This window comes from Eleutherodactylus coqui, chromosome 1 (assembly GCF_035609145.1).
Source record: "Eleutherodactylus coqui strain aEleCoq1 chromosome 1, aEleCoq1.hap1, whole genome shotgun sequence".
Taxonomy (NCBI): domain Eukaryota; kingdom Metazoa; phylum Chordata; class Amphibia; order Anura; family Eleutherodactylidae; genus Eleutherodactylus; species Eleutherodactylus coqui.
The window spans coordinates 13,399,824-13,471,912 of record NC_089837.1 but is presented as its reverse complement, the minus strand read 5'-3'; the positions used below and the strand labels follow the sequence as shown (position 1 = coordinate 13,471,912).

The 72,089-nt window shown below is 46.3% G+C and overlaps 1 protein-coding gene and 1 pseudogene across 1 annotated transcript in view; both read right to left on the bottom strand.

The window, feature by feature from the left end:
* LOC136621764 (vomeronasal type-2 receptor 26-like) overlaps positions 1-15,599 on the bottom strand; it is a 22,376-nt gene extending 6,777 nt beyond the window's left edge. The window contains exons 1-2 of the mRNA XM_066597900.1: positions 14,817-15,599; positions 5,948-6,172 (exon numbers count right to left, since the gene is read on the bottom strand). Of these exons, the coding sequence (XP_066453997.1) occupies positions 5,948-6,172; positions 14,817-15,599 (1,008 nt within the window). The remainder of the gene's footprint in view (positions 1-5,947; positions 6,173-14,816) is intronic.
* A 1,063-nt stretch (positions 15,600-16,662) lies between these two features.
* LOC136621058 (myosin-9-like) lies at positions 16,663-68,706 on the bottom strand (annotated as a pseudogene).
* Positions 68,707-72,089: the final 3,383 nt, after the last annotated feature.

Below are 72,089 nucleotides of genomic sequence, written 5' to 3'. Positions count from 1 at the left end.
CCCCAGTAACAATTCCGAAGCAGCAGTATAGGGGGAGCACAGTCTTAGTTCCATTTCAGTAATAGTAGCAGTCAAGACAGGCCCCAGTAACAATTCCGAAGCAGCAGTATAGGGGGAGCACAGTATTAGTTCCATTTCAGTAGTAGTGGCAGTCAAGACAGGCCCCAGTAACAATTCCGAAACAGCAGTATAGGGGGAGCACAGTATTAGTTCCATTTCAGTAGTAGTAGCAGTCAAAAAAGGCCACAGTAACATTCCCATTGCAGCAGTTTAGGGAGATAACAGTCTCTTTCACATTTCAGTAGTTGCAATATAGACAAGGCCCCAGTTACATTTATGTAGCAAAAGTGTAGGCCAACCCCACACACCTTGCTGTACCATGAGTGCAGGCAAAGCCCATAAAAATTACTAGGATTACACTGTAGGCGAGGGCCCAAAAAAATTAGTGTACCAACAGTACTAATGTACCTCAGAAAAGTTGCCCATGCCCAACCAAGAGGGCAGGTGAAACCCATTAATCGCTTTGGTTACTGTGGCTTAATTTGTAACTAGGGCTGGAGGCAGCCCAGTTAAATTAAAAATTGGTTCAGGTGCAAGTTTCAACGCTTTAATGAGAATTGAAACGTATAAACATTGTTTACAAAAGTAATATGACTGAGCCTTGTGGGCCTAAGAAAAATTGCCAGTTCGGCGTGATTACGTGAGGTTTCAGGAGGAGGAGCAGGAGGAGGAGGATGAATATAATACACAGATTGATGAAGCTAAGAGGTCCCCGTTTTTCATGATGATAGAGAACGATGCTTCCATCCGCGGGTGCAGCCTACATATTGTTTAGGTACCGCTGCTGTCCGCTGGTGGAGAAGAGAAGTCTGGGGAAATCCAGGATTTGTTCACCTTTATGAGTGTAAGCCTGTCGGCACTGGCAGTTGACAGGCGGGTACGCTTGTCCGTGATGATTCCCCCAGCTGCACTAAACACCCTCTCTGACAAGACGCTAGCCACAGGGCAAGCCAAAACCTCCAGGGCATACAGCGCGAGTTCAGGCCACGTGTCCAGCTTCGACACCCAGTAGTTGTACGGAGCAGAGGCGTCACGGAGCACAGTCGTGCGATCATACTCCCTCACCATCCTTTTACAGTGCTCCCACCGACTCAGCCTTGACTGGCGAGCGGTGACACAGTCTTGCTGGGGAGCCATAAAGCTGGCAAAGGCCTTGGAGAATGTTCCCCTGCCTGCGCTGTACATGCTGCCTGATCTCCGCGCCTCCCCTGCTACCTGGCCCTCGGAACTTCGCCTTCTGTCACTAGCGCTGTCGGATGGGAATTTTACCATCAGTTTGTCCACCAGGGTCCTGTGGTATAGCATCACTCTTGAACCCCTTTCCTCTTCGGGTATGAGAGTGGAAAGGTTCTCCTTATACAGTGGGTTGAGCAGTGTGTACACCCAGTAATCCATAGTGGCCAGAATGCGTCTAACGCGATGGTTACGAGAAAGGGATCCCAACATGAAGTCAGCCATGTGTGCCAGGGTACCTGAACGCAACACATGGCTGTCCTCACTAGGAAGATCACTTTCAGGATCCTCCTGCTCCTCCTCCTCAGGCCATACATGCTGAAAGGATGACAGGCAAGCAGCATGGGTACCCTCAGCAGTGGGCCAAGCTGTCTCTTCCCCTTCCTCCTCATGCTCCTCCCCCTCCTCCTCCTCCTTCTCCTCCAAAACGCGCTGAGATATAGACATGAGGGTGCTCTGACTATCCAGCGACATACTGTCTTCCCCTGCCTCCGTTTCCGAGCGCAAAGCGTCTGCCTTTATGCTTTGCAGGGAACTTCTCAAGGGGCATAGCAGAGGAATGGTGACGCTAATGATTGCCGCATCCCCGCTCACCATCTGGGTAGACTCCTCAAAGTTTCCAAGGACCTGGCAGATGTCTGCCAACTAGGCCCACTCTTCTTTAAAGAATTGAGGAGGCTGACTCCCACTGCGCCGCCCATGTTGGAGTTGGTATTCCACTATAGCTCTACGCTGCTCATAGAGCCTGGCCAACATGTGGAGCGTAGAGTTCCACCGTGTGGGCACGTCGCACAGCAGTCGGTGCACTGTCAGATTAAACCGATGTTGCAGGGTCCGCAGGGTGGCAGCGTCCGTCTTGGACTTGCGGAAATGTGCGCTGTGCCGGCGCACCTTTCCGAGCAGGTCTGACAAGCGTAGGTAGCTTTTCAGAAAGCGCTGAACCACCAAATTAAAGACGTGGGCCAGGCATGGCACGTGCGTGAGGCTGCCAAGCTGCAGAGCCGCCACCAGGTTACGGCCGTTGTCACACACGACCATGCCCGGTTGAAGGCTCAGCGGCAAAAGCCAGTGGTCGGTCTGCTCTGTCAGACCCTGCAGCAGTTTGTGGGCCGTGTGCCTCTTCTCTCCTAAGCTGAGTAGTTTCAGCACGGCCTGCTGACGCTTGCCCACCGCTGTGCTGCCACACCGCGCGACACCGACTGCTAGCGACGTGCTGCTGCTGACACATCTTGATTGCGAGACAGAGGTTGCGTAGGAGGAGGAGGAGGAGGATGCTGGTTTAGTGGAGGAAGCATACACCGCCGCAGATTCCAGCACCGAGCTGGGGCCCGCAATTCCGGGGGTGGGTAGGATGTGAGCGGTCCCAGGCTCTGACTCGGTCCCAGCCTCTACTAAATTCACCCAATGTGCCGTCAGGGAGATATAGTGGCCCTGCCCGCCTGTGCTTGTCCACGTGTCCGTTGTTAAGTCGACCTTGGCAGTAACCGCGTTGGTAAGGGCGCGTACAATGTTGCGGGAGACGTGCTCGTGCAGGGCTGGGACGGCATATCGGGAAAAGTAGTGGCGACTGGGAACCGAGTAGCGCAGGGCCGCCGCCGCCATCATGTTTTTGAAAGCCTCCGTTTCCACAAGCCTATACGGCAGCATCTCCAGGCTGATCAATTTGGCTATGTGCACGTTTAGCGCTTGAGCGTGCGGGTGCGTGGCGGCGTACTTGCGCTAGCGCTCAAACAGTTGCGCTAGCGACGGCTGGACGCTGCGCTGAGAGACATTGCTGCATGGGGCCGAGGACAACGGAGGTGAGGGTGTGGGTGCAGGCCGGGAGACGGTCATGCCTGTGTCCTGAGAGGGGGGGTTGGATCTCAGTGGCAGGTTGGGGCACAGGGGGAGATGCAGTGGTGCAAACCGGAGGCGGTGAACGGCCTTCGTCCCATCTTGTGGGGTGCTTGGACATCATATGTCTGCGCATGCTGGTGGTGGTGGCTCCACGGCTGATCTTGGCGCGACAAACTTTGCACACCACAGTTTGTCGGTCGTCTGCACTCTCAGTGGTGGATTATTCAGTCTGGCCCTGCCTCTACCCCTGGCCACCGCACTGCCTCTTCCAACCTGCCCTGCTGCTGCACTTGCCTCCCCCTCTGAAGACCTGTCCTCAGTAGGCTTAGTAAACCAGGTGGGGTCAGTCACCTCATCGTCCAGCTGCTCTTCCTCTGAATCCTCTGTGCGCTCCTCCCTCGGACTTACTGAAATTACTACTACCTCACTGACAGACAACTGTGTCTCATCGTCATCGTCCTCCTCACCCACTGAAAGCTCTTGAGACAGTTGCCGGAAGTCCCCAGCCTCATCGCCCGGACCCTGGGAACTTTCCAAAGGTTGGGCATCGGTCACAACAAACTCCTCCGGTGGGAGAGGAACCATTGCTGCCCATTCTGGGCAGGGGCCCGAGAACAGTTCCTGGGAGTCTGCCTGCTCCTCAGAATGTGTCATTTTAATGGAGTGAGGAGGCTGGGAGGAAGAAGGAGCAGCAGTGAGAGGATTCAGAGTTGCAGCAGTGGACGGCGTAGAAGTCTGGGTGGTCGATAGATTGCTGGATGCACTTTCTGCCATCCACGACAAGACCTGCTCACACTGCTCAGTTTCTAATAAAGGTCTGCCGCGTGGACCCATTAATTGTGAGATGAATCTGGGGACACCCGAAACTTGTCTCTCTCCTAATCCCGTAGCAGTCGGCTGCGATACACCTGGATCAGGAGCTCGGCCTGTGCCCACACCCTGAATTGGGCCTCCGCGTCCTTGCCCGCGTCCACATCCTCTAAGCCTACCCCTACCCTTCAGCATGGTGTATTACGAGTACAGCAGAAACAGAACGCTGTAATTAAATGTGCCGCTTATTGGCCTGTGGTTGGAGGCTGACGGAACGCACAGCAGAGCTAGGAAACAATTATGCGCAAGCCTGTAGTGAGATGTAGGTGCGTATGACTGAGCTAGTGGAATTCACAGCTAAGAAGCAGTCAAGTGGCCAAAGGCCAGTGGTAGGCCTTAAGTATTTTGCTTCTATTTTTTTAAATGGTGAGGTGAAACACCAGACAGACCCTGTATGCAGCGTATATTATGTATACTGTTTCCCTCTGGCGGTATGATGGCCGAGATGTAACGGGCACAGCAGAGCCAGGAAACAATTATGCGCAAGCCTGCTATAACGCTTAGCTGCGGATTAATTATTACTACTACCCCCCCGCAGACACGCATTACACTGAAGACGGTCACAGGCAGCCCAAATATAGTATTTTTCCCCAATTTTTTTGAAAAAGCCCACTGCCTATATAGACAGTATATCTCCTTCACCTTTCCCACTGTCCCTGCCTCCCCAGTACTGCCCCTATACCCTATACAATGACTGCAGACTGAGGATGCAATGGTCTGCACGCCCGATAAACAAAAAAACAAAATTGTGCAACACTGCTAAAAGCAGCCTCAACAGTACTGCACACGGTCAGATGTGGCCCTAAGAAGGACCGTTGGGGTTCTTGAAGACTAAAATAACACCTAACACTCTCCCTATAGCAGCTACAGCAGCATCAGAAGCACTTTCCCTGATCTCTGTCAGCATGCATCTGTGGCGAGCCGCGGGCGGGGCAGATTTTAATACTTCGGTGTCACCTGATCTCCCCAACCACTCACTGCAGGGGGGTGGTATAGGGCTGGAACGTCACAGGAGGAAGTTGTAATGCCTTCCCTGTCTTTCTATTGGCCAGAAAAGCGCGCAAATTTCTCAGAGAAGAAAGTGAAAGTAACTCGAACATCGCGTGGTGCTCGTCTCGAGTAACGAGCATCTCGAACACCCTAATACTCGAACGAGCATCAAGCTCGGAAGAGTACGCTCGCTCATCTCTATGTATCACCTAAAAGATAGTTTTATTCTGTTGTCTTTTTTAATTCAAATATGTTTAAATGTGTATTTAAGCCCTTATTAAGCCACCTAATCAAGACATGGTTCTGGCATCCATCGGATCTAATGCCAAGAGCTGTAAAAATATGGAGTTGCGGATTGTTTATTGTAATTGTAACCTTCCTCCATGGTTGGATGAAATGAATATTTAACTCAGATTTTATTGAACCTCTGTCATGCTTCAATAAATAGAAATCTGGCATAAACAAAAGTAAAATTCCTCTTCGTCCTTTGTCGCTGGTACAGGGCTGGATATTTTATGGGACAGCCCATAGTTCCTGGGATTGCCCTGAGACGCTGGCAGTGGGGTCACAGGTCTTCTCTAACAGATGCACGTGCGTTTTTTATGCCCCGGCTTTTAGCAGCTGCCATACAAAAATATTCCAAATGCATTTAAAAGATGAAAAACACAAATCAAATAAAATAAAGTACACCTTGTGGGACAAAAAGATAAACAAAGCTAAATAAAATTAACAAAAGTTCTTTTGTAGATTATTTGCAAAAAACAAAGCCTGCAGATCCTACACTATATGGGGGTAAGTATGTTGTAAATCTTATATTGTGATCTTCCTAATGTGTTTTAATAAAATAGCTGCTCATGAATATTCATTAGGGGTTATGTCCCAGGCTTCTCTGCTTACAATAGTTAACAGCAATTTTCTCTATGTGTTGACTGCTGAAACAGGAAAACCCTGTTATCACCTGGAGAAGTTGTGAATTCCAAAGGATTAAACTGTCATTAATGGTAAACTGCCGATGACCATTGTCTTCATGGAAGTGTCCGACTAGATGTTTCTCCACAGTACCGTTAGAATGTACATTATAATTTACCAGATCAAATCTTACAGGACCATTTCCTTTATCATCCAGGTAAATCAATTCTCCCCCAGGAGTCATAACATGAATTCCCTTCATATAACGATTCAACTACAAAGAATAAATGAGATGAAGGGCTGGTTCAAACTTTAGAAAGACAGAAAATCTAGAAACTAATTGTGATCAAAATCCACATTTATCATCATGTAAGAGAGTGAAATATACAGACAGAGTAACCTACATGAAGGACTTCTTATTAACACTAAATGTTTGGTTCTCAGTTACAGTGAATATCTGATTGTAAACAACTTTCCATAAATCAGTAGTACAGGGAAATATGAAAAACAGCTTTCCAATACACCTTATTACAGAAGGATGCCTTTATCTCCACTTATTAGACACCTCTCCTCTCCCCTTGCCTCCTTAACTGCTTAGGCTCTCCGAATTCACTGACCAAATCCCTAACCAGAGAGGAGACAGCTGATCAGCTTCACTGAGACCTCAGATTGCATGCTGCAATTGAAGGCTATGGAGAAAAAACAGACCAGAAAGCAGGAGTGAAGTATGACAGAGAGATATACAGATTCATTGCTGCTGCAGCTTCTATTTTATCACCTCTGCTCTGGATTCACAGTCATACTGCTCAGTACTGCTGTATAATGTCCTCCATGCTTCTGCTTCTCATGATGTGTTGCAGAGATAGGGAGCCAGGATATATTCCTTTTGCTCACTGAATGAAGTTGGAGCATGTAAGAGATCTTTTCTGGCTAACCGCCTCCATTCAGATGAAACAGGCAGTTGTTCATAGATGAATGGTGGTCTGTTGACATGGCTCAACAGTTGCTTGGACTTTAGGTGAGCTGAAAACCAAGCAACTCAGATGAGTAAGCGATTCTCGCTCACTTGCCCTGTTGGGTCCTGTGTTTGTGGTGGGAAACAAGCATCTATAATAACTATTTGGAGATATTTCTCAGCCAACTATGGACCTGTGTAAAAGTACACTTAATTTTATCCCAATCTTTTTTTATTTTGCTGCTGAATCGATAAGTAACTGGAGTTTATGAAAATAGTTGAGATTAATGTTTTTAAAATTGAATCTGTTACTTACTATTATTCCTGTAAGCTAAGCCAATGAACTGAAAGTTTGTGACTAGAGATGAGCGAGCGTACTCGGAAAAGCACTATTTGCTTTATCCGAGTATCGCTGTGCTCGTCCCTGAAGATTCGGGTGCCGGTACGGAGCGGGGAGCTGCAGGGGAGAGCGGGGAGGAACGGAGGTAAGATCTCTCTCTCCCTCTCTCCCGCCCGCTCTCCACTGCTCCCCGCTGCGACTCACCTGTCAGCCGCAGCGGCACCCAAATCTTCAGGGACGAGCACAGCGATACTCGGATAGAGCAAATTACTCGAGCGAGTAGTGCTTTTCTGAGTACGCTCGCTCATCTTTATTTGTGACTAGAGATGAGCGAGCACCAAAATGCTCGAGTGCTCGTTACTCGAGCTGAGCTTGTTTCGAGTAACAAACCCCATTGTAGTCAATGGAAGCCTCGAGCATTTTTGAATGAACCCACAGCTGCTGCTGGCGGCTCCATTAAAAACAATGGTCTGCCGGAACCCCTAAATTGTATTTCATGGAAGGGCATTACATATAAGCCCTTCTCTGAAAAACAATAATTTTAGGATAAAAAAATAGAAAAATAAAAAAAAACCTTACATCTCTGCCGCTGCCGTGTCCCCCACGGGGATGCAGAACACATCTGCCGCAAGCAGCAAATGTTTCCTTCATTCCCGCTAGTAAAAAGAATTCCCTGCTGCTGCACCTGCCACATCTGTGACAGATGCAGCAGAGGAATTCTTCAATTTCCTACCGCAGGATTCTGCTGCCGTCTCCCTGTCATTGGATTTCAGGGAAGGCGTTTAAATATAAGCCCTTCTCTGAAAAAACAGTAAAAGAAGTGTAAAAAAAAAAAAAAAAAAATACATACTCACCTCCCTTCAGCTGCCGGGGCTCAGCCTTGTCTTTTCTCCGCTGTCCCCGTCTCTGTAGTGCTGATCTATCAGCAGGTGGGGATTTAAAATCACAGACAGCTCTGTCCTCAGCCAATCACAGGCAACTCTCCTCTGTCATTCATTCCTAATGAATGATTGATGTGGCAAATGCATCAGCAGAGAATTCTTTTTACTAACGGGAATGAAGGAAACATCTGCTGCATGCGGCAGATGTGTTCTGTTTCCCCGCGGGGGACACGGCAGCGGTGAAGAGGTAAGGATTTTTTTATTTATTTATTAATTTTTTTACACTAAAATTATTGTTTTCCAGGGAAGGGTTTATATGTAAAGCCCTTCCATGAAAAACAATTCAGGGGTGCCGGCAGACCATTGTCTTCAATGGAGCCGCTGGCAGCAGCCACAGCTCCTTTGAAAACAATTTAGTGTGTGTCCTGTCCATCCGCACAATATAACAAGACTGTACTCACTTTACACTGTCTATTTTTTGCTAAATTGTATGCAAAATACTATTTTGCATACATTTTAGCAAAAAATAAACCTGTGGGGAGGAGAGTGTGAAATTTTCTCGGGCACCCGAGCACCACAATTTTCTCGGGCACTTGGTGCTCGCTCAAGTTACGAGTACTTTCGAGTATGCTAATGCTCGAACGAGCATCAAGCTTGGATGAGCGTGCTCGCTCATCTCTATTTGTGACCCTAATGTAAGCAATGAAAACCTCCACTCTGCCCCTTTTAATTTAATAATGAGCGGACTACAAAGCAGCGCAGCTCAATGCACTGCAGATTTCATCGCTCCCATCGGGGGAACGATGGGGGAGGTAAGTATATTTTCATCCTTCGACTCCACCGGTCACCCATTTTAAGCCCATAAGCTTTGCTCATGGGGCTAAAAGTAGTTGACAGAGTCTCTTCAAGAAGTTTGCTAAGTGAAGCTACAGTAGATTCTAAACATGCCAAATGCCTTCCACTGCAATATCCTTCCACTACATTCTGTGCAATGGCCTCATTTACTGACTTCTTACTACCAGCAATGTATTTACTTTTTTCTTCCAAATTAACCCTTTAAAGGGGTTTTGTTAGTAACACAAAATACCGTCCCCCTGCCTAAAATAACAAACAGGATCTATTCACCTCTCCTGGGGCCCTGGGACACAGACTGGGTGGAAACATGTGATCGCTGGGGCCAATCAGAGGCTGCAGGTTCACAGTCAAAGCTTCTGGAATTCAGTTTGGGAACATGACACTGCAACCTCTTTTTAGCTACAGCAGTCATGTGCTACCATCCAGCCTGTCTACCCCAAAGCAACCTTCAATGCTGGCTGTCAACTGTGTCCTGGGTCCCTAAGAGGTGAGTATGCTTTAGTCTGTTATTTTAAACAGGTTTTTTTTTTACAGACAAAGCTTCTTTAAATGAGTTGTCCAGTTGTAAAATATTTATAGTCTTTACTCAGGACAAATCATCAACAGTAGATTGGCGAGTTCGCCAGGTCAATTCCCTCATGCACTGAATTGGTTTCTGCAGGAAGGAGACAGCTCTGTTCTTACTGCAGTGGTCAGGCTTTTTATTGCAAACCTAATTTCTATTGAAAAGAAAGGTAATTTTTCCCGCAATACCAAACCAGATCACTTCTATAAGAACGGAGCTGTCTATTTCCTGCAGAAATCATCTCAGTGTATGAGTGGACAACCCCTTTAGGGCCACGCCTATTCCAGCATTATCAACCTCAGGAATCTATTGTTTCTTTCTCATCCCATTCTGAGGGCTGTGCTTGTATTTTTTTCCTATATCAGCTGTGCGAGAGCTTGTTCTTAGCATGGTAACATATGCTTTTATAAGGCAAAGATTTGGAATGTTTATGACGTGGTATTTATGTTTATAACTTTTTTGGAAGGGAATACAAAAGTAAAAAAAAAACTTACTTGGTTTTTAGGTGAGCTGAAACCAAGCAACTCAGATGAATAAGTGATTCTCACTCACTTGCGCTCATAGAATCATAGTTGGAAGTAACCTCCAGGGTCATCTTGTCCAACCCCCTGCTCAGTGCAGGATCACTAAATCATCCCAGACAGATATTTTTCTAGCCTTTGTTTGAACGCTTCCATTGAAGGAAAACTCCCTACCTCCCAGGGTAACCTGTTCCACTCAAGTTTCTATGACATTGGGAAGCGAGAAAATTAGATTCCGTACGTAAAATTTGGGCGCTAATTCTTTGGCGCTTAGAGTTGAACAATCGAGTTGGGACCCATTAGCTTTTCCTATTTATGACATAATCAATGCTCGTGCCAAAAATCAATTTTTTATGACATTGGGAAGCGAGAAAATTAGATTTTCCGTACGTAAAATTTGGGCGCTAATTCTTTTGCGCATAGAATTGAATAATCGAGTTGGGACCTATTAGCTTTTCCTATTTATGACATAATCAATGCTCATGCCAAATTTTATGTTTCTACGACATCAGGAAGTGAGAGAATTAGTGGCAATGATGGAAATCGAACGATCTACGTGGGGGGTCGTAACCGTCGACGACGCTCGCGCACGCGCCATTTATCGTAGGATAGTTGTACTATGTCTATAATCTTCCCAGGAGTGTACTCAACAACTTCCTAAAGTTTCATGGCGATCGGATGAATGGTATAGTAGCGCATAAAGGACAAACAGACACGCACACAGACAGACACACAGACACGCAGACACACAGACAAACAGACACACAGACACGCATACAGACAGACACACACACAGACAGACACACAGACACGCATACATTCAATTTATATATATAAAGCTGAAAGCCCTCACTGACTGACTGACTGACTCGCCGAAAAGTTCTCCAACTTCCCAATGTCCTAGAAACATGAATTTTGGCACGAGCATAGATTATCTCCAAAATAGGATAAGTAATTGGGTCCCAACTCGATTATTCAATTCTAGCGCAAAAGAATTGGCGTCGAAATTTTACGTACATAATCTAAATCTGTCACTTCCCAATGCCTTAGAAACTTAAAATTTGGCACGAGCATTGATTATGTCATAAATAGGAAAAGCTAATGGGTCCCAACTCGATTATTCAATTCTATGCGCAAAAGAATTGGCGTCAAAATTTTACGTACGGAATCTAATTTCTTCCCTTTCCGGTGTCATAGAAACAGGAAATTTGGCACGAGAATTGATTATGTCATAAATAGGAAAAGCTAATGGGTCCCAACTCCATTATTTAATTCTATGCGCAAAATAATTAGCGTCCAAATTTTACGTGCAGAATGTAATTTTTTTCACTTTCCGGTGTCATAGAAACGTGAAATTTGGCACGAGCATTGATTATGTCATGAATAGGAAAAGCTAATGGGTCCCAACTCCATTATTCAATTCTATGCACTAAAGAATTAGCGTCCAAATTTTACGTGCGGAATGTAATTTTTTTCACTATCCGGTGTCATAGAAACACGAAATTTGGCACGAGTATTGATTATGTCATAAATAGGAAAAGTTTATAGGTCACAACTCGATTATTCAATTCTAGCGCAAAAGAATTAGCGTCCAAATTTTACGTGCGGAATGTAATTTCTTCACTTTCCAGTGTCATAGAAACAGGGAATTTGGCACGAGCATTGATTATGTCATAAATAGGAAAAGCTAATGGGTCCCAACTCGATTATTCAATTCAATGCGCAAAAGAATTAGCGTCCAAATTTTACGTACGGAATCAAATTTTCTCACATTCCGGTGTCATAGAAACGGGAAATTTGGCACGAGCATTGATTATGTCATAAATAGGAAAAGCTAATGGGTCCCAACTCCATTATTCAATTCTATGCGCAAAAGATTTAGCGTCCAAATTTTACGTGCGGAATGTAATTTTCCCACTTTCCGGTGTCATAGAAACGGGAAATTTGGCACGAGCATTGATTATGTCATAAATAGGAATAGCGAATGGGTCCCAACTAGATTATTCAATTCTAGCGCAAAAGAATTGGAGTCGAAATTTTACGTACGGAATCTAATTATCTCACTTTCTGGTGTCATAGAAACATGAAATTTGGCACGAGCATTGATTATATCATAAATAGGAAAAGTTATTAGGTCCCAACTTGATTATTCAATTCTAGCGCAAAAGAATTGGCGTCGAAATTTTACGTGCGGAATGTAATTTTTTCACTTTCCGGTGTCATAGAAACAGGAAATTTGGCACGAGCATTGATTATGTCATAAATAGGAAAAGCTAATGGGTCCCAACTCCATTATTCAATTCTATGCACTAAAGAATTAGCGTCCAAATTTTACGTGCGGAATGTAATTTTTTCACTTTCCGGTGTCATAGAAACAGGAAATTTGGCACGAGCATTGATTATGTCATAAATAGGAAAAGCTAATGGGTCCCAACTCCATTATTCAATTCTATGCACTAAAGAATTAGCGTCCAAATTTTACGTGCGGAATGTAATTTTTTCACTTTCCGGTGTCATAGAAACAGGAAATTTGGCACGAGCATTGATTATGTCATAAATAGGAAAAGCTAATGGGTCCCAACTCCATTATTCAATTCTATGCGCAAAAGATTTAGCGTCCAAATTTTACGTGCGGAATGTAATTTTCCCACTTTCCGGTGTCATAGAAACGGGAAATTTGGCACGAGCATTGATTATGTCATAAATAGGAAAAGCGAATGGGTCCCAACTAGATTATTCAATTCTATGCGCAAAAGAATTAGCGTCCAAATTTTACGTACAGAATCTAATTTTCTCACTTTCTGGTGTCATAGAAACATGAAATTTGGCACGAGCATTGATTATATCATAAATAGGAAAAGTTATTAGGTCCCAACTTGATTATTCAATTCTAGCGCAAAAGAATTGGCGTCGAAATTTTACGTGCGGAATGTAATTTTTTCACTTTCCGGTGTCATAGAAACAGGAAATTTGGCACGAGCATTGATTATGTCATAAATAGTAAAAGCTAATGGGTCCCAACTCCATTATTCAATTCTATGCGCAAAAAATTAGCGTCCAAATTTTACGTACGGAAGCTAATTTTCTCAGTTTCCGGTGTCATAGAAATGGGAAATTTGGTACGAGCATTGATTACGTCATAAATAGGAAAAGCTAATGGGTCCCAGCTCCATTATTCAATTCTATGCACTAAAGAATTAGCGTCCAAATTTTACGTGCGGAATGTAATATTTTCACTTTCCGGTGTCATAGAAACGGGAAATTTGGCACGAGCATTGATTATGTCATAAATAGGAAAAGCTAATGGGTCCCAAGTCGATTATTCAATTCTATGCGCAAAAGAATTAGCGTCCAAATTTTACGTACATAATCTAAATCTCTCACTTCCCAATGTCATAGAAACATGAAATTTGGCACAAGCATTGATTGTGTCATAAATATGAAAAGTTAATGGGTCCCAACTCGATTATTCAATTCTAAGCCCAAAAGAATTAGTGTCCAAATTTTATGTACGTAATCTAATTCTCTCACTTCCTGATGTCATTTTATATGAAGGAAACGTTGCATGGTTACCTCCCCGTGGTATTTCCTGGGTAACGCAGAGAACTATGCAAAATGGTGAACATATGTTTTTCCTCAGTATCTCTAAAGTAACCACGACTTCATAAGATTTTCCGTGTGAACACCAGATAAACACCAGTACCAAATTAACTCGGGCGAAGTCGGGTATATCAGCTAGTTTTATATATATAGATGATGTTTGTAATGCTTGATAAAGGCGCCATATGTGCGCAGAAACGCGTTGCATTGTCCTAGCCGGGAGCTTGGCTTGAATCACTCAGCCTTTTTTTCAGTTTACTGGTAAAGCTTGTAAAGCTATTTTGTGATTTTATTTCCCCCAGTATGGGGTAATAAATAATTTCTTTGACATAAGAGTTGGAGAGCGCAGAGGTTTTTTCTGCTCTAGCAGCAATTCTCTTCTACCTTCTCCATCACTCCAAGCAGATAATCTGCTACCACATGGCCCGACACCCCAGCTCTGCATTCATATGGAAGACATGAACACCTCTACAAGGGGACTGTTTATTGAACTGGACTAATGATAAACAAAAGAACGCTGTCTGGATCGCTGAACACCTCATCTCTGCTGCTTTACTAAATGCTGCTGAGCCTCAAGTGAAGTTACCTGAAGTATTGTTTGTTGTTTCATTAACATTACAACTCGAATGGAGCACAACTCGCATTCAGGGTTGAGTTACTATTTGCCTTCATTATCTTCATTAAAAGTTTCTTCAGCATTGTAGTGTGTGGTGTCTGCCTGTATGTCCTTTGACCTCTGGCCTGCATGCCCCTTACTTGGGAGCCTCCTGGGAACAAGAACCAGCAAACAGTCCAATAACTCTGGTTTCCTGTCCTGTGGCCTGTTGCTCACACTACCACCCCAGCTGGTTGGCCATACCCTCCTACACATGAGTAGCACTTTGTGATCTCATTGCTTGTGGTACCTATTATATAATAAATTGAGCTACTTTTTCTCTATCAAATTTTTGTGGTGCCATTTTCATCAAGATTTGTGATTTATAAGGTGCCAGGAGTTATATTGGTTCCTTATGGTTGCAGCGGAAGCAAACCAAGGGATCACAGTTGCCCTCCTGTCAGGATCTTACAGGTACACTGGGCATTGATAGATATACCTGTCACTGTGCAGGATCAGCATCTGCCTCCAACTGATATCACTTGTCACAAAGGGGTTAAATATAAATAATTAACATTGATATAATCTCAGAACTGGAGCTCTCACCTTCCAGGAATCCTTTTCCCTTTGGATATTAAATAATTTGGGTTGTTCCTGTCTTTTATATGGGTAAATCAGATGATGTAAGGCATAAGCCACAATATACACTGCAGAGTACACACTGAATGTGTATCGGAAATTGTCCACATCATACAGAGAGCGATCTACATTACTGAGAACAGCACTTTCATTACACGGCCTCCATAAGTCATCAATTCCAACACAACAAAAAAAATACTCTTTCCATACATCAAACATTAACTCAGCCTCCGGATATTTTAGAGGACCGGCTGTCAGTAAATGTTCCTTTAATCCTGGGATTCTTCCTTCATGAACAGCGAGCTGGAAAGATCTACGTAATGTAGTGTATTCAGTTAATGCTTTTAGAACAATAGATGAGAGTACGATTACAACTTTCCTGGCATTGAAGAAGTGAGACAATATACAGTTCAATATACGTAAGCCATGTGAGGAACCAACAAATAAAATAACGTCACAATGGGTCTTCCAGATGTGATACAACACCTTCCTGTCGGCCACAGAGGAGATCATAAAACGATAATTACTGACAGATTCTATATAAGCTACACAGATGCCGCTCTGTGTTATCACATTGTACAGCTCCATGCCGGCTCGTCGGCTGCTCTCATCGTCTAACGTCACTATCCCCACCCAGCTCCAGCCAAAATGCTTCAGTAGCAGAACAACAGCTTCATACTGAGCCGACTCTTCAGGAACTGTGCGATAGAAATAAGGGAACCGCAGCTTGTTGGTAAATGCAGGATCCATCGCTCCATAGCTGATCTGTGGGGAGAACATCAAACCAGCAGGAATTCTCAACTTTAATTTGCATAATAAAATCATAATCCAGATTATTTAGGAAACATATTTCTCTGATCAACAGCCCCTTCATGTACATTTAGATTATTCCTCACTGTGGTCATGCAGTTTGGTGATGGAGCACTAAGGTCCCACATTCTATCGATTGCTGAGGATCCCATATTTAAGAACTAACATGTTTCATGTACCTGATGACTAGGTAATAGATATTTCTGTTTTGGGAAAATTCTATAAATGCCATCATCTCATACTAGCTGATATACCCGGCTTCACCCGAGTTAACTTGGTACTGGTGTTTATCTGGTGTTCACATGGAAAATCTTATGAAGTCATGGTTACTTTAGAGATACCGAAGAAAAAAATATGTTCACCATTTTGCGTGTTTTTTTGCGTTACCCAGGAAACACCACGTGGAGGTAACCATGCGACGTTTCCTCTATATAAAATTGCATCGGGAAGTGAGAGAATTAGATGACGTACGTAAAATTTGGACGCTAATTCTTTTGTGCGAGAATTGAATAATCAAGTTGGGACCCATTAACTTTTCCTATTTATGACACAATCAATGCTCGTGCCAAATTTCTATAACATCGGGAAGTTGAAAAATTAGATTCCGTACATTTTTTTTGAATGCTAATTCTTTTGCGCTAAAATTGAATAATCGAGTTGGGAACCATTAGCTTTTCCTATTTATAACATAATCAATGCTTGTGCCAAATTTAAAGTTTCTATGACACCAGAAAGTGAGAGAATTAGATTCCGTACAAACAATTTTGACGCTAATTCTTTTGCGCTAGAATTGAATAATCGAGTTGGGACCCATTAACTTTTCCTATTTTGGACATAATCTATGCTTGTGGCAAATTTCATGTTTCTACGACATCGGGAAGTGGTAGAATTAGTGGCGAGTCAGTCAATGAGTGAGTCAGTGAGTCAGTGAGGGCTTTCGTCTATGTGGGTTCCAAAAGGACCAAATAATTCGTTGTGGAACTCAACCTCCAAGGCCCTAAGCTCAACTGTATTTTGGAGACTTTAGTTTTCCAAGCTCACATACTAGATAAATAAGAAAGTAGTCCTAAAATGTAAAGAAAATGTGATATCAATTATCTAATTATTTATATTTTTAGTCTTTAATGGTTTATGTGATGAATCAGAGGAGGGTTTTTTGAATGTTCATTGTTTTTTACATTTTAATAATTTAAATAAACCTTTTTCTTTTCTTTACACTAGGGACTTGAGCATGTGGTTGCCTGATTGTACGTATAAAACGCTGCAATACTTCCATTTTGCGTTGTCAGAAATATGTTCTTACACCCAGCAAGAGGGGGGTGGGGGAGGGTAATGGTTGACCTAGAGAGTGCCCCATTGTCTGTCTGAAGTAAAAAAGGAGGTGGAACAACCCCACAGTGCTGTATTTAGACTAGATATTGTCACGGGAGTCCCAAGCAGAGTCTTAATGAAGACTTATATCCAGAGATTCATGTGGAGGCGCCGCTAGCTAGAGTTGTTCCTGTATATAAATGAGTAAATTAAAAAAACAAAACACAATACTATAAAGCACACATGAGTAAATGTGTATGGAGTGGGAGAAGGAGATAATAGAAAGAGGGAAATAAACTAGAAGAGGTAATGGGGCTAAAAAGAAAAGCAGACAAATACAATCCAAAGAGACATTGAGCCAAGCAATAAAGATTTTCAATCTGTTTAGACACATTTCCACAAGACCCAACCAAGACCTTTTAAATAAACACCTTTCATTCTGCCCCAATGCCAAGTTTAATGAAATTGACTGATTTGTCTTTATTTAAAAAGTCACATTAACTGGGCACTGTGCTCTAACGGAAAACACAGAACCCAATTCCATGTTCTACACCAAAAAGGCAATTTGATTGAAACTATCAGGCTGTGCTGCTGGACTCTGTGTTGTATCTCCTGCATCTCCTCAGTCTTGTCTGCCTTTGTTTGTGGCATGTCAGCTTGCAGCTTGCTGTGTGTGCCATGTCTGGTCAGCTTGATGGGTGTTTTGTTCCCTGTGCTGCCTGATTTTGTGTCTTGCTATAGTAGGCACCACAAGACACGAGGACCCTTGATCGTTGGGCTTGTGGTTTAAGTTCATTAGCCAATGTATGAACTAATCCCTCCTTTTTATTTTCAGCTTGACCATCTGCTTTAGGTGCAAGGTGGAGTGGTAAGTGTGTTTATCATCTGTCAGTTACCTGTTTGTGCATTTGGTGCGTCTGTACTTGTCCTGGTTCCGTGAGCCACCTATTCTGGGAGAGCCAGGACCGAGGTTCAAGCGTTGGGCCGCCTTCATTGAGGCCATCACCCGGCTTGTAAGTAGGGTCTCGCTATCTTCCCTGCACCATAGGGTCAGTTTCCCCTTCCTTGTTTTGTTTGCCAGCTCTGTCATTTTCCCCACAGTTGTCTTAATCCATTTTGTTGGTCGTGTTCATGTGGGCCCAGTGCTTACTTGCCCACAAGAACATAACAGTTTAGCATCTTTTGAGTTCAGGGAAATAAACAAAACATGCAACTTTACCCAAAATCTCAATAAGTCTGAATTTACAGCCATATATTTACTGACCAGTAACTCTAATCATGTAATCACAAATGCTGAGAAAGGAGGATACATTTTGTCATGACAGATCAATCTATACTAGCAAAGCAAGCATATTCTATTTTATACAGACTATTACATTGTACTTTCCTAAGACCTAACTCTGTCTACCCAAAAAATATTTTTTTATTTGATCTGCAGAGCCTATACTAACAATATACTTACCAAATAAGAGAAAGACTGTTATTATGGAAAATCCACATCTGCCTATATTTTATCATCTTCTAAAAATTCATAAAGATTAGAGATGAGCGAGCACCAAAATGCTCGGGTGCTCGTTGCTCGAGTCGAACTTTCCGCGATACTCAAGGGTTCGTTTCGAGTAACGAACCCCATTGAAGTCAATGGGCGACTCGAGCATTTTTGTATATCACCCATGCTCCGCTAAGGTTTTCATTGGTGAAAATTGGTGAAAACCCAAGAAAGTGATGGAAACGACACAGAAACGGATAGGGCAGGTGAGGGGCAACATGCTGGGCTGCATTTCAGGTTCCAAGGTCCCACTATTAACCCACAATAGCGGCAAGAGTGCCCCCCCCCCTAACAATTTTTACTTCGGACAAACCCTCATTAGCAAGGCACACCTTAGATAAGCACCACAGTACCTCCAACTAAGCACAAGCACTGCCTGCGGGACACACCGCTGCCTCTTCTCCTGGGTTACATGCTGCCCAACCCCCACCACCCACCCCGCACGACCCAGCGTCCACAGCACACACCAAAGTGTCCCTGCGCAGCCTTCAGCTGCCCTCATGCCACACGCTGGCCTCATAGCCACACCACCCTCATGTCTATTTATAAGTGTGTCTGCGATCAGGAGGAACCGAAGGCACACACTGCGGAGGGTTGGCAGGGACAGGCAGTGACCCTCTTTAAAATGGGCGGGGCGATAGCCCACAATGCTGTACAGAAGCAATGAGAAATCCAATCCTGTGCCACCTCCATCAGGAGCTGCAAACGTGGGCATAGCAATGGGGAATCCATGTGCCCACACAGTATTCATTCTGTCAAGGTGTCGCAATGCTCAATCGACACCGCAAGGGGAAAGCCATCTGCATTCTGCCCCCTACCCAAGTCAGTCAGTGTCTTTGTGCCAGACAGGTCAAACACCACAATGGGAACTAAGTGGGCACCAACAGCATAGGTGGGTCCTAGGAAACCCAAGACATGAACAAAAAATAGATCTGAGCGGCCAAACATGGCAGACTTGCTCCACGCCCACGACATAGGCCTCGGCCCACAGCTTCAGCAATCCTAGGCAGGAAGCGGACTTTCACTGCACCCAGGAAATAGGCCTCTGCACAAACCCTCAGCAATCGCGGGCCTGCAGCGGACTCCTATGCTAGCGTAGCTGTGCACGTCTCATTAGCGCTGTATTGCTCCTGTAGTTTGTCCTAATGCAGTGCCCCGGATAGTAGAGCTAACGTCAGATGAAATACAGGTGGGCTTCGGCCCACACTGCATGCCCCAGTCAGACTGGGTTTTTTTATAAATAGTCACAGGCAGGTACGACTCCCTAATGTGAAGTCCGTGTGGACCGACAACATGGGTGGGTCCCAGGAAGCCACCGGCGGTACATAAATAAATCCCATTGCATTACCCTGCAAAGCTGAGGTAACGTCAGATAAAAAACAGGTGGGCTTTGGCCCACACTGCATGCCCCAGTCATGCCTGCCGCCTTCATGTTTTTGAAAGCCTCAGTTTCCACAAGCCTGTAGGGGAGCATCTCCAGGCTGATCAATTTGGCTATGTGGACACTTAAAGCTTGAGCGTGCGGGTGCCTGGTGGCGTATTTGCGCTTTCGCTCCAACGATTCTCTTAGCGACAGCTGGATGCTGCTCTGAGAGACATTGCTGGATGGGGCCGAGGAGAGCGGAGGTGAGGGTGTGGGTCCAGGCCAGGAGACGCTTGTGCTTGTGTCGTGAGAGGTGGGTTGGATCTCAGTGGCAGCTTGGGGCCTAGGGGGAGAGGCAGTGGCGCAAGCCAAATGCGGTGAACGGCCTTCGTCCCACCTTGTGGGGTGCTTGGCCATCATATGCCTGCGCATGCTGGTGGTGGTGGCTCCCTGGCTGATCTTGGCGCGACAAAAGTTGCACACCACTGTTCGCCGGTCATCCGCGGTCTCAGTGAAAAACTGCCACACCTTAGAGCACCTTGGCCTCTGCATGGAGGCTTGGCGCGAGGGGGTGCTTTGGGAAACAGCTGGTGGATTATTCGCTCGGGCCCTGCCTCTACCCCTGGCCACCCCACTGCCTCTTCCAACCTGTCCTGCGGCTGTAATTGCCTCCCCCTCTGAAGACCTGTACTCAGTTGGCTTATCATATCAGGTGGGGTCAGTCACCTCATCGTCTAGCGGCTCTTCCTCCAAATCCTCTGTGAGCTCCTCCCTCCGACTTACTGCCCTTACTACTATCTCACTGACAAACAACTGTGTCTCATCGTCCTCCTCACCCACTGAAAGCTCTTGAGACAGTTGCCGGAAGTCCCCAGCCTCATCCCCCAGACCCCGGGAACTTTCCAAAGGTTGGGCATCGGTCACGACAAACTCCTCCGGTGGGAGAGGAACCATTGTTGCCCAATCTGGGCAGGGGCCCAAGAACAGTTCCTGGGAGTCTGCCTGCTCCTCAGAATGTGTCATTTTCATGGAATGAGGAGGCTGGGAGGAAGGAGGAGCAGCAGCGAGAGGATTCAGAGTTGCAGCAGTGGACGGCGTAGAAGACTGGGTGGTCGATAGATTGGTGGATGCACTTTCTGCCATCGACGACAGGACCTGCTCACACTGCTCGGTTTTTAATAAAGGTCTACAACGTGGACCCAAAAATTGTGATATGAAGCTGCGGACCCCAGAAACTTTCCTCTCTCCTACTCCCGCAGCAGCCGGCTGTGATTCGCCTGGACCAGGAACTCGGCATATACCTACACCCTCACTTGGAACTCCGCATCCTCGCCCGCGTCCTCTACCCCTACCCCTACCCTTCAGCATGGTGGATTAAGGATCGAGCAGATACTGAGCGGTGTAAAAATTTTTTTGAATTATTGCCGCGCAGTTGGTGCCTGCGAACGGTTATACAACGCAAAAAGAAGCCTGAGCTAAATTATAAGGAAGGGTGCAAGCAGGACTAGCTGTGCACTATTCAGTTGAGATTCACCTCAAGTCCCATAGGCCACGCAGTAATGTGCACTGGGTTACAAGCAGACGTAAAAAAGGATTCCTTTTTTAAAATTAGTTTTTTTCCAATGCAATGCAGGCAATGGAGCGTGTATTGGACTCTCCCTCTATGGTTGTCCGGCACCGTACACTGCGCCGGCAGCTGACTGGTAACACAGAACGGAGAAAAATGTTAGTGCTTTTTAATAGAGATGAGCGAACGTGTTCTTCCGAGCTTGATATTCGTGCGAATATTAGGGTGTTCGGGATGTTCGTTATTCGTAACGAACACCATGCGGTGTTCTGGTTACTTTCACTTCCTTCCCTGAGACGTTTGCGCGCTTTTCTGGCCAATTGAAAGACAGGGAAGGCATTACAACTTCCCCCTGTGACGTTCAAGCCCTATACCACCCCCCTGCTGTGAGTGGCTGGGAAGATCAGGTGTCACCCGAACATAAAAGTCGGCCCCTCCCGCGGCTCGCCTCAGATGCCTGGTGAGTTAGATGAGGGACAGTGCTGTTTGTACCGGAGCTGCTGTAGGGAAAGAATTGGTAGTTAGTGTAGGCTTCAAGACCCCCCAAAGGTCCTTATTAGGGCCACTGATAGCTGTGTGTTGGCTGCTGTTAGCAGTGCCATTTTTTTTTCTCAAAATCGGCTCTGCAGAGCGTTGCACCTGGCATTAGGGACAGAAGTGCTGCATAGGCAGGGAGAGTGTTAGGAGTGAGTGTAGCCTTCAAGAACCTCAACGGTCCTTTCTAGGGCCATATTTATCCGTGTGCAGTACTGTCCAGGCTGCTGTTAGCTGTGCTGCATTTTTTTTTGGCTTCTCAAAATCGCCTCTGCAGAGCATTCCACCCTCCATTGATACTGCAGGGAAAGAATTGTATAGGCAGGGCCACAACACAGTTATTATTCATTGAATATACGCAGTGCTGCCTTTTGCTTGTAAAACAAGTGAAAATAATTCTATTTGTCCTGCCTCTGTCCGTCCTAACGCCGGTGGACACGTGTCGGCTGCGTCTGCAACCTGTAAAAATCATACGCACCCAGCTACGTTTTACTCCTGGCTTCGCCATTTGCTTTCCTTAATTGGGAAAAAAAATACCTGCTCTGCCACAGTTAATAACTCTGCTACCCTCACGTTCTGTGACACATTAGCAGGAAAACAGCACAGTTATTAAACTTCTCATGTTCATAGAATATACGCAGTGCTGCCTTTTGGTGGAAAAAAACTGAAAACAAATCTATTTGTCCAGCCTCTGTCCGTCCTAAGGGCTGTGGACACGTGTGAGCTGCGTGAACAACATTGCTAAATCAGACGCACCCAGCTACGCTTTACTGCTGGCTTTGCCATTTGCTTTCCTTAATTGGGAAAAAAATACCTGCTCTGCCAGAGTTATAATAACTCTGCTACCCTCACGTTCTGTGACACATAAGCAGGGACACAGCACAGTTATTAAACTTCTCATGTTCATTGAATATACGCAGTGCTGCCTTTTGGTGGAAAAAAACTGAAAACAAATCTATTTGTCCAGCCTCTGTCCGTCCTAAGGGCTGTGGACACGTGTGAGCTGCGTGAACAACATTGCTAAATCAGACGCACCCAGCTACGCTTTACTGCTGGCTTCGCCATTTGCTTTCCTTAATTGGGAAAAAAATACCTGCTCTGCCAGAGTTATAATAACTCTGCTACCCTCACGTTCTGTGACACATAAGCAGGGACACAGCACAGTTATTAAACTTCTCATGTTCATAGAATATACGCAGTGCTGCCTTTTGGTGGAAAAAAACTGAAAACAAATCTATTTGTCCAGCCTCTGTCCGTCCTAAGGGCTGTGGACACGTGTGAGCTGCGTGAACAACATTGCTAAATCAGACGCACCCAGCTACGCTTTACTGCTGGCTTCGCCATTTGCTTTCCTTAATTGGGAAAAAAGTACCTGCTCTGCCAGAGTTATAATAACTCTGCTACCCTCACGTTCTGTGACACATTAGCAGGGACACAGCACAGTTATTAAACTTAGATTATTCATTCACTAGAGGCAGTGGGGCCTTTCGTTTTCCAAAAAGGGCAAAAATTATATTTGGCCTGCAGTCTTGCGCCAATTTATTTCCTGCCTGTGAAATCAAATCACTGGTAATACAGCATGCTGAGGGGTAGGGGTAGGCCTAGAGGACGTGGACGCGGCCGAGGACGCGGAGGGCCAAGTCAGGGTGTGGGCACAGGCCGAGCTCCTGATCCCGGTGTGTCGCAGCCGACTGCTGCGCGATTAGGAGAGAGGCACGTTTCTGGCGTCCCCACATTCATCGCCCAATTAATGGGTCCACGCGGGAGACGGTTATTAGAAAATGAGCAGTGTGAGCAGGTCCTGTCCTGGATGGCAGAAAGTGCTTCGAGCAACCTATCGTCAACACGCAGTTCTGCGCCGTCCACTGCTGCAAATCCGAATCCTCTGTCTGCTGCTCCTCCTTCCTCCCAGCCTCCTCACTCCACTACAATGACACCTGCTCAGGAGCGGGAACACTCCCAGGAACTGTTCTCGGGCCCCTGCTCAGATTGGGCAGCAGCGGTTCCTCTCCCACCAGGGGAGTTTATAGTCACTGATGCCCAACCATTCGAAAGTTCCTGGGGTCCGGGGGATGAGGCTGGGGACTTCCGCCAACTGTCTCAAGAACTTTCTGTGGGTGAGGAGGACGATGACGATCAGACACAGTTGTCTTGCAGTGAGGTAGTAGTAAGGGCAGTAAGTCCGAGGGAGCAGCGCACAGAGGATTCGGAGGAAGAGCAGCAGGACGATGAGGTGACTGACCCCACCTGGTGTGCAACGCTTACTCAGGAGGACAGGTCTTCAGAGGGGGAGTCAAGGGCATCAGCAGGGCAGGTTGCAAGAGGCAGTGCGGTGGCCAGGGCCAGGGGTAGAGGCAGGGCCAGACCGAATAATCCACCAAGTGTTTCCCAAAGCGCCCCCTCGCGCCATGCCACCCTGCAGAGGCCGAGGTGCTCTAAGGTCTGGCAGTTTTTCACAGAGACGCCTGACGACCGACGAACAGTGGTGTGCAACCTTTGTTGCGCAAAGCTCAGCCGGGGAGCCAACACCAACAGCCTCACCACCACCACCATGCGCAGGCATATGATGGCCAAGCACCCCACAAGGTGGGACGAAGGCCGTTCAGCGCCTCCGGTTTGCACCCCTGCCTCTCCCCCTGTGCCCCAACCTGCCACTGAGATGCAACCCCCCTCTCAGGACACAGGCACTACCGCCTCATGGCCTGCACCCACACCCTCATCTCCGCTGTCCTCGGCCCCATCCAGCAGTGTAGTTCAGCGCACCGTCCAGCCGTCGCTTGCGCAAGTGTTCGAGCGCAAGCGCAAGTACGCCACCACGCACCCGCACGCTCAAACGTTAACCGTCCGCATCGCAAAATTCATCAGCCTTGAGATGCTGCCATATAGGGTTGTGGAAACGGAGTCCTTCAAAAGTATCATGGAGGCGGCGGCCCCGCGCTACTCAGTTCCCAGTCGCCACTACTTTTCCCGATGTGCCGTCCCAGCCCTGCACGACCACGTCTCCCGCAACATTGTACGCGCCCTCACCAACGCGGTTACTGCCACGGTCCACTTAACTACGGACACGTGGACAAGCACAGGCGGGCAGGGCCACTACATCTCCCTGACGGCACATTGGGTGAATTTAGTGGAGGCTGGGACAGAGTCAGAGCCTGGGACCGCTCACGTCCTACCCACCCCCAGAATTGCGGGCCCCAGCTCGGTGCTGGTATCTGCGGAGGTGTATGCTTCCTCCACTAAAGCACCCTCCTCCTCCTCCTCCTCCTCTGTCTCGCAATCAAGATGTGTTAGCAGCAGCATGTCGCCAGCAGTCGGTGTCGCGCGGTGTGGCAGCACAGCGGTGGGCAAGCGTCAGCAGGCCGTGCTGAAACTACTCAGCTTAGGCGATAAGAGGCACACGGCCCACGAACTGCTGCAGGGTCTGACAGAGCAGACCGACCGCTGGCTTGCGCCGCTGAGCCTCCAACCGGGCATGGTCGTGTGTGACAACGGCCGTAACCTGGTGGCGGCTCTGCAGCTCGGCAGCCTCACGCACGTGCCATGCCTGGCCCATGTCTTTAATTTGGTGGTTCAGCGCTTTCTGAAAAGCTACCCACGCTTGTCAGACCTGCTCGTAAAGGCGCGCCGGCTCTGCGCACATTTCCGCAAGTCCCACACGGACGCTGCCACCCTGCGCACCCTGCAACATCACTTTAAGCTGCCAGTGCACCGACTGCTGTGCGACGTGCCCACACGGTGGAACTCTACGCTCCACATGTTGGCCAGGCTCTATGAACAACGGAGAGCTATAGTCGAATACCAACTCCAACATGGGCGGCGCAGTGGGAGTCAGCCTCCTCAATTCCTTTCAGAAGAGTGGGCCTGGTTGGCAGACATCTGCCATGTCCTTGGTAATTTTGAGGAGTCTACCCAGGTGGTGAGCGGCGATGCTACCATCATTAGCGTCACCATTCCTCTGCTATGCATCTTGAGAAATTCCCTGCAAACCATAAAGGCAGCTGCTTTGCGCTCGGAAACGGGGGCGGGGGAAGACAGTATGCCGCTGGATAGTCAGGGCACCCTCCTGTCTATTTCTCAGCGCGTACAGGAGGAGGAGGAGGAGCATGAGGAGGATGAGGAGGAGGGGGAAGAGACAGCTTGGGCCGCTGCTGACGGTACACCGGCTGATTGCCTGTCATCCTTTCAGCGTGTATGGCCTGAGGAGGAGGAGGAGGAGGAGGAGGAGGAGGATCCTGAAAGTGATCTTCCTAGTGAGGACAGCCATGTGTTGCGTACTGGTACCCTGGCACACATGGCTGACTTCATGTTAGGATGCCTTTCTCGTGACCCTCGCGTTGCACGCATTCTGGCCACGACGGATTACTGGGTGTACACACTGCTCGACCCACGCTATAAGGAGAACCTGCCCACTCTGATTCCCGAAGAGGAAAGGGGTTCGAGAGTGTTGCTATACCACAGGACCCTTGCGGACAAGCTGATGGTAAAATTCCCAGCCGACAGCGCTAGTGGCAGAAGGCGCAGTACCGAGGGCAAGGTAGGGGATGTGCGTAGATCGAGCAGCATGTACATCCCAGGCAGTGCAACAGTCTTTAAGGGCCTGGCCAGCTTTATGGCTCCCCACCAAGACTGTGTCACCGCTCCCCAGTCACGGCTGAGTCGGCGGGAGCACTGTAAAAGGATGGTGAGGGAGTACGTAGCGGATCGCACGACCATCCTTGGTGACGCCTCTGCCCCCTACAACTACTGGGTGTCGAAGCTGGACACGTGGCCTGAACTAGCGCTGTATGCCCTTGAGGTGCTTGCTTGTCCTGCGGCTAGCGTCTTGTCGGAAAGGGTGTTTATTGCGGCTGGGGGAATCATCACAGATAAGCGTAGCCGCTTGTCAACCGACAGTGCCGACAGGCTAACACTGATCAAGATGAACAAAGGCTGGATTTCCCCAGACTTCTGTTCTCCACCAGCGGACAGCAGCGATACGTAAGCAATACGTAGGCTGCACCCGCGGATGGAAGCTACGTTCTCTCTCACCATCCAAAACGGGGACATTTCTGCTTCATCAATCTGTGTCTAATATTCCTCCTCCTCCTCCTCCTGCTACTCCTCCTGAAACCTCACGTAATCACGCTGAACGGGCAATTTTTCTTAGGGCCACAAGGCTCACTCAAATAATTTTTCTGAACAATTTTTATAAGTTTCAATGCGCTTAAAAGCGTTGGAACTTTAACTTGAACCAATTTTTCGTTACACTGGGCTGCCTCCAGGCCTAGTTACCACTTAAGCCACATTAACCAAAGCGATTCACCTGCCATCTTGGTTGCGCATGGCCAATTTTTACTGAGGTACATTAGTACTGTTGGTACACCAATTTTTTGGGGCCCTCACCTACAGTGTAATCATAGTAATTTCTATGTTCTTCGCCTGCACTCATGGTACAGAAAGGTGTGTGGGGTTGGCCTACACTTTAGCTACATAAATGTAACTTGTGCCTTGGCTATACTAAGGCTACTGAAATGGAACTAAGACTGCGCTCCCACTATACTGCTGCTTCAGAATTGTTACTGGGGCCTGTCTTGAGTGCTACTATTGCTGACATGGAACGAAGACTGCGCTCCCGCTATACTGCTGCTTCAGAATTGTTAATGGGGCCTGTCCTGAGTGCTACTATTGCTTACATGGAACGAAGACTGCGCTCCCGCTATACTGCTGCTTCGGAATTGTTACTGGGGCCTGTCTTGAGTGCTACTATTGCTGACATGGAACGGACACGTGGAGAGGACACGTAGTGCCTCAAAAACATCCCCCTCCTCCTCCAACAGGGAAAACATTGTTGGCAAATGCCTTTGCATTGGTTCGTCTGGTGGCAGTCCAAGAATTTCACCTTTACCGACACAACAAGAGAGCCCCCACACCATCCCCCCGCCACGGCCCACTTAATCCTGGCCACATTCCGAAAACCAACAAAATACAACCGTGCTACTAGGTCCGCAGTCACCACCACATTACCACCAACGCGGTTACTGTTAAGGTGCATATAACCACGGACACGTGGAGAGGACACGTAGTGCCTCAAAAACATCCCCCTCCTCCTCCAACAGGGAAAACATTGTTGGCAAATGCCTTTGCATTGGTTCGTCTGGTGGCAGTCCAAGAATTTCACCTTTACCGACACAACAAGAGAGCCCCCACACCATCCCCCCGCCACGGCCCACTTAATCCTGGCCACATTCCGAAAACCAACAAAATACAACCGTGCTACTAGGTCCGCAGTCACCACCACATTACCACCAACGCGGTTACTGTTAAGGTGCATATTACCAGTCTGACTGGGGCATGCAGACACCTTGACAGAATGAATAGTGTGTGGCACATAGGTTCCCCATTGCTATGCCCACGTGTGCAGCTCCTGATGGCGGTGGCACAGGATTCTATTTCTCATTGGTTCTGTACAGCATTGTGGGCTATCGCCCCGCCCCTATTAAAGAGGGTCGCTGCCTAGCCGTGCCAACCCTCTGCAGTGTGTGCCTGCGGTTCCTCCTCATGGCAGACGCACTTCTAAATAGACATGAGTGTGGCGTGGCATGAGGGCAGCTGAAGGCTGCGCAGGGACACTTTGGTGTGCGCTGTGGGGGGGAGGGGGGGCGGTTGGGCAGCATGTAACCCAGGAGAAGTGGCAGTGGAGTGTCATCCAGGCAGTGATTGTGCTTTGTTGTAGCTAGTGTGGTGCTTAGCAAAGGTATGCCATGCTAATGAGGGCTTTTCAGAAGTAAAAGTTGTTGGGAGGGGGGGGGGCCCACTCTTGCCGGTATTGTGGCTTAATAGTGGGACCTGTGAACTTGAGATGCAGCCCAACATGTAGCCCCTCGCCTGCCCTATCCGTTGCTGTGTCGTTCCCATCACTTTGTTGAATTGCCCAGATTTTCACACATGAAAACCTTAGCGAGCATCGGCGAAATACAAAAATGCTCTGGTCGCCCATTGACTTCAATGGGGTTCGTTGTTCGAAACGAACCCTCGAGCATCGCGGGAAGTTCGTTCCGAATAACGAGCACCCGAACATTTTGGTGTTCGCTCATCTCTACTTTTTAAACGTGCACTTGCAGGCAGAGAGCGCTTACGTTACACTAACTGCCCCCAGCAAAAAATGACACTGAAGGCTGAACTGAGGCCTTGCAGTGCAATGCTGAGGTACTACAACTTACAGCAACCACGGAGTTAAATGCACAGGTAGACAGAATTCCACGCTACCACTGTCCCTGCCTCATCAATACTTCCCCTATACTACTTAGTACAGACTGCAGCCTGAGAACACTATAGCTGTAATGTGGCTGCACGCCAGATATAGCAAAAAAAAAAAAAAAAACGGCTAAACTGCTCCCAGCACCCACAACAGTAGTGCACTAGGTGAGCTGTTCCCTAAGAAGGACCATTGGGGTTCTTGTAGACGCTAACACTCTCCCTAAACCAGCAACAGCAGCAGCAGCCCTCTCCCTAATCTCTGCCAGCGTGTGTCTGAGGCGAGCCGCGGGCGGGACTGATTTAAATACTCAGGGGTCACTTGATCTCGCCAGCCATTCACTGCAGGGGGGTGGGATAGGGCTGGAACGTCACAGGAGGAAGTTGTAATGCCTTCCCTGCGTTTCTATTGGCCAGAAAATGGCGCAAATCTTTCAGGGAAGGAAATGGAATTGAATCGAACACCTCGTGGTGCTCGTCTAGAGTAACGAGCATCTCGAACACCCTAATACTCGAACGAGCATCAAGCTCGGACGAGTGCGCTCGCTCATCTCTAATCACTACATACATTTAACTGATCCATCTTTAGCGAGCACCAAAATGCTCGAGTGCTCGTTGCTCGATTCGAACTTTCCGCGATGCTCGAGAGTTCGTTTCGAGTAACGAACTCCATTGAAGTCAATGGGCGACTTGAGCATTTTTGTATATGACCGTTGCTCCGCTAAGGTTTTCAATTGTGAAAATCTGGAAAACCCAAGAAAGTAATGGAAACGACACAGAAACGGATAGGGCAAGCGAGGGGCAACATGCTGGGCTGCATCTCAGGCTACTAGGCCCCACTGTTAAGCCACAATAGCAGCAAGAGTGAGCCCCTCCCACAAGAATTTTTACTTCGGACAAACCCTCATTAGCAAGGCACACCTTAGCTAAGCACCACACTACCTCCGACCAAACACAAGCACTGCCTGCGGGACACACCGTTGCTTCTTCTCCTGGGTTACATGCTGCCCAACACCCCCCCCCCCCCCGCACGACCCTGCGTCCGCAGCGCACACCAAAGTGTCCCTGCGTAGCCTTCAGCTGCCCTCATGCCACACGCCGGTAGCGACCCTCTTTAAAAGGAGCGGGGCGATAGCCCACAATGCTGTAGAGAATCAATGAGAAATTGACGTTCGATCTTTACTCCAATCCTGTGCCACCTCCGTCAGGAGCTGCAAACGTGGGCATGAGTTACATAGCTATGGGCAATCCATGTGCCCACACAGTATTCATTCTGTCTAGGTGTCAGATAGCTCAATCGACACCGCAAGGGGAAAGCCATCTGCGCTCTGCCCCCTACCCAAGTCAGTCACTGTCTTTGTGCCAGACAGGTCAAACACCGCGATGGGAAATCTGTGTGCACCAACAGCATAGGTGGGTCCAACGCAACCCAAGACATGAACAATAAAGAAATCAGAGTGGCCAAACATGGCAGGCTTACACTGCGCCGACAACATAGGCCTCGGCCAACAGCTTCAGCAATCGTAGGCATGAAACGGACTTCAATGCTAGTACGCCTGTGAAGGTCTCATTAATGCAGTTATGCTCCTCTCCTGTGGCCCAAACGAGTTTCTCAGATAACTGTGGTAACACAAGAGAAAATACATGATGCGCAATGCTGACCCCCTGACCCCAAGCAGGTGGAGGAGGTGGCCTCACAAGGCCAAGAAACCATGACCAGGACCCGCTGTAGCCTGTGCTGAAAGGATGTGAGCGGGCCCTTGGCCAGGCTCGGTCCCAGGAAACACCTTGTGTGGCCCAAGGTGCTGTGAGTGACATAGCAATGGGGAATCTATGTGTCCACACACTACTTATTCTGTTTGGGTGTCGGATACCTCATCGATAACGCAAGGGGTAAACCATCTGCACCCTACCCAAGTCAGTCAGTGACTTTGTGCCGGACTGGTAAATCACAGCTATGGGAAGTCTTTGCGCACCCACAGTGTAGGCGAGCCGAAGGAACCCAAAGACAGTAATAAACATGAAGAAATGATAGTGCCCAAACATGCCAGACTTTCACTGTGCCGAGTACATGGGCTTCTGCACACACCCACAGCAATTGTGGGCATAGAGCAGACTCTGATGCTAGTACAGCTGTGAAGGTCTCATCAATCCAGTAACGCTCCTCTTCTCTTGGGCCAAACCAGTGTCTCAGATAACTGTGGTAACACGGGAGAAAATACATGATGCACAGTGCTGATCCCCTGACCCCAAGCAGGAGGAGGAGGTGGCATTACAAGCCCAAGACACCATGACCAGGACCCGCTATAGTCTGTGTGGGAAGCACGTTAGCGGGCCCAGGGTCAGGCTTGGTTCCAAGCCTCCACCTTTGTGACCCAAGGTGCCCTGAGTTACATAGCAAATCCATGTGTCGCAAGATAGATAGCTCAACACTGGAAGGGGCAGTCTTTGAGTTCCTTGGCCTAGCCTATGCTGTAAGTGCACAAAAGATGGTATTACACAGGAAGAAATCAGAGTGCCCAACCATGGGAGAGTTTCGTCCCGCCAAGCAACTTGGCCTCGGCCAGCAACTCTGGCCTAGTCAGTCACTGTATTGTTTGTGCCACATAGGTAAAACACCACGATAGGAAGACTTAGTGCACCCATAGTATAGACAGACCCCTGTAACATTTTTGTAGCTGCAGTATTGGCAGATCCCAGTACCATTTCTGTAGTAGAAGTATTGGCAGACCCCAGTAACATTTCTCTAGCAGCAGTATACGCAGACCCCAGTAACATTTCTCTAGCAGCAGTATAGGCAGACCCCTGTAACATTTATGTAGCAGAAGCATATGCAGACCCCGGTACCATTTTTGTAGCAGCAGCATACGCTGTGAGGAAGGAGGAGCAGCTGCCAGAGGATTCAGAGTTTCAGCAGTGGCCTGCGTAGAAGACTGGGTGCCCAATACATTGCGGATGCATTTTCTGCCATCCACGACAGGACCTGCTCACACTGCTCTGTTTGCAATAAAGGTCTACCACGTGGACCCATGAATTGTGATATGAAGCTGGGGACCCCAGAAACTTGCCCTAAGAAGGACCCCTAAGCGGAAGCCTTAAAGGGGTTGTCCCACGCCGAAACGGGTTTTGTTTTTTTTCAACCCCCCCCCCCCCCCCCGTTCGGCGCGAGACAACCCCGATGATGCAGGGGTTAAAAAAGAACACCGCACAGCGCTTACCTGAATCCCCACGCTCCGGTGACTTCTTACTTACCTGCTGAAGATGGCTGCCGGGATCTTCTCCCTCGGTGGACCGCAGGGCTTCTGTGCAGTCCATTGCCGATTCCAGCCTCCTGATTGGCTGGAATCGGCACGTGACGGGGCGGAGCTACACAGAGCTACACGGAGCCCCATTGAGAAAAGAAGAAGACCCGGACTGCGCAAGCGCGTCTAATTTGGCGATTAGACGCTGAAAATTAGACGGCTCCATGGAAACGAGGACGCTAGCAACGGAGCAGGTAAGTGAAAAACTTCTGATAACTTCTGTATGGCTCATAATTAATGCACAATGTACATTACAAAGTGCATTAATATGGCCATACAGAAGTGTATAGACCCACTTGCTTTCGCGGGACAACCCCTTTAAGAAAGAGCTTTTTGTTTTTTTTGGTCAAAGAATACATGCTATATAGTGTGTATATCACTTCCCCTCTATCAGTCGATGTGGCCGTACGCTGTGCATCTCTAATTCACTGCAGACACACACCGGTGTAAATAATCTTGGAATTATGTGTGTAGACTTTGTCGCTGAGAGAGTTATAGTAAGGCAAACTCCAGTCAGAAAAAAAATAGTCAGGAAGGCCGCAAACAGGCCTAACTGTGCAATAGTGATGGACTTAAACTCCCACCAGACACCCAGTAAAATTTAAATGGTCAAAGGTAGCCCAACCAAGGAGCTTTTTTTTTTTTTTTTTTTTTTAAAGAATACAGGCTATATAGTGTGTATATCACATTCCCTCTATAAGTGGCTGCGTTGGCCATACGCTGTGCGTCTCTAATTCACTGCAGACACAGGCCGGTGTAAATAACCTTGGAATTATGCACATAGACTTTGTCGCTGAGAGCAGTATAGTAAGGCAAACTCCAGGCAGAACAAAATAGTCAGGAAGCCCGCAAACAGGCCTAAGTGCAATAGTGATGGACTATAACCCCCACCAGACACCCAGTAAAATTTAAACGGTCAGCGGTAGCCCTAAGAAGGAGCTTTTTGTTTTTTTGGGTAAAAGAATACAGGCTATATAGTGTGTATATCATTTCCCCTCTATCAGTCGCAGTGGCCGTACGCTGTGAGTCTCTAATTCTCTATAGACACAGACCGTTGTAAATAATCTTGGAATTATATGCGTAGACTTTGTCGCTGAGAGCAGTATAGTAAGGCAAACCTCAGGCAGAAAAAAATAGGAAGGCCGCAAACAGGCCTAAGTGCAATAGTGATGGACTAAAACTCCCACCAGACAACCAGTAAAAATTTAAACGGTCAAAGGTTGCCCAACTGAGGAGCTTTTTGTATTTTTTGGTCAAAGAATACAGGCTATATAGTGTGTATATCACTTCCCCTCTATCAGTCGCTGTGGCCGTACGCTGTGAGTCCCTAATTCACTGCAGACACAGGCCGGTGTAAATAATCTTGGAATTATGTGCGTAGACTTTGTCGCTGAGAGCAGTATAGTAAGGCAAACTCCAGTCAGAAAAAAATAGTCAGGAAGGCCGCAAACAGGCCTAAGTGCAATAGTGATGGACTAAAACCCCCACCAGACACCCAGTAAAATTTAAACGGTCAGCGGTAGCCCTAAGAAGGAGCTTTTTGTTTTTTTGGGTAAAAGAATACAGGCTATATAGTGTGTATATCATTTCCCCTCTATTAGTCGCAGTGGCCATACGCTGTGCATCTCTAATTCACTATAGACACAGACCGATGTAAATAATCTTGGAATTATATGCGTAGACTTTGTCGCTGAGAACAGTATAGTAAGGCAAACTTCAGGCAGAAAAAAAGTTTGAGTTTTGCACTGCTTCTTTCAGCTGTGTGATATCCATGCCAGTATCAGCTCTACAATATCAAGCCATCGTGTCCTTCGGTGCCGGGTCTTCTTTTGCAGCTGATCTGTCCAAGCATTATAGATTTTTCTAGCGACTCTGCTCGCAATACATGGCCAAAGTACGTGAGTCTAATTTTCTGGTCATTATGCCCTCCAGTGATATGTCAGATCTTATACGATTCAGGACTTTTCTGCTTGTTGCTCTTGCTGTCCAAGGCATACACAGCACCTTTCACCGGCATCGCAGCTAAAATGCATCAATCTTCCTTCTATCAGATGTTTTCACAGTCCAGCTTTCACATCTAAACATGGCTATGGGGAAAACAATGGTTTCCTCTATCCTGCATTCAGTTGCTATGCCGATTTCCTTACTTTTCCCGATTTTGTCAATGTTTAACATCGCATTTTGCCCCAATGCTATCCTATGTTTTATATCTGGCATAGATTCTCCAGCCTGGTCAATTTTTAAACCAAGGAAGATGAAGTCTCACACGCATTCTATGGTCTCATTGTCCATTTTGATTTGAATTTGACCATTTTTTGCAGTTGTCATAATTCTAGACTTCTTTAACCCCTTCACGACCAATGCGTACATTTACGTCATGGAGCCGGGGGTATGTATGAAGAGAGGTTGCATGGCAACCTCTCTTCATACAGTGCGGGCGTCAGCTGTTTATAACAGCTGACAGCCGCGGGCAATAGCCACGATTGGCCGATCGCGGCTATTAACCATTTAAATGCCGCTGTCAGTTCTGACAGCGGCGTTTAAATCCCCCGAACAATGTTCGGGGGTCCTGCATGGCCCCCCCGCGGTGAGATTGCGGGAGCCGTGCAGGTGTCATGGCAGCCGGGGGCCTAATAAAAGGCCGCAGGGCTGCCTTAACAGACTGCCTATGAAGCCATCCCCGTGGGGTGGCTTGATAGACTGCCTGTCAAAAAGCAGTATGACGTAATGCTATAGCATTATGTCATACTGCAGGAGCGATCAAAGTATCGCATCTTAAAGTCCCCCAGGGGGGCTTCAAAGTAATGTAAAAAAAAATCAATAAAGTTTTTTTTTAATTGAAAAAAAAAAAGTTGTAAACGTTTAAATCACCCCCCTTTGCCATATCTATTATTAAAAAATCTAAATAATAAATTAAAAATATGTATTTGGTCTCACCGCGTCCGTAAAAGTCTGAGCTATCAAAGTAATGCATTATTTTTCCCGCACGGTGAACGTCGTCCGAAAAAAAAAATAAAGAACACCAGAAATGCATTTTTTTAGTTAACCCTTCTCCCAGAAAAAATGCAGTAAAAAGCGATCAAAAAGTCGTATGCATTCCAAATTGTTAGTATAAGAGACTACAGGACATTATGCAAAAAATGAGACCTTGCTCAACTACGTTGACGGAAAAATAAAAAAGTTATCGAGCGCACAAAATGACGGCAGAAAATAATTGAAAATAATTAAATGTCTTTGAAAAAAAAGAGGAGTATAGTAAAAAAAAACTATACAAGTTTGGTATCGTAGTAATCATACCGACCTATAGAATAAAGTTATCATGTCGTTTTTGTTGCCATTTGTGTGCCGTAGAAACAAGACGCATTAAAAGATCGTGAAATGTCTTTTTTTTTTTCATTTTACTCCACTTAGAATTTTTTAAAAGTTTTTCAGTACATTATATGGTACTTTAAATAGCACCATTGAAAAATACAACTCGTCCCGCAAAAAAAAAACAAGCCCTCATACAGCGACGTCGATGGATAAATAAAGGAGTTACGATTTTTTTAAAGGGGGGAGGAAAAAACGAAAATGGAAAAAGAAAAAGGGCCGCGTCATTAAGGGGTTAAATTCAGGTAGAGGCCCATTTTTTCAGTTTTAGGGCGCCCACCCACTGGCGTTTTTTTACCTGCGTTTTGCGTTTTGCGTTTTTCCTGCACAGGCATAGAGATAACATGTGTTCCTGTCCACTGGCGTTTTTTTTGCGTTGCGTTTGCGTTTTTAACATAGGAACTGTCAGTTGCATATGTGTCCTTATTTTTCTCCTAATGCACCCATGAATGTCAATGGAAATTAACGGAAAAGCCGCGAAAAACGCCGCGAAAAACGCGCGGAAAAATCGCGGGAAACGCGGCGAAAACGCTGCGTTTTTTTCCCGCGGAAAACGCAAACGCCAGTGGGTGGGCGCCCTTAATCTTACATATCAGCTGCTTCATACCTGCTACTGTTTCTGCAACCAGAGTTTTGCTTAACGGAGATTGTTGATGATTCTGCCACCTATTTTCACCCTGATTTCCAATTTGTCTAGGTCCACTTTTTGCATGATTAAGGGCTCCCACCCACTAGCGTTTTTTTACTGCTAAATTCGCAGCGTTTTTTTTTTTTCTGCAGGGGTCTTTGGGCTATGGGAGTTGTAAAGCTAAAATCGCGATTGCGCAAAATCGCGATTTCACGGTAAATCGCGATTTTGCGCAATCGCGATTTTAGCTTTCCAAGTCCCATAGACCCCCTGTAGAAAAAAAAAAACGTGCGAATTTCGCAGTGAAAAAAAAACGCTAGTGGGTGGGAGCCCTTAGGGTGCCCACCCACTAGCGTTTTTTTACTGCGAAATTCGCAGCGTTTTTTTTTTCTGCAGGGGTCTTTGGGCTATGGGAGATGCAAAGCTAAAATCGCGATCGCGCAAAATCGCGATATCGCGGTAAATCGCGATATCGCGGTAAATCGCGATTTTGCGCGATCGCGATTTTTACATTACAAGTCCCATAGACCCCCGGCAGAAAAAAAAACCTGCGAATTTCGCAGTGAAAAAAAACGCCAGTGGGTGGGCGCCCTAAGTCTGCATACAGGTTAAACAAGTAGGTTGAGAGGATGCAGCCTTTATTAAAAACAAGCAGTCAAAAGTTTTAGAACAATCAGTGATCATATCATTGCTATCTGGATACGTGGTAAGCCAGTGAGCATCTCAGTCTTAGGGCGCCCACCCACTGGCGATTTTTTTTCCCTGCGAAATTCGCAGCATTTTTTTCTCTGCAGGGGTCTATGGGACTTGTAATTTTAAAATCGCGATCGCGCAAAATCGCGATTTCGCGGTAAATTGCGATTTTGCGCGATCGCGATTTTAGCTTTGCATGTCCCATAGCCCAAAGACCCCTGCAGAAAAAAAAAAAACGCTGCGAATTTCGCAGTAAAAAAACGCTAGTGGGTGGGCACCCTTACAGGTCTATGCCCCAACAACGGATGTCAATGAGGAAACCATTGAAGATTTTTATGCCAATTAGAAAAAATTAGCCAATTACGAAAAACTCTAAATGAAGTGCCAAAGAAGGGCATCATTTACATTATGGGAGACTTTAATTCCATTTTTTTTAAATTAAAAAATCACAGAGACAGAGGGGTCCTTTAGACTTAAAATCAAAATTCACTGAAAAGCATCCAAAAATTGATGAATTTATTTATAGTGTTATTAAAATATAACTTTTATTACAAATTTTCATTTAAAATAAAGTGTGACACACTACCTATAACTCAGCACACACCGGGGACTAGACAGACACTAAAAAAACAACAGAAAAAAGGGGACAGACAAGGAAACTAAAGGGATTACGTGTGTTTCAGACACTATGTCAAGAGATCATTTTTTCCCTTTCCTCATAAGTTGCCACTGGTTGGTGATTCTCATACGTTGGTATTCACCAATTTGAGACCTCCAGTGGCCTATGCTTTTAGGGGTCTTGTTCTGATGATTAGCATACAATCCTCCAATCAGAGACAGTAAACACTTATATTGCCTCTATGTGAAGGACCATTGTCCCAATCTCGTTGTTATTGTCTCATAATAAATTGAAGATGATGATCAATTATATCTAGGGATGAGCGAGCATACTCGGAAAAGCACTACTCGCTCGAGTAATTTGCTTTATCCGAGTATCGCTGTGCTCGTCCCTGAAGATTCGGGTGCCGGCACGGAGCGGGGAGCTGCAGGGGAGAGCGGGGAGGAACGGAGGGGAGATCTTTCTCTCCCTCTCTCCCGCCCGTTCTCCCCTGCTCCCCGCTGCGACTCACCTGTCAGCCGCAGCGGCACCCGAATCTTCAGGGACGAGCACAGCGATACTCGGATAAAGCAAATTACTCGAGCGAGTAGTGCTTTTCCGAGTACGCTCGCTCATCTCTAATTATATCCCTTTAAATCCAATAGTCATATCTGTATATATCTCATCTGAGGGCTGAATACCATCAGCAATTGTGTCACTTCAATCACAACGTGACCAATTTATATATATATCATCCAAAGGCTGAATATGATCAATAATTATGTCACTTTTATCGACGTGTTTCTTCGGCCCTCATACGATAGTTGAGCCTATTCATCAAGATCAAAAGGGGTGAATAGCCTAAGTAAATTCGTGTTAGGAATAGAGATCAGCGAGCACCAAAATGCTCGGGTGCTCGTTACTCGAGTCGAATGCTCGAGTCGAGCATTTTTGTATATCGCCGATGCTCGCTAAGGTTTTAATTTGTGAAAATCTGGGAAATTCAAGAAAGTGATGAGAACGACACAGAAACGGATAGGGCAGGCAAGGGGCTACATGTTGGGCTGCATCTCAAGTTCCCAGGTCCCACTATTAAGCCACAATAGCGGCAACAGTGCCCCCCCCCTCCCAACAATTTTTACTTCTGAAAACCCCTCATTAGCAAGGCATACCTTAGCTAAGCACCACACTACCTCCAACAAAGCACAATCACTGCCTGCGTGATACTCCGCTGCCACTTCTCCTGGGTTTCATGCTGCCCAACCCCCCCCCCCCCCGCACGACCCAGTGTCCACAGCGCACACCAAAGTGTCACTGCGCAGCCTTCAGCTGCCCTCATGCCACACGCTGGCCTCATAGCCACACCACCCTCATGTCTATTTATAAGTGCGTCTGCCATGAGGAGGAACCAGAGGCACACACTGCAGAGGGTTGGCAGGGCCAGGCAGCGACCCTCTTTAAAAGAGGCGGGGCGATAGCCCACAATGCTGTACAGAAGCAATCAGAAATCCAATCCTGTGCCACCTTCATCAGGAGCTGCACACGGGGCATAGCAATGGGAAACCCATGTGCCACACATTATTCATTCTGTCAAGATGTCTGCATGCCCCAGTCAGACCGTTTTTTTTTTATAAATAGTTACAGGCAGGTACAACTCCGCAATGGGAATTCTGTGTGCACCCACAGCATGTGTGGCTCCCTGGAACCCACCGGCTGTACATAAATGTATCCCATTGCAGTGCCCTGGACAGCAGCGCTAACATCAGATTAAATGCAGGTGGGCTTCGGCCCACACTGCATGCCCCAGTCAGACTGGGGTTTTTTATAAGTAGACACAGACAGGTACAACTCCCTATTGTGAAGTTCGTGTAGACCGACAGCATGGGTGGCTCCCTGGAACTCACCGGCGGTACATAAATATATCCCATTGCAGTGCCCAGCACAGCTGAGGTAACGTCAGGTTTAATGCAGGTGGGCTTCGGCCCACACTGCATGCCCCAGTCAGACTGGGGTTCTTTAGAAGTGGACACATGCAGTTACAACTCCGTGTGGACCCACAGCATGGGTGGGTCCCAGGAAGTCACCGGCGGTGCATAAATATATCCCATTGCAGTGCCCTGGACAGCAAAGCTAACGTCAGATTACATGCAGGTGGGCTTCGGCCAACACTGCATGCCCCAGTCAGACTGGGGTTTTTAATTCATAGACACAGGCAGGTACAAATCCCCAATGTGAAGTCCCTGTGGACCCACAGCATGGGTGGCTCCCTGGAACCTACCGGCGGTACATAAATAAATCCCATTGCAGTGCCCAGCACAGCTGAGGTAACGTCCGATTAAACGCAGGTGGTCTTCGGCCCACACTGCATGCCCCAGTCTGACCGGGGTTTTTAATACATAGACACTGGCAGGTACAAATCCCTAATGTGAAGTCCCTGTCGACCCACAGCATGGGTGGCTCCCTGGAACCCATCGGCAGTACATAAATGTATCCCATTGCAGTGCCCTGCTCAGCAGAGCTAACGTCACATACAATACAGGTGTGCTTCGGCCCACAGTGCATGCCCCAGTCAGAGTGTTAATATGTACCTTAACAATAACAGCGTTGGTGGGAATGTGGTGGCGACTGGGGACCTAGTGGCGCGGTTTTATTTATTTGGTTTTCAGAATGTGGCCAGGATTAAGTGGGCCGTGGCGGGGGGATGGTGGGGGGGCTCTCTTGCTGTGTCGGTAAAGGTGAAATTCTTGGATTGTGGAGGCTGACTCCCACTACGCCGCCCATGTTGGAGTTGGTATTCCACTATAGCTCTATGCTGCTCATAGAGCCTGGCCAACATGTGGAGCGTAGAGTTCCACCGTGTGGGAACGTCGCACAGCAGTCGATGCACTGGCAGATTAAACCGATGTTGCAGGGTCTGCAGGGTGGCAGCGTCCGTGTTGGACTTGCGAAAACGTGCACTGACCGGGCGCACCTTTCCGAGCAGGTCTGACAAGTGTGGGTAGCTTTTCAGAAACAGCTGAACCACCAAATTAAAGATGTGGGCCAGGCATTGTGAGGGTATATGTATATATTGCCATATGTTCTTTATGCTTTTATACCTGTATGCAAGTTCTATTCAAAGCTAAAATGAGAAAAACTTATATGTCGCCTTACATCAGATATTCCAAAGGCCTTGCAAGGTGAAGACAAAATGTATCAAACCCAGCAAAGAACCAGACACAAGGCCGTGTACTTGGCCGTTTTCCCAGAAGCGCCATATCTAGATGAAGACCGTTCAACTATGCATCTGAACTTTCACTGTCTCAGGCCGGAAATCCGGACTTCCCATATATGGTTATGCGGTGAATTTGAGCCAATGAGCCCATCACCCATTCCTAGTGATGAGACCAAAGGGTATAAGATCCCATGTAATCTGTAATAAAGTGCGCAGTCATGTCCCCGTGTGAGGAACTATACCAGACCTCCGTGTGGTGTTTCTTCTTTACCGCCGGCAGCGGGGCAAGTGGGGTGGGCCTGATTGGTGCTGTACTTAGAATTTCCCTGACAAATGGTGCCGAAACCCGGGACGACAAAACCGGAGCCGTGCAGCCCTGTCCACCCGGATCCACGCCACGGAGAAGCCGTCCTGCTGCAAACAGAGCCTGATCAACTCACAGAACTCCAGGTAAGACCAGCATATATTTATGTTGTGTTTTACACTGCGAGTCTTGCAGCAGGAGGGACTATCTGTGTTTTGTGACCGGACGGGTTGGGTTAAGAGTTCTACACGGTAACTCGTGGGCTTCGGGTTTGCCGTCATGGACCACTGACCGTGATATGCGCACCAATCGCTCACCCAGGAACTAGTCTGTAGTCTATTTGTACTTTGAAGTCCGTAGCGTTTTAGCGATAGTGGAGATTATTTGTTGTATCTGCAGAATTTTTTTCTCTTACTTTTCATTTGGTCTCACAGAAGAAGGAACCCTCGGTTGTTTTAGTTGTTAATGGTTTAGCTGAGGAGAGGGATGCACTCTATGAGTTAGGTCTCATAGAAGAAGGGACCCTCAGTTTTAGTTTAGTTATGGTTTAGCAGAGAGGGATACACTCTGTGAGATAGGTTCCACAGAAGAAGAGACCCTCGGTTTTAGTTTAGTTAAGTTGTTGATGGTTTAGCTGAGGAGAGGGATGCACTCTTTGGGACTGGTTCCATAGAAGGAGATGCCTTCGGTTGTTTTGCCATATATAAGGGGCTGACAATTCGGGTCAGAAGGATGCACTCTATGGAGCGTGTTATTATTATTATTGTTGTTGATGTTCTAATATGCGTAAGACCTTATTAAAGAAGACAGAGCCCCTCAAGGGCTGCCACCGTGCGGATCAATTGATGGAGGAGAGACAGTAGGAGAGACAAGGGTCACAATCTGTAAAATGTAAGAAAACTTATGAAAATGTGTGACATCGACCCGCATGGTAGATTACAGCATGGTGTCTGGGAGGACGTCTTTAGGACCAAGAAGCGTGCCTTGAAAGACCAAGGTTTGCTAGAAAGTGCTGGAGTGAGGAGGAGAGAGACAGTCAGAGAAAGTTAAGTATGTACACGTATTAAGAAAGTATCCGTAAGTGAAATGTTGGAAAGTACAGTAAGTGATCAAGAGGGTGTTGGGAGAGTGTCTATTGAAGGTTACATTGGCAGTTAGGTAGGGAGAGAAATATGGGAAACAAGCAAAGTCGAGAGGAAAGTTACAAAGCATGTGATTTGTTGGCAAAGAGAGAGGAAAAGGTGTATAATATGTATAATCCATACTAGGTGGATATATATGTGTGTATATATGTACATATGTGTGCAAATGGTTAACTGAGCTTGCTTTTAGAGGAGAAGGCTTGTTTATGTGAAGCTGCAACTTGTGTTTAGTTTTCAAGGTCAAGCGATAACAAAGCAGAGAGAATGAAGTGCTGACCCTCGATAATATCTTTGCTTGCTTAAATGGAATGGAGGCTTGAAATGAATTTAATTAATTATACTGTCTTAGTAGGCAGGAAATATAGCAATTTCTAAGGTATATTCTTACTGGGTTCTAAGGTCACAAATGGACACGTCTTGGTCTCTTTCATACGGGTGTAAGAAAGTTATATCCCACTCACATCCTGTGGGGGCTTTTAAGAATACAGGGGTTGAAAATGCAAAACATGTTAAATTTGTCAGAAGGTCCCAGCATATGTGTTAATTATGAGTTCAAATGCAGGGAACTAAAACAACTTATTCAGTCTGTGTTTCATATTCGTAGAGAGATAACAGATATTTTGCAAAGGTGGGGGCTTTCAAACTTCACTTTTTGTTCAGGGTCAAATACAGAGAAAGAAAGACAAGGGGGGCTGAAAGATACCCACGCATTCTAAAATACTTCAGCGTTTAATACAGCATATAATAGCTTCAGTAAATAAGAAATATAGAATGTCACTCAGCAAACTTTTTTCACATAATTTGTCAAAGATAGCGCTCATTCACAATCTCATCTCAATAGAATCATGTACTTTATAACATTATAGCACTCACCTCAATGTTTTTCAACTGATGTATGTTTGTTTGTCAAACTTTCTTTGTCTGTGCATCTGTATGTACTGGTACACCTTCAATAGGGGGTGACGGAGCGGACTTGAGAGCATGGATGGATGAGAGTCAGTGACCCGTGTTCGGGCTGTGGTGAGTGTGTGATGCAGATATTGACTGGGGATGGAGGTCCCCCCCAATGCATAAGACTTTACTTGGTTGTGGTGTGGATGCTTAGACTGTACAGCTGAAATGAAGCTGTGAAAAAAGACGCAAGCGACCAATATCGAAGGGGTGGAGCTAGATGATGTAAAAGTATGTAATGTTTCATCCCTCTTGTCCACAGGGGAGGGGGTGAGGATCTTGAGCAGCTAGTAAAAGTTTTTTTTTTTTTCTCTCTCTCTCAAATTTGATAAGACATTGCAGGCAGGATCAGATTAATAATGAATTTGCTTAAAGGAATATCACATTTCCAATATTAATAGAGGTTTGTAGATTATTCTGCCCTGATGTAACTTATGTCTCTGTTATTGGTGCTAGCATCTTACAGGCCTTATCTGCATCCATCAAATCTTTTTACAATGTTATACTACCTTGAAACCGGGTACTCTTGTTCTAATTGAGTACCCTGGTTCAAAGGGGGGGATGAGAAGGCATAAGTGATCTAGGTATTGCAAATCAGCCATTTTTAAATTTTTTGCAACAAGATTCTGATCTTTTTGAAATAGAATATCAGCATGATTGTCTAGCAGTGATGCAACAAGAAAATGTAAGTTTTAAAAAGTTACTGAAAGCCCTTGTTAATAATGCATATTTTGAGTTGTTTTTTATAGATGATACCAGGGTGATGGATGACTCCACACTGGATATGCAGTGGTTACACAACAAGATGTCCTAAAAGCAGAATGCCTCCGCATGTCGCAGTACAAGAAGCGGAATTAAAAGCACTCGCAGAGGCGTGTAGAGTGGCCACAGGTAAGACGGCAAACATTTACACTGACTCCCGGTATGCATTTGGCATAGCTCATGATTACGGCCCAACATGGAAGGCCAGACAGTTTTTTACCTCAGCAGGACAGCCAATTAACAATGATGCAACAGTGCAGATTCTCATGGAGGCCCTACTTCTACCTGACAAAGTGGAGAGCTCACACCAATTCCTACACCGGAGAAACAAGAGGCAACGCCATCACAGGCCACACAGCAAAGGCAGCGGCCCTCAAGCCGTGGAAGAAAAGAAGAATTTGACAATAAACTTGGACTTTGATAAAAACTTTGGACTTTGATAAAAACTTTGGACTTTGATATGCTAAAGACTTTACAGTTACAAGCCAGCAAGGAAGAAAAAGGAAAAATGGACTAAAACGGGACGGCGTATGGCGAACAGTCAACAGCACTTGCCTACCACGGTCCCTGTGCCCCATGATAGCCCAGCTGATGCACGGAAAGACGCACCTCTCAAAGCGGCAATGATGTCAACGCTTGAACGAGGACGGGTGGCTCCTGGGTTTTCTGTAGCTGCTGCATCATTTGTCCAGTTTTGCATGATCTTTGCCTTAAAGGGGTTGTCTTGCGAAATCAAGTGGGGTTATACACTTCTGTATGGCCATATTAATGCACTTTGTAATATACATCGTGCATTAAATATGAGCCATACAGAAGTTATTCACTTACCTGCTCCGTTGCTAGCGTCCCCGTCGCCATGGTTCCGTCTAATTTCGGTGTCTTCTTGCTTTTTTAGACGCGCTTGCGCTCTGCGGTCTTCTCCCTTCGGCTCCGCTCGGCAGCATCGGCGTTTTGGCTCCGCCCTCTGGTTCGCGTCATCGCGTAGCTCCGCCCCATGACGTGTGCCGGTTCCTGCCTCCTGATTGGCTGGAATCGGCACGTGATGGAGGCGGAGCTACGCGATGACGCGTACAAGGGGGCGGAGCCAAAACGCTGATGCAGCCGAGTGGAGTCAAATCGAGAGGACCGCAGAGCGCAAGCGCGTCTAAAAAAGCAAGAAGACACCGAAATTAGACGGAAGCATGGCGACGGGGACGCTAGCAACGGAGCAGGTAAGTGAATAACTTCTGTATGGCTCATATTTAATGCACGATGTATATTACAAAGTGCATTAATATGGCCATACAGAAGTGTATAACCCCACTTGATTTCGCGAGACAACCCCTTTAAGCAACAGGGCAGAAGTAAATTTGCAACATCACACTTGCCTAGACCACTTTACCCATTTCAGGGATTGCAAATTGGCTACACTCAGCTCCCACTTGTTGGGAAGTATGAATATGTGCTTGTTGTTGATTTCTTTTCAGGTTGGAGACCTACCCTGTTACCAAAGTAAATAAGCAGGTAACCGCACAGAAGCTCATGAATAAGGTAATCTGCAGATATGGGGTGTCGGAAGTGATTGAGTCAAACAAAGGTACACACTTCACAGGTGAAATAATGCAATACATCATGTCTGCTTTGGGTATATTCCAGGCTTTTACCACACCCTACCATCCGCGGAGTTGTGGGAAAGTAGATCCAAAAGGCAATGGAGGAAATGGGCAAATTTTGAATTGAGTGTCTTCTATTAGTTTTCATTTTTCTCCGGAGGGTACATGCCACAGTATCAGAGTTTGGGGAATGATTTTCTTGTTAATTTTGTCATAAGCCTCTCCAAGGAATTGTCAATAATGCATTCTGCAGTCTCTGCTTTCTCCCAGGTCCTACAGATGAGTGTCACAATCTGAAACCAGGTGACAGGGTCTATGTAAAAAAGTTTGAGAGAGAAACCCGGTTGAAGGTCCTTACCAGATGTTGCTTACCACCCCAACTGCAGTCAAGCTCGAAGGAAAGCCCACTTGGATCCACACTTCGCACTGCAAAAACTCATGATCCTGCATATCCTTTACATGCTATAATGTGGTACAATTCTTCCAACACACACCTTTGACTACTGTACACTAGCCCCCTGTTTCGGAACAAATTAATACAATCAAATTTGCAATATGAAGGCTACACTCAGTGAGATTCCAACACCGCATCATGCTAAGAGAGAAGTTGACGCTCCAGGTGGTAACTTTGATCCACATGTATATATAGATACAATAGGAGTGCCAAGGGGGGTGCCAGATGAATTTAATTCTAGAGATCAGGTTAAAGCAGGTTTTGAGTCCTTATTTGCTATTGTCACTGTTAATAATAATGTAGATTGGATGAATTATATCTATTACAATCAGCAGAGGTTTGTAAACTACACCAGGGATGCTTTGAAAGGGTTAGCTGACCAGTTAGGGCCCACTGCATCCATGGCCCTAGAGTGGCCCTGGATATGATTTTAGCAGAAAGAGGTGGGGTATGTAACTTTCTGTATGTGTATTATCCCTTTGATCAAAAAGAGTATGAGTAAGGGACTGGACAATGTGACACCAACATTTCCCTTGTTTGAAAAAGATGAAGAGCCAGTTCCGATAATGCCAACCACGTACGTTACCAGAATAATGGAGAAATGTATTAGTACTGCACCGCCCCGATCTCCTAAGATGGACTGTCAGTGGAATTCCCATTTGCCTAGGGATAGTGCAGAAGACCTTAGGTTCTGGCGAGGGCACACCCTGTGGGGTGTTAACTTGTACAGATAGAGGGTATGGATGCCCGGAAATGAGCCCGTGGAATCCATGGCCTCCTTCTGAGGTGAGGTAGGGATCCCCCCTTTTAGGAGTAGGGACTTACGGGCAGTGGAAAAACCTGACGCAAGGGAGAGGCGACTGAGGAAGAGTGCAAGGTCTGATGCTTGATCTCCATATAAGTTTTTAGGGGGGTTTGTGAGGGTATATGTATATATTGCCATATGTTCTTTATGCTTTTATACCTGTATGCAAGTTCTATTCAAAGCTAAAATGAGAAAGACTTATATGTCGCCTTACATCAGATATTCCAAAAGCCTTGCAAGGCGAAGACAAAATGTATCAAACCCAGCAAAGAACCAGACACAAGGCTGTGTTCTTGGCCGTTTTCCCAGAAGCGCCATATCTAGATGAAGACTGTTCAACTATGCATCTGAACTTTCACTGTCTCAGGCCGGAAATCCGGACTTCCCATATATGGTTATGCGGTGAATTTGAGCCAATGAGCCCATCACCCATTCCTAGTGATGAGACCAAAGGGTATAAGATCCCATGTAATCTGTAATAAAGTGCGCAGTCATGTCCCCGTGTGAGGAACTATACCAGACCTCCGTGTGGTGTTTCTTCTTTACCGCCGGCAGCGGGGCAAGTGGGGTGGGCCTGATTGGTGCTGTACTTAGAATTTCCCTGACAAATGGTGCCGAAACCCGGGACGACAAAACCGGAGCCGTGCAGCCCTGTCCACCCGGATCCACGCCACGGAGAAGCCGTCCTGCTGCAAACAGAGCCTGATCAACTCACAGAACTCCAGGTAAGACCAGCATATATTTATGTTGTGTTTTACACTGCGAGTCTTGCAGCAGGAGGGACTATCTGTGTTTTGTGACCGGACGGGTTGGGTTAAGAGTTCTACACGGTAACTCGTGGGCTTCGGGTTTGCCGTCATGGACCACTGACCGTGATATGCGCACCAATCGCTCACCCAGGAACTAGTCTGTAGTCTATTTGTACTTTGAAGTCCGTAGCGTTTTAACGATAGTGGAGATTATTTGTTGTATCTGCAGAATTTTTTTCTCTTACTTTTCATTTGGTCTCACAGAAGAAGGAACCCTCGGTTGTTTTAGTTGTTAATGGTTTAGCTGAGGAGAGGGATGCACTCTATGAGTTAGGTCTCATAGAAGAAGGGACCCTCGGTTTTAGTTTAGTTATGGTTTAGCAGAGAGGGATACACTCTGTGAGATAGGTTCCACAGAAGAAGAGACCCTTGGTTTTAGTTTAGTTAAGTTGTTGATGGTTTAGCTGAGGAGAGGGATGCACTCTTTGGGACTGGTTCCATAGAAGGAGATGTCTTCGGTTGTTTTGCCATATATAAGGGGCTGACAATTCGGGTCAGAAGGATGCACTCTATGGAACGTGTTATTATTATTATTGTTGTTGATGTTCTAATATGCGTAAGACCTTATTAAAGAAGACAGAGCCCCTCAAGGGCTGCCACCGTGCGGATCAATTGATGGAGGAGAGACAGTAGGAGAGACAAGGGTCACAATCTGTAAAATGTAAGAAAACTTATGAAAATGTGTGACATCGACCCGCATGGTAGATTACAGCATGGTGTCTGGGAGGACGTCTTTAGGACCAAGAAGCGTGCCTTGAAAGACCAAGGTTTGCTAGAAAGTGCTGGAGTGACGAGGAGAGAGACAGTCAGAGAAAGTTAAGTATGTACACGTATTAAGAAAGTATCCGTAAGTGAAATGTTGGAAAGTACAGTAAGTGATCAAGAGGGTGTTGGGAGAGTGTCTATTGAAGGTTACATTGGCAGTTAGGTAGGGAGAGAAATATGGGAAACAAGCAAAGTCGAGAGGAAAGTTACAAAGCATGTGATTTGTTGGCAAAGAGAGAGGAAAAGGTGTATAATATGTATAATCCATACTAGGTGGATATATATGTGTGTATATATGTACATATGTGTGCAAATGGTTAACTGAGCTTGCTTTTAGAGGAGAAGGCTTGTTTATGAGAAGCTGCAACTTGTGTTTAGTTTTCAAGGTCAAGCGATAACAAAGCAGAGAAAATGAAGTGCTGACCCTGGATAATATCTTTGCTTGCTTAAATGGAATGGAGGCTTGAAATGAATTTAATTAATTATACTGTCTTAGTAGGCAGGAAATATAGCAATTTCTAAGGTATATTCTTACTGGGTTCTAAGGTCACAAATGGACTCGTCTTGGTCTCTTTCATACGGGTGTAAGAAAGTTATATCCCACTCACATCCTGTGGGGGCTTTTAAGAATACAGGGGTTGAAAATGCAAAACATGTTACATTTGTCAGAAGGTCCCAGCATATGTGTTAATTATGAGTTCAAATGCAGGGAACTAAAACAACTTATTCAGTCTGTGTTTTATATTCGTAGAGAGATAACAGATATTTTGCAAAGGTGGGGGCTTTCAAACTTCACTTTTTGTTCAGGGTCAAATACAGAGAAAGAAAGACAAGGGGGGCTGAAAGATACCCACGCATTCTAAAATACTTCAGCGTTTAATACAGCATATAATAGCTTCAGTAAATAAGAAATATAGAATGTCACTCAGCAAACTTTTTTCACATAATTTGTCAAAGATAGCGCTCATTCACAATCTCATCTCAATAGAATCATGTACTTTATAACATTATAGCACTCACCTCAATGTTTTTCAACTGATGTATGTTTGTTTGTCAAACTTTCTTTGTCTGTGCATCTGTATGTACTGGTACACCTTCAATAGGGGGTGACGGAGCGGACTTGAGAGCATGGATGGATGAGAGTCAGTGACCCGTGTTCGGGCTGTGGTGAGTGTGTGATGCAGATATTGACTGGGGATGGAGGTCCCCCCCAATGCATAAGACTTTACTTGGTTGTGGTGTGGATGCTTAGACTGTACAGCTGAAATGAAGCTGTGAAAAAAGACGCAAGCGACCAATATCGAAGGGGTGGAGCTAGATGATGTAAAAGTATGTAATGTTTCATCCCTCTTGTCCACAGGGGAGGGGGTGAGGATCTTGAGCAGCTAGTAAAAGTTTTTTTTTTTTTCTCTCTCTCTCAAATTTGATAAGACATTGCAGGCAGGATCAGATTAATAATGAATTTGCTTAAAGGAATATCACATTTCCAATATTAATAGAGGTTTGTAGATTATTCTGCCCTGATGTAACTTATGTCTCTGTTATTGGTGCTAGCATCTTACAGGCCTTATCTGCATCCATCAAATCTTTTTACAATGTTATACTACCTTGAAACCGGGTACTCTTGTTCTAATTGAGTACCCTGGTTCAAAGGGGGGGAGGAGAAGGCATAAGTGATCTAGGTATTGCAAATCAGCCATTTTTAAATTTTTTGCAACAAGATTCTGATCTTTTTGAAATAGAATATCAGCATGATTGTCTAGCAGTGATGCAACAAGAAAATGTAAGTTTTAAAAAGTTACTGAAAGCCCTTGTTAATAATGCATATTTTGAGTTGTTTTTTATAGATGATACCAGGGTGATGGACGACTCCACACTGGATATGCAGTGGTTACACAACAAGATGTCCTAAAAGCAGAATGCCTCCGCATGTCGCAGTACAAGAAGCGGAATTAAAAGCACTCGCAGAGGCGTGTAGAGTGGCCACAGGTAAGATGGCAAACATTTACACTGACTCCCGGTATGCATTTGGCATAGCTCATGATTACGGCCCAACATGGAAGGCCAGACAGTTTTTTTACCTCAGCAGGACAGCCAATTAAGAATGATGCAACAGTGCAGATTCTCATGGAGGCCCTACTTCTACCTGACAAAGTGGAGAGCTCACACCAATTCCTACACCGGAGAAACAAGAGGCAACGCCATCACAGGCCACACAGCAAAGGCAGCGGCCCTCAAGCCGTGGAAGAAAAGAAGAATTTGACAATAAACTTGGACTTTGATAAAAACTTTGGACTTTGATAAAAACTTTGGACTTTGATATGCTAAAGACTTTACAGTTACAAGCCAGCAAGGAAGAAAAAGGAAAAATGGACTAAAACGGGACGGCGTATGGCGAACAGTCAACAGCACTTGCCTACCACGGTCCCTGTGCCCCATGATAGCCCAGCTGATGCACGGAAAGACGCACCTCTCAAAGCGGCAATGATGTCAACGCTTGAACGAGGACGGGTGGCTCCTGGGTTTTCTGTAGCTGCTGCATCATTTGTCCAGTTTTGCATGATCTTTGCCTTAAAGGGGTTGTCTCGCGAAATCAAGTGGGGTTATACACTTCTGTATGGCCATATTAATGCACTTTGTAATATACATCGTGCATTAAATATGAGCCATACAGAAGTTATTCACTTACCTGCTCTGTTGCTAGCGTCTCCGTCGCCATGGTTCCGTCTAATTTCGGTGTCTTCTTGCTTTTTTTAGACGCGATTGCGCTCTGCGGTCTTCTCCCTTCGGCTCCGCTCGGCAGCATCGGCGTTTTGGCTCCGCCCTCTTGTTCGCGTCATCGCGTAGCTCCGCCCCATGACGTGTGCCGGTTCCAGCCTCCTGATTGGCTGGAATCGGCACGTGACGGGGGCGGGGCTACGTGATGACGCGTACAAGGGGGCGGAGCCAAAACGCCAATGCTGCCGAGCGGAGCCGAAGGGAGAAGACCGCAGAGCGCAAGCGCGTCTAAAAAAGCAAGAAGACACCGAAATTAGACGGAACCATGGCGACGGGGACGCTAGCAACGGAGCAGGTAAGTGAATAACTTCTGTATGGCTCATATTTAATGCACGATGTATATTACAAAGTGCATTAATATGGCCATACAGAAGTGTATAACCCCACTTGATTTCGCGAGACAACCCCTTTAAGCAACAGGGCAGAAGTAAATTTGCCACATCACACTTGCCTAGACCACTTTACCCATTTCAGGGATTGCAAATTGGCTACACTCAGCTCCCACTTGTTGGGAAGTATGAATATGTGCTTGTTGTTGATTTCTTTTCAGGTTGGAGACCTACCCTGTTACCAAAGTAAATAAGCAGGTAACCGCACAGAAGCTCATGAATAAGGTAATCTGCAGATATGGGGTGTCGGAAGTGATTGAGTCAAACAAAGGTACACACTTCACAGGTGAAATAATGCAATACATCATGTCTGCTTTGGGTATATTCCAGGCTTTTACCACACCCTACCATCCGCGGAGTTGTGGGAAAGTAGATCCAAAAGGCAATGGAGGAAATGGGCAAATTTTGAATTGAGTGTCTTCTATTAGTTTTCATTTTTCTCCGGAGGGTACATGCCACAGTATCAGAGTTTGGGGAATGATTTTCTTGTTAATTTTGTCATAAGCCTCTCCAAGGAATTGTCAATAATGCATTCTGCAGTCTCTGCTTTCTCCCAGGTCCTACAGATGAGTGTCACAATCTGAAACCAGGTGACAGGGTCTATGTAAAAAAGTTTGAGAGAGAAACCCGGTTGAAGGTCCTTACCAGATGTTGCTTACCACCCCAACTGCAGTCAAGCTCGAAGGAAAGCCCACTTGGATCCACACTTCGCACTGCAAAAACTCATGATCCTGCATATCCTTTACATGCTATAATGTGGTACAATTCTTCCAACACACACCTTTGACTACTGTACACTAGCCCCCTGTTTCGGAACAAATTAATACAATCAAATTTGCAATATGAAGGCTACACTCAGTGAGAATCCAACACCGCATCATGCTAAGAGAGAAGTTGACGCTCCAGGTGGTAACTTTGATCCACATGTATATATAGATACAATAGGAGTGCCAAGGGGGGTGCCAGATGAATTTAATTCTAGAGATCAGGTTAAAGCAGGTTTTGAGTCCTTATTTGCTATTGTCACTGTTAATAATAATGTAGATTGGATGAATTATATCTATTACAATCAGCAGAGGTTTGTAAACTACACCAGGGATGCTTTGAAAGGGTTAGCTGACCAGTTAGGGCCCACTGCATCCATGGCCCTAGAGTGGCCCTGGATATGATTTTAGCAGAAAGAGGTGGGGTATGTAACTTCCTGTACGTGTATTATCCCTTTGATCAAAAAGAGTATGAGTAAGGGACTGGACAATGTGACACCAACATTTCCCTTGTTTGAAAAAGATGAAGAGCCAGTTCCGATAATGCCAACCACGTACGTTACCAGAATAATGGAGAAATGTATTAGTACTGCGCCGCCCCGATCTCCTAAGATGGACTGTCAGTGGAATTCCCATTTGCCTAGGGATAGTGCAGAAGACCTTAGGTTCCGGCGAGGGCACACCCTGTGGGGTGTTAACTTGTACAGATAGAGGGTATGGATGCCCGGAAATGAGCCCAGGGAATCCATGGCCTCCTTCTGAGGTGAGGTAGGGATCCCCCCTTTTAGGAGTAGGGACTTACGGGCAGTGGAAAAACCTGACGCAAGGGAGAGGCGACCGAGGAAGAGTGCAAGGTTTGATGCTTGATCTCCATATAAGTTTTTAGGGGGGTTTGTGAGGGTATATGTATATATTGCCATATGTTCTTTATGCTTTTATACCTGTATGCAAGTTCTATTCAAAGCTAAAATGAGAAAAACTTATATGTCGCCTTACATCAGATATTCCAAAGGCCTTGCAAGGCGAAGACAAAATGTATCAAACCCAGCAAAGAACCAGACACAAGGCCGTGTACTTGGCCGTTTTCCCAGAAGCGCCATATCTAGATGAAGACCGTTCAACTATGCATCTGAACTTTCACTGTCTCAGGCCGGAAATCCGGACTTCCCATATATGGTTATGCGGTGAATTTGAGCCAATGAGCCCATCACCCATTCCTAGTGATGAGACCAAAGGGTATAAGATCCCATGTAATCTGTAATAAAGTGCGCAGTCATGTCCCCGTGTGAGGAACTATACCAGACCTCCGTGTGGTGTTTCTTCTTTACCACCGGCAGCGGGGCAAGTGGGGTGGGCCTGATTGGTGCTGTACTTAGAATTTCACTGACAGCATGGCACGTGCATGAGGCTGCCGAGCTGCAGAGCCGCCACCAGTTTACGGCCGTTGTCACACACGACCATGCCCGGTTGGAGGCTCAGCGGCGAAAGCCAGCGGTCGGTCTGCTCTGTCAGACCCTGCAGCAGTTCGTGGGCCGTGTGCCTCTTCTCTTCTAAGCTGAGTAGTTTCAGCACGGCCTGCTGACGCTTGCCCACCGCTGTGCGACACCGACTGCTGGCGACGTGCTGCTGCTGCTGACACATCTTGATTGCGAGACAGAGGTTGCGTAGGAGGAGGGTAGTTAGTGGAGGAAGCATACACCGCCGCATATACCAGCACCGAGCTGGGGCCCGCAATTCTGGGGGTGGGTAGGACGTGAGCGGTCCCAGGCTCTCAGTCCCAGCCTCCACTAAATTCACCCAATGTGCCGTCAGGGAGATATAGTGGCCCTGCCCGCCTGTGCTTGTCCACGTGTCCGTTGTTAAGTGGACCTTCCCAGTAACCGCGTTGGTGAGGGCGCGTACAATGTTGTGGGAGACGTGGTCGTGCAGGGCTGGGACGGCACATCGGGAAAAGTAGTGGCGACTGGGAACCGAGTAGCGCGGGGTCGCCACCGCCATCATGTTTTTGAAAGCCTCCGTTTCCACAATCCTATACGGCAGCATCTCCAGGCTGATGAATTTGGCTATGTGCACGTTTAACGCTTGAGCGTGCGGGTGCGTGGCGGCGTACTTGCGCTTGCGCTCAAACAGTTGCGCTAGCGACGGCTGGACGCTGCGCTGAGAGACATTGCTGCATGGGGCCGAGGACAGCGGAGGTGAGGGTGTGGGTGCAGGCCGGGAGACGGTCGTGCCTGTGTCCTGAGAGGGGGGTTGGATCTCAGTGGCAGGTTGGGGCACAGGGGGAGAGGCAGTGGTGCAAACCGGAGGCGGTGAATGGCCTTCGTCCCACCTTGTGGGGTGCTTCGCCATCATATGCCTGCGCATGCTGGTGGTGGTGAGGCTGGTGGTGGTGGCTCCCCGGCTGATCTTGGCGTGACAAACCTTGCACACCACAGTTCGTCGGTCATCTGCACTCTCAGTGAAAAACTGCCACACCTTTGAGCACCTCGGCCTCTGCAGGGTAGCATGGTGCTAGGGAGTGCTTTGGGAAACAGTTGGTGGATTATTCGGTCTGGCCCTGCCTCTACCCCTGGCCACCGCACTGTCTCTTCCAACCTGCCCTGCTGCTGCACTTGCCTCCCCCTCTGAAGACCTGTCCTCAGTAGGCTTATCAAACTAGGTGGGGTCAGTCACCTCATCGTCCAGCTGCTCTTCCTCCGAATCCTCTGTGCGCTCCTCCCTCGGACTTACTGCCCTTACTACTACCTCACTGATAGACGAATGTGCCTCATCGTCATCGTCCTCCTCACCCACTAAAAGCTCTTGAGACAGTTGCCGGAAGTCCCCAGTCTCCTCACCCGGATCCCTGGAACTTTCCAAAGGTTGGGAAGCGGTCATGAGAAACTCCTCAGGGACCCGAGAACAGTTCCTGGGAGCATGCCTGCTCTTCTGAATCTGTCATTTGCTGGGAGGGAGGAGGCTGGGAGAAGGTAGGAGCAGCAGCGAGAGGATTTAGGGATGCAGCAGAAGAAGACTGGGTGATGACGGTGGATAGTTTGCTGGATGCACTTTCTGCCATCCACGACAGGACCTGCTCACACTGCTCAGTTTCTAATAAAGGTCTACCGCGTGGACCCATTAATTGTGAGATGAATCTGGGGACCCCAGAAACTTGCCTCTCTCCTAATCCCGCAGCAGTCGGCTGCAATACACCTGTACCAGGAGCTCGGCCTGTGCCCACACCCTGACTTGGGCCTCCGCGTCCTCGCCCGCGTCCACGTCCACGTCCTCTAGGCCTACCCATACCCCTCAGCATGGTGTATTACGAGTAGAGCAGAAACAGAAAGTTGTAATTAAATGTGCCGCTTACTGGCCTGTGGTTGGAGGCTGACTTCGCTTACGGAACGCACAGCAGAGCCAGGAAACAATTATGCGCAAGCCTGTAGTCAGGTGCATATGTCTGAGTTACTGGGATTCACAGGGCAGAACCAGTCAAGTGGCCAAAGGCCAGTGGTAGGCCTTAAGTATTTTGCTTCAATTTTTTAAAATGGTGAGGTGAAAAACCAGACAGACACCGTATGCAGCGTATATATGTATACTCTTTCCCTCTGGCGGGATGACGGTGATTATGTAATGGACACAGCAGAGCCAGGAAACAATTATGCGCAAGCCTGCTGTAATGCTTAGCTGGGTAATAATGAACGACTACTACCCCCAGCACACACGCAGTAAACTGAAGACTGTCACAGGCAGCCCAAATCTAGTATTTTTTCCCAATTTTTGGGAAAAAGCCCACTGCCTATATAGCCTGTATATGGATTTCCCTGTTGGAGGATGACTGTGGTTATTGAAAGCACAGTGCAGCCAGAAAAAATTATGTGCAAGGCTGCAGTAACACCTAGCTGGGTAATAGTTAGCGACTACTACCCTCAGCAGACACGCAGTAAACTGAACACGGTCATAGGCAGCCCAAAGATTTTTTTTTACAATTTTTTTGAAAAAGCCCACTGCCTATATAGCCAGTATATCTCTTTCCCTGTACCACTGTCCCTGCCTCAGCAGTACTGCCCCTATACTCTGTAAAATGACTGCAGACTGAGGACGCTATAGTCTGCATGCCCGATATACAAAAAAAAAAAATTGTGCAAAACTGCTAAAAGCAGCCTCAACAGTACTGCACACGGTTAGATGTGGCCCTTAGAAGGACCGTTGGGGTTCTTGACGACGCTAACACTGTCCCTATAACAGCAACAGCACTTTCCCTGATCTCTCTTAGCGTGTGTCTGTGGCGAGCCGCGGGCGGGGCAGATTTAAATACTCGGGGGTCACTTGATCTCGCCAGCCACTCACTGCAGGGGGGTGGGATAGGGCTGGAACTTCACAGGAGGAAGTTGTAATGCCTTCCCTGTGTTTCTATTGGCCAGAAAAGGGCGCAAAATTCTCAGGGAAGAAAATGGAAGTGACTCGAACACCGCGTGGTGCTCGTCTCGAGTAACGAACATCTCGAGTACCCTAATACTCGAACGAGCATCAAGCTCGGACGAGTACATTCGCTCATCTCTAGATTCAATGTATTTTTGGGTTTTGCTTACTTTTCTGCATACTTTATAGTATAGCGGTAAACTTGTATATTCCTTAGTTGATGCATTCAGTGCATACATGATCAAGTATTTGTACAATAATTGGCTCACTGGTCTGTTATTACACAGATTTGTAATTTATGTTTGTCAAAAAGGAAGAATATGGTTATCTTGTTTAGGTAAAATCCAACTCAGATAGGACTAAATGGTTGCATAGTGCTTCATCATCTATCCCAGCATGCGGCAGACATGAATCCTCAGCTTTCAGACCCAGGGTTAGAATACAGGCCTTAGGGACGAGCTACGGGTCACCCCACATGGGTGTAATCAGAGGACCATGGATGGCTCCTAGGAACCTCCATCTTCCTGGTTAGGTAAGTCAACACATTCCCTAGTGGTTAGCTAAGTTTTTGTGATGAGGGAAGAGGCCATGCCATTGACGGTATGGGGGAGGAGCTGGGTAACATGATGAAGTGGCTGCAAAAGGGGGAACTGTTAGTGAAATGGATGTGACTCCATTTTCTTACTTATGCATAACCATTTTGTAGGCTTGTAGCCATACTCTGTGTCTCTTTTTACTATATTCACTTGTCCTCTTTCTGGAGCATTTATGGATATTAAGTAGTTTAGCAACACGGGGGTTAATTCGCTCACATCACAGGTAGACACCAATGGGTTAAACTCCAAATGTCTATTTATTTTAAACTTCACAAATCTCAGCAATATCAGCTTGCTTCAGCACAGCACTTTATGCAAGTAAATAAACTTAAGGCCTCATGTCCACGGGCAAATTCGGATTTAAAATTTGCAGCGTTTTTCCTGCACGCGGATCCGCGCCCCATAGGGATGCATTAGACACCCGCAGGTAGTTAAATATCTGCAGATGTCATTTTTCCCTGCAGGCGCGGGTCCCGTGTGCAGGAAAAAATCCGGACATGCTCCATTCAGGCGCGGGTCTCCCGCATGGACGGCTCCCGCAGGCTTCTATTGAAGCCTATGGAAGCCGTCCGGATCCGCGGGAGACCCGCGCCTGAATTAAACTCACCTGCTCCGGACGGTACGGGTCTTCCCTTCTTCGTGGCTTGATCTTCTCTCCGTCGCGCTGGATCTTCTTTCTTCGGGCAGGTGGATGTGCCCGGCACATGCGCGCGGCACGCAGCCGGCGTGCCGAACACATCCGCCGGGCCGAAGAAAGAAGATCCGGTGCAACGGAGAGAAGATCAAGCCACGAAGAAGGGAAGATCCGGAGCGTGTGGAGAGGTTAGTAAATTGTTATTTTCAGCCCTCATGACCGCGGGGCAGGAGGGACCCGCTACGGATTCTCCATGGAGAATCCGTAGCGGGCCTGATTTTCCCAGTGGACATGAGGCCAAAATATCCTTTTACTTCAAAGTTTTGATAAACAGTAGAGATGAGCGAGCGTACTCGGAAAAGCACTACTCGCTCGAGTAATTTGCTTTATGCGAGTATCGCTGTGCTCGTCCCTGAAGATTCAGGTGCCGCTGCGGCTGACAGGTGAGTCGCAGCGGGGAGCAGGGGAGAGCGGGCGGGAGAGAGGGAGATCTTACCTCCGTTCCTCCCCGCTCTCCCCTGCAGCTCCCCTCTCCGTGTCGGCACCCGAATCTTCAGGGACGAGCACAGCGATACTCGGATAAAGCAAATTACTCGAGCGAGTAGTGCTTTTCCGAGTACGCTCGCTCATCTCTAATAAACAGTCAAACTGTGGTTCTCACCCAATCTCCAGGGCAGCTTCATACAGTTGTCTTCAGGACTCACTCTGTTTTCCCTCAGGACGGTTTCATTCCAACCTTCCTGAGGCACACGAACAGTCTCTCCAGCATCCAGGTCTCTCTCCAAACCTCTTGCTCCCAGGGCCAGAGCTCCCCAAGCGTCTCGCCAGGACAATGTCTCTCCGCCTGGTCACAGCGTCTCTCTCTGCTTGCAATAGGAGTCAGGTTGACCAGAAGTCTGGTCGCAACACAAGTCTGGTTCTTCCAGACACACACCTCCTCCTTACTGACCAAACCTGTGGGTGTTTTCCCCTTGTCTCAGGCACCAGACTGCCTGTCTGTTGCCCCCTACGGGCCACTCTCTGCAGTGCACCCCTACATATCCCTCCCCCTTGATGAAGGCCGTAGGCCACATCATAATTTTCTTCTTTTGGCCCTCCAGGGTCAAAACTCCAGCCTCTCGGGTTTCTTTCTATTTTTACTTGTCTGACAAGTTCTTTCTTCTTGTTTTCATTCTGCTCATCACATCCTTGCAGATCTCTGTCAGACTGTGCTCTCACAGCTTGCAAGATAACTTCCAAGTGCAACTTTGTATTCTCTGTGGCTTGTAACCTATGTTTCAGCGGTTTTTATTGGATTAAAAGTGTAAGGGTGGCAACACTCTGCCGCAATTGCCTCGCGCAGGGGGATAAGTTTCAAACATTTAGTTGTAGAACAGAGTTATCGTAATTTCTAGCTTTTTATTAGCATCATAAAATAACTTAATGGAACATAACACAACAGGGTATAAACTGATTTTGCGGGTGGTAGGGTTGTTTTTAGTTATTATAAGTTTCACAAAAGATTTTTTTGGTAGGGGTGAGTGATGAGGGTAAGAAATGTGGAATAAGAAATAAAACAGATCTCAATGTTTTCTTTGTCCTATCTAATATAATTACTATGGTGTGGGTTAATTTATCGTGGGTTAGGTTTTTAATTGTGATGATTTGGACATCATAGTTCTGCCTTCCACTTATGTTCTCGTATGGCTAAGCAGGTTGGGGATGTTAATATACTCTATCCAGGGGTCCCATACCTTTTCAAATTGGGTAATTGTATCTTGGCGAATGGCGATAAGTTTTTCGTTCACAAAGATTCTATTGATGTGGGTTATACAGTTGTCGAAGGGTATTGTGGGCTTCCGCCATTGTTGAGCTATTACGATGCGAGCTGCCATAGTGATGTGCTGGAGTAGCTTAAAGGTTGGATTGCGTATCCCAGTGGGTTTATTTCCTAGTAGGAATATGAATGGATCTAATCCAAAACTTGTTCTCGTTACCGAGGATATGAGGTGGGATATCTTTCTCCAGAAGGCTTGTGCTACTAGGCACGTCCACCATATATGGCTGTGTGTGCCTGTATCACTACAACCTCTGAAACATTGTTTGGAGACTTCTGGATAGATGGCATTTAGTCTCTTCGGTATCATGTATGCCCTGTGTAACACCTTTAATGAGGTTTCGGTTAATGAGACTTGCCAACTGTTCCTGCTTAATGTCTCTCAGCAGTGGTGCCAGCGGCTTAATGTTAGGGAAGTGTTAAAGTCGGATTCCCACCGTAACATGTACGGTAGTTTAGTGTCTACCATTGCACCGTTTAGCATAGCGTAAAAGTGGGAGGGAATGCCTGGGTGTGTTGGGCAGAATTTGCACATGGCTTCCATGCGACTTAGTTCAATCTTTATCGATGGGGGTAGCATTGAGGACCAATAGTGGAAGACTTGTAATTTTCTTCACCACTTTTGAGGTGGGGGGCTATGTCGATTGATAAATGCAGACATCGACATGAGTTTACCATGTATCAACAAGTCATAGAGTGATGTCAAGTTGTTTGCTTTCCACCACGTGAATTGGGACTCTATTAGGCCTGCTGGGAAGTCAGGGTTATGAAGTAGGGGTGTCAGTGGTGACGGGGTGGGGATCGGATTTAACTTAAATCTAGTTTGTCTCCAGAGCAAGATGGAGTAGAAGGAGAATGGCGAGTTGGTTTTTAAGTTGATTGGTAAGGGTGCCTTTGTCCATAAAAGTGTTGACCAGGTGAGTGGTGTGAATTTGTTTTCTTCTATAGTGGTCCACAGTGGGGCTTGGGGGCCTGCGTATATTGGGGGGTATTTGGGCTAATCTAGCAGCTTTGTAGTATTTTGTAATGCAAGGTACTGAGAGTCCCCCGAATTTCTTATGTAGGCACATCATAGATTTGGAGATTCTAGGGTTTTTGTTAGCCCATATAAATATAAATAGTTTTTTTGAAATGCTCGTAATTCCGAAACTGGGACTGGGATAGGGAGAGTTCTGAATAAGTAAAGCAATTTCGGGAGGAGGGTCATTTTGATGCAGTGTATGCGCCCGATCCATGAGAGGAATGGAGTATCCCATCTTGCTTGATCCGAGGTCAATTGTCTAAATAGCGGTTCATAGTTCCATTTATACAGTGTTTCTAGTGTGTTGGTGAGTTTAGTCCCTAGATAAGAAATGTAATGTTTTGGGGTTTTAAATTGGAAATTTATTTCGATTAACTTTTGGGTATTCGGGGGGGGGGGGGGGGGGTGTTGCTCTGAAGTATTTCTGATTTTGAGTGATTTATGCTTAGGCCTGATATGTGGCTAAATTTATTTAGTGTAGCCATTAGGTTGGGAAGTGAGGTGAGTGGATTAGTTAAGGTAAGGACTAGGTCATCCGCAAAGGCTTAGTTTGTTGTCAGTGTTACCGATTTGTAGTCCTGTAATATTGCTGTTATCTCGTATTGCTATTGCTAATGGTTCTATCGCTAATGCGAATAGAGCTGGTGAGAGTGGGCAACCTTGCCGTGTTCCTCTTTGGATTTGAATTGGGATGGGATGGGTTGAGGGAATTTTAAGATATGCTGCAGGTTTGGAGTAGAGTGCCAATAGAACATTCAGGAATGATCCTGTGAGTCCCATTTTATGAAGGGCCATTCGGAGGTAGATCCAGGATAGGGAGTCAAAGGCTTTCTCAATATCGAGTGCCAATAGTGACATGGGGGTTTTAGTTATGTTTGCATGGTTTATCAGATTGAGGATTTTTCTCACATTATCTGGTGCTAGTCTGCCTGGGATAAAACCCACTTGGTCCCAGTGTATTGTTGCGAGTAGTAAGTTATTCACTCTGTTTGCTATGATGGACGTAAATAATTTTAGATCTACATTCAGGAGTAAGATTGGTGTGTAGTTGGGTGGGAGGGTTTGGTCTTTTCCCGATTTGGGTATGGTTGTGATAAGAGCTTGTAAGAAGTCCGGGTGTATGTGACCGTTTCGGAGAATGTGGTTAAACAGGTCTACTAAGTGTGGTTTTAGGGTATGGGCAAATTTTTTTATAGTATAGTGATGTGAAGCCATCTGGGCCTGGGGCTTTTCCTCGTTTGAGGCATTTAATCGCCCAGTCTACATCTTCTTTGGTGATAGTAGAGTTAAGATTTTGCAGACCTGATTCGGATAAGCGTGGTAGTTTAAGCTGATCTAGAAATTCTGTGATTTGTGCTTCTGTGGCAGTTTGTTTATTGTTATATAATTTTTGGTAATACTGGTGGAATGTTTCATAAATTTTGTCGGGATTAGGTGTTAGTTGGCCATTTTTTGTTTGGATTTTGTGGACTACATTGATTGTTTGTTTTCTCAAAGTGTTCTTGCTAGTAATTTGTCTGGCTTGTTGGCCAATTGATAGTAGGTAGCTTGTGTCCAAGCTAGTGCTTTTTCCGTATTGTAGGTTAAGAGTGTATTTAGTTCCAGTCGGGTGTGCTGGATGTTTTTTCTTAAGTAATGTGAGGGATGTTGAGTATATGCTATTTCAAGTTTGCGGATCTTATGTTCTAATGTTGTCTGGACTCTGTTTTTTTCTTTTTTCTTTGTGATGCTAGGGATATTAGGGCCCCCCCGTATTACCGTTTTGTGTGCTAGCCATCTTATGTCTACCTCTGTCCTCCGGGCCATTGTGTTGGAAGTAGTCGTCTAGTTTTTGCTGGATGCTGGTGACCAAGGTAGGGTTGGTGAGAAGGGCCTCGTTTAGTCTCCAGGTGTAGGGAATTCGTGTTTGGGGGGAAAATAGGAATTCAGATAGAACCGCATCATGGTCCGACCATGCCATTATCAGGTGGCGTGAGAAGGACATCAGTGGTAGAGTCAGTGAATTAGTGAGGATCCAATCTAGTCTGTAATGCTGTTTGTGGACTGGTGAGAATTAAGTGTATCCTCTTTTATGCTGGTTAAATTCTCTCCATGTATCTGATAGGGATAGTATTTGGAAAGCTTCCTTGAGCTTGCATCTTAATTTTTCCCTCTTGGGGGAAGTGCTTGGGATGTAGAGTCGATTTTGGGGTCTAACGTGAAATTGAAGTCTCCGCTCCATAATAATCTGGTATATTCCAGTGGGATGAGAATGTCACATATTGTTAAAAAGAAATCAATTAGGTTTTCGTTTGGCGCTTATGTGTTGATGATACATAGTTTGTCGTTGTAGAGTTCAACTATGAGGATTAGGTATCTCCCTTGGTCATCTATTATGGAGTTTTTAAATTTGAATGGGAGGGAGTTGCGGATGAAAGTAGATACTCCTCTGCTTTTGGTGATATATCGTGCGTGGCAATGAGATTGATAACGGGGATTGAAAAAAATTGGACTAGAAGAGGTTGAGAAATGGGATTCTTGAATGCATATTATATCTGGTTTATGTCGTTCGTAATCTATAAACGCTTTTCGGCATTTACTTGGGGAATTGAGTCCTCGGACGTTATGACTTAATATCCTACACATGGTGATTTATTGGTGTAAGTAAGCTGATATAGGCGCTTGGGTTGTGAGATCTGTTTTTAAGGGATAAGGTTTGCTTTGGGATTTTTATGAGACTTGAGGCATTGGTTTGTGAGTTGGTAGTGGTACCCTGTAACATCTTAACCTTTAAGAAAACTTGGTTAAAAACTATAAAATATAACATGAACGTCAGTGACATAACGAAGATGCGATAGTGGTCCTTGAAGAGGACCATCTGGGATCGCATAATCCAGTTGGACAACATATTATCCGTGGTGTAGAAAGTGATGTTTTTGAAAACTAGGTTGCAGCTTAACAGCCGCATATTTTGCAACATAATGTCAACATTAACTCTTCGATTGTTATTATTCTAATGCTCTAACAGACAGATTAGTCTATTATTTGTTTTTTAGTGAAGAACTGCAATGTATCTGTGGATCTTGTCAAGTACAGTGTAGTTATAAGAAAAATATACATTACAGTTCTACGATGATGTTGGTAGGTTCAGAGCATCTATGATTCTGGTCCCGGTGTGGATCTGGTGCTGGGTCTTCGGCGTCTGTTTTCCTAGAGTCTTTCCGGGCGTTGGGGAAGTTCGTGTTGTTGGCTTGACGTTGTGGAATCCTCCAATGGGATATTTGCTGCTTGGAGAATTTCCTGACCTTCTTCCAGTGTGCGAATGTTGTGCACTTGATCTTCGATTTTGAAGGATAACATAAATGGGAAACCCCATCTATATCGTATTTGAGCTTTTTGCAGTGCTAGAGTGACGGGGCGTAGTCGTCGTCTGCGCTCGAGGGTGGAGGGTGCCAGGTCGGCAAACAACTGTACACACCGTTCAGTTCCTGGGATTGGGGACACATTCTTGGCGGCTGCCAGGATCATATCCCGTGCTTCTGGATATTGGAGTTTTAGAATGATATTGCGGGGTTGGTTTGGGTTGCGAGGCTTTTCTAGGGCTCTGTGGATGCGGTCCATTCTAAAGAGATTTGAGTCTGCTTGTAGTAATAGGGCTTGGAATATATTTAATGCCGTTTCTTTTAACAAAGTGAAGCTTTCTGGTAACCCTCTTATGCGGAGATTTGCTCTTCGTGATCTTCTAGTTTCAGTTCTAATTGCTCGATTTTCTCTTGATTCTCCTTGATAAGGCTTCTGTTGAGATCGATTGCTTCTATAATTTCATCTGTTTTGTTCTCTATCTCGTCTACTCTATGGCCTAATTCCTGAGTTTGTTTGGAGAATTCCGCTATTGCACTCAGCAGTTCCTTTTTGAATAGATGCCGTATATTTTCATATAAATCTTTGATTTCTTGGCTTGAGAATCGGGGGTTATTTTGGAGAGGGTTTGGTGGTAGCTGGTCATTATTTTGTGATGTGGTTGGATGGTCTTGATCCTGGGACGCCATCTGTAAGGTTTGTGGGGAACGGAAGATTTTTGGTATTGTTTTGGGTAGCGCTCGTTGTGGTGTTGTCTTGGTGTATTTCCCGTATTTTGGCATATTAGAAGTAAGTAACAGTAGAAGAGGTCTGGAGTTTCTCAATTTTGTATGTTGCAGCTTGAGGTAATCACTTTCCACCTAACGGTCGGAGGTCAGAATGGTGTCATAGAGCCTCCTGATATGCATCTACTGGGTAGAAGGTATATTGGCTACACCTTTTGGCGTGAGCCAGTGATATAGTCCATCTTTAATAGCAGAGCAAATGAACACTGTATATCTCGGAAGATAATCCGTTTGGAAGCTTGTCAAAAGTGGATCAGATCGTTGCGAAAATTGAAAAAGGTGGAGAATATGGGTATAATCTCCCAAAAAAATGAGAGCACTAAGACTCTTAAGTGTTGCAGCTTTATTTTGCGCGTTTCTTGAACTTTTGTCGCTTAATGAGCTCAGGTGTGGGATTTATGCTGTGGCGTGCCCACTTGTCTTATGGTTGATTTGGTTATTTGTTGTTTTAATCCACTTTGGAGAAGGGGTGAATAAGTGTTCAGGTGCTGCTTATACAAAATTTGGCCACTAGATGGTGCTGTTGTGACTTGTTCTTTGATTAATTTGGAGGTGCTGGCTGCAAGTCCCACTTTATCTCCACTTATTATACTGCTGGGAGCCGAGCTGTGTGACCTGTTGGTAGCAAGTTGGCTGGCTGCTGCTTTGAGAGGAGTAAGATGGCTGCTGCCTCACACAGGAGCAGGAGCTGAGCACTGGTCCTCTGCTCTGCCCGTCTTCCATGATGTGCTGCTGCCGCTGCTGGGGCGCCAGAGGGAGAAGCTGCTGTCTGAAGCTTCGTCCCGGCGGGGAGCACCGTTACCGGTGAGTTTATGTTTTTGTTGTGGGTCAGGTGCGGGAGGGAGAAGCCGCCGCTCAGGTCCTATGGTGGGTCTCCCCTGGTGAGGATATAGCTACCGCTGGGGTGCGGGCCAGCTGTGGTGGTGTAATTAGTGGGAGCCGTGATCTCCGGGAGTGTCGGAGCCTCCGTGCTGTAAGCAGGGGGGTTACCTTGTACCGCTCTCCGTTTGAGGCTTCTGATGTGGTCCCCAATTGGTATCTGTGGGCGCCAATCTCGTCGGGCCAGGTCAGGCCGCAGGTGCACGCTGCCGTGCAGGGCCGCGGCCCTCCTTCCCTCTCTCCGCGGTAATGAGCCTCGGGCAAGCTCTCCCCGGGCTAGATATAGGCTCCGGTGGGTGTTCAGATGTTCTGCCGCAGGCCTTGGTGTTTTAAGTCCCGAATTTGGGCCCAAAAAGAGCTGGAATTGGGTCTTTTGTGGAGGAGCAGAGTAGCGTGCATCCTCTCTCCTTGCTTGCTAGGCCACGCCCCTTCCCTAATCGTGGCTTGTAACTTATAGGCAAGTTTCTCTACCTGAACCTTCATTTCTTCTACTTACTGTTCCAAGTCTTTAGTAGATTTGTCTAGTTCACGTACAGTCTTTTCACTATCATCCTTGGAGCTAACTAAGTTCTCCATTTCAGTGCAGAACGGCTTGTTAAGACTTTCAAATTGAGCCTCCATTTTGAAGGTCTCTTCTAGCTCAAGAATCTTGTCTCACTTTGTAAACATAATTTGGCATTCTTCACTACTTGTGACTCTTTTTTCAGAATCTTTAACAAGATCATCTTTTTTCTTTTCTGTCTGAACTGGGTTTTAGACATCTCTGGTCTCTGAACCTGTTACGGTATCCTACCCGATGATACGCCAGCCTGGGTTGCCCTAGAACTTACCCGCAAGCCCTGTCCCTGCCTACTTGCCTCCACTCCTGGCTAACCCCAGGCGGGCAACTGGGCGGCGGTCCCTGCACTCGCTAGGGACCGAGGAGGGACGCTGGCGTACCAAGATGGAACAGGGTAGGATACCGACAGGAAAGGCAGGTGAAGAAAACCAACAGGAAATACAGGCAGACTGAGGCAGATGGATAACCTGGCAGATATAGCAGAAGTTGCGAAGAGGAGACTGTCAGAGGCAGGAAGCTAGCACACTGAAACAGAAATCAATAACTGGCAGTGAATGGACCTCACTGCCAGCCTTATAAACAGAAGCTTCCGCCCAGGGGGGGAGAGGGGGAGGCAACGCCTCCTAGCAGAATCTTATAACAGGGACTCATGCATAGAGCTGCATTCACAGACGCTCGCGCGCACGCCGCCCCCAGACCTACGAGCGCGTGCACCGCGCCGACCAACCACGCGCGGCCCCAGCAGCCGCCGCATGGTAACAGAACCCTTCTTTCAGCCGCTTGACTATTTGATTTCCAGCATTTCTTCTTCATGCACAACTTCTCTGAGAACTGCTGAAGCTCTGCTCTTTCTTCTGACACTACTTTCAGGTTGTGTGTCAGGGTTAGTAGCTCTGTTTCTTTCTCATTAGCCCTTTCTTCAGCATGCTCAAGTTCACTGGCAGATCTTGCAGATCTGTCTTTCACTTAAGTCAGCCCTGTTCACACAGCTTCTGCTTCTTCTCCAGGTCTTGTTGGTGAGCAAGCTTCACAGTAACATCTAACTCTCGCTGAAGATTTACTTTAACCTTCTCAAGTTTATCATAGGCGGCTGTTTTCTCTTCACACTGCTGCCTTGTAGCTTCTAATTCTCCTTGTGTTTCTCTTTTCTACTCTTCCACAGAATCCAAACACACAGCACTCTTCTCCAGTCTATCTTCCAGATCCACCACCTCAGCCTGAAGTGTTACAATCTGCTCTGATAGGTTTCTCTTAGCTTCTGCATCTTCCTCTACCTGCTTGAGGAACACATTTTTCTCATCTTGCATAGTCTTTAGGTCTGCACTGAGACCAAGCCTCTGCTGCGTCTCTTCTTGTAGTAACTTCTGGGACTCTTCACTCTGAGCTTCCAGCTCCACCTGCAGTCTGCTCACCTGCTCAGACAATGCTGTCTGCACACTTTCACCTTCAGTTATTTTTATTTGTAGCTCTTGAAGCTGCATCTCTACTGTATTCCTCTTGCATTCAGACTCTTGCTTAGCTTGCAAAAGCACATTCAGCTCATGGATTAGCTCAGTACACTTGCTTTCCACAGCCTGTTTGACCTCTTCCAAGGATTCATTCATTTTTTCAGCTTGCTCTAACCGTTGGGACAGTTCACTCTTAGCTAATGCATAAGTCTGCTTAAGGGTCTGGATCTGAGCTTCATATAGTTCTATTTCTTCATCCCTGCTTATCTGTAGCTGGGTCAGCACCTGTTACCGACGAGCTTCTTGGGCTTTCTTAAAGTCCAGTATGCCTCTCAATACCTCTGCTTGCTTCTATGCTTTGCTACAAGCAGCTTTCTCCATTTCCATCTTTTCTTTGAGCTGATTTATCTGAACTTCCCATTCAACATTTCTATTTGCTGACTGTGTCTTCAACTTTCTTAAGCTTTGTTCACACCTATGGGTTTGTTTTCCCAACAATGCCCTGTAATCAGCTTCAGTTCCTTTTATAAGGTGCTCATTCTCCTTTAAGACAGTCTCCCTTTGGCTTGGAGGTGCTATCTTCTCTGCAGCTCTGACTGACTCTGTCAGTGCAGCCAACTGCCTTATTAGGAGTTGCCTTTCTTCCAGCTGCACCTGCATAGCCTCCACATGGGCTTTTTGCTGCTGAACCATGGTCCCCTGTTGCTGCTCCTTCTCCTATATCAATTATTTCAGAAATTCCTCCATACTCATAGAGGCTGTCTGCATTTTCACTGGCGTTTTTGAGCTGGGACATTCACCGCTTGGGCCGCATACCCGTAGCAACATGGGGGTTAATTCGCTCACATCACAGGTAGACACCAATGGGTTAAACTCCAAATGTCTATTTATTTTAAACTTCACAATTCTCAGCAATATTAGCTTGCTTCTACACAGCACTATACATCAAGTAAATCAACTTAGATGTCCTTTTACTTCAAGGCTTTGATAAACAGTCCAACTGTGGTTCTCACCCACTCTCCAAGGCAACTTCATACAGTTGTTGTCTTCAGGACTCACTCTATTTTTCCTCAGGACGGTTTCACTCCAACCTTCCTGAGGCACACAAACAGTCTCTCCAGCATCCAGGTCTCTCTCCAGACCTCTTGCTCCCAGGGCCAGAGCTCCCCAAGCGTCCTGCCAGGACAACGTCTCTCTGCCTGGTCACAGCGTCTCTCTCTGCTTGCAACAGGAGTCAGGTTGACCAGAAGTCTGGTCACAACACAAGTCTGGTTCTCCCAGACACACACCTCCTCCTTACTGACCACACCTGTGGGTGTTTTCCCCTTGTCTCAGGCACCAGACTGCCTGTCTGTTGCCTCCTACAGGCCACTCTCTGCAGTGCACCCCTATAGTAGTTATTTAATAAGCCTTGAGTTAATTACTAAGGATTGGGAGACAGTGACTGGCAAAGTCATGGAGGGCAGGTATGTTTCTCCTAGGATGTTCTCGTATGTGGCATTAGGGAGCACTTGGGCAGATACGTGTCACAGAGCAGCCTGGGCTCGGTGCAGGAAGCCAGCATTTGGGTGTCAGTAACACTAAGTTACTGACACGTTGTATTCAATGTAGTGGCTCCAAGCCGCATGATCCGGGCCGGCTTTTCCTGGAGTGGTCAAAGCGAAGGGTGGGATGGCCACTCCCACGTACTGGGTGAGGCTGGTATCAGGCCTCATAAAAACCTTGGCCTGCAGGTCTTGTTGGTGTGTGGTGAGACCTCTGCAGGTCTGAGGACCAGACTGGCTGTGCACAGCAAGCAGTATTTCTCAGTGAGTAGTCAGGACCGATCTATTTATAGTGAGTGCTCAGACGAGCAGGTGTTAAGTTCTGTTGGCCTAGAGTTAAGGCCTGTTTTGCTTAATTTTTGCTGAAATAAACCCAGGCAAAGCCTGGACTATGAACTTTACTCCTTGTGTCACTGTCTCTGGCTGTGGAGGCCCAGGCTGCTACTTTATCCTGATGCTAATCCCTCACAGGATGTATTCCAAAAGATAACTATTTGGTCTTTAGACTGTCCGTCGGTTCAAACTGACCTGTTCCTAACTTGTCACATACACTCCGAAACATTCTTTTTAAACAACTTCTTGTTTAGATTAACTGTTCCAAGAAGTTAGTCGTCTATGTTCAACTTTGTGATTGCGTGCGTTTAATTGGCATTTTAGATGTTAAATCCTTTATCTTGTATATATTATATTTTGTTTATCTTCTTTGACCAGTGGTAACAAATGAATTATAATAGATTTGAATTATCGTAATTAAATATGTGAACCAATGAAAGTGTTGCTTGTCACTCAAATAAACATTACTTTGGATCACATCCTTTGCTGTGTAATCTGATGTTAGTCTCCTGAGCTCAGCTTACCTCTAGCAAACTAAGAATTTGAACCCCAATAGCATATTGTATAGCAAATATTAGTTTATACTAACACTATCTATCTCATATTTTTTATTTCTATCTATCATATCTATCCCTCTCATATATCTTTATCAATCTCCCTCCTACCTATCTGTTTGTCTATCTCTCTCTCATATCTATTTATCTATCTATCTATCTATCTATCTATCTATCTATCTATCTACGGCTGGTAGAAATTATACATCTCACAGTATATACTGTTTATAATTGCACGCTGTACACATAATTAAAAAAAAAAAAAAACACATCAAAAGCACATATGGTTTTAATAGTGTATGCAGTTTCCTAAAAACATATGTGCTCTTGAAATACCGCATGCAGTTTTTGTTCTGTGTTTTTCTTAATTTTGGTTCAAAAGTACAACAAAAAACATGAACACACCCTCAGGCCACTCTCACAAATTCATTCAGAAAATGCAGCTTAAAATCATGGCATTTTTACCGTAATTTTGAGCGGCGTTTTTCAACACATGTTACAGTGTTTGACATCATTGTAATGGTTGAGGAGGTGCCTTCAAAAACACGAAAGCACAAAACTAGAACAAACAGATCTCGAAAATCGTGGCAATAGAAACACCACATACAAGCTCAGGTCTGAGTAACCTCAATTGGAGCAGTGTACCTTAGTTAGCAACATGCTTAGGTCGCCATGCTAATAGTGGTAAAAAGCAGTGTGTGTGTGAGAAACGCCTAAGGGACTGCAAACTAATTCTCATGTAGTGCAGGAAATGAGTCATGGTTGGAAAGATTACACCAAGGGGCTAGATCATGTATGAAAAGTTGTTTAACAACTGTATGCAGCATGATTTAGGTACAAGTATGGGAGGGGCCCAAGCCATTTGCACCTGGACCCCTGACCTTTTATTTATGCCCCTGCTACCAACCTTAGCTATTCTTATCCAATTAGCCCCCAAACTGCAAGATTGAGCAATGCGTCTGTATGCTAATGGGTCCTCATAAGTTGGGACAGCTTCTATACGTGACACTTGGATGTCTTGTGATTACTTTTTTAAAGTCAGCTGAGAGAACTGGCCAGTATTTCAAAAGGATTTTTATAAATTATCACGATTAGCTATCATACATATCTGTGCATCTTACCATCCTTTCATTATTGGGCCTCACAGTGGAGTCCAAGAAACTAGTTCCTCACATTTTACAGGGCTAATAAATAAAGGTTATGTTTTTATACAGGGGCATACAGTTTCAGAAAGGTGTAATATTGGGAGCTTTTGCATGTTATAGACAATAGCTTCATGCATGATAACTGATGCAAACAACTGTACCTACACATACTGTAGTAGTGCAGTACACAGAAGGGCCTGTAGAGGGCCAGAGACAGGACTTCTATTGCAAGGGTTAACCAAGGGGTGGAGCAGGAACCAGATAAAAGCCAGTTCCTGCCAAAGAGTGAGGGAGTGAGAGCCAGCGCAGCAGAGTGAGGTGCTGCAGGCCCGTGGCCTGGAAAGGCAAGAGGTTGACAGGGTGACGCCCCTAATCTCCCACCTAAGTTGGGGTGCTAATGGACATTAACGTGATTTACTGTGCTGTGACGTGTGATGAAATAAACGCTGGCCGGAGCCAGATAAAGATATACACTGTTCCTGGGCCATGTTTTCCCGTGG